The sequence below is a fragment of the Odontesthes bonariensis genome, chromosome 5 (genome assembly GCF_027942865.1).
Source record: "Odontesthes bonariensis isolate fOdoBon6 chromosome 5, fOdoBon6.hap1, whole genome shotgun sequence".
Lineage (NCBI taxonomy): Eukaryota > Metazoa > Chordata > Actinopteri > Atheriniformes > Atherinopsidae > Odontesthes > Odontesthes bonariensis.
Window position 1 is genome coordinate 16,047,992 of NC_134510.1, and position 69,921 is coordinate 16,117,912.

The window sequence follows — 69,921 nt, forward strand, 5'->3', positions numbered from 1 at the left end:
TAAAATATGACAGGAAACAAGTTGAAATGCAAAACAAACTAAACTGGGTCACTGAAAATCCACAAAGGTATGTGGGGGGATCAAAATGATATACAACATGACCAAAGTGGAACAAAAACAACCAGAAAATGATGCAAGATCAACTTAGAGTTACACAAAATAGCCATCAAAGGTGGAAAAGTAGCAGGACTGGACACAACATTTCTAAATAAATAAATAAATTTCATGGGGATAAATAAAAAGAATACATTTTTTGGAGAAATTCCACATCATGTAGACTTTCTGAAAGAATCACAGCTGGACACACACAACACCCATAAATCATATGTACTTGGCTTCTTTTTTCCTTTGTCATTCTTTCCTTTCTGTCTCTTTTGTCTCATAATCCCTCGTTGCCCTGATCATATTTCCAGTGGCCGTCTAAATGATTTGTTTCAGATTATGCTGACATTTTGTCATGACTCAGTGACTCAGCACATATGCCACAAGAGGAGCTTAAAGCAGACATAAGCCTTATGCTTGTTTCAATGTAAGACAGCGTACGAGAGTCAGTGGGAGTGTGCATGATTGATGTGTGTGTGTGTGCAGTATGTGTGTCTTGCCCTAAACTGCTGTCATAACACAAACCTTAGTATTTGCAATATACTCCTCTCAGTTCGGTGTATTGTCACAAATACACATTAAAATGATGGATAGGTAAAGAAAACCTGATATAGCTTTGGTTTCAGGGACCAATTTAAAAACTGTAAAATAAGATGTCTACAGTCTACAGACAGAGTGGCAAAGTGGTTTTCAGGTTTTCAGGCAGCGAGCAAAACAAATTTTTAAGTCCTTGCAACATTCTTGGGACTTGCCGAGGAAATAGTAGCATCAGATTAGTCTGTATTCTTAAACATAAATAAATACTCACACAGGGGTTTTCACACAGTATGGAGCTATACAGAGAATTATGAATGAAGTCCCAACTTAGAGGAATTAGCAGAAATGTGACAGGTGTCATTTAAACCTATCTACACAAGCTGACATAGGTCTCAGAGGAAGTCTAATTACTAAGTGGAACACTTGAGTGGGTATATTATAGAATGTATTGAGCTTTGAGGGCTGCAGCATTTTCAGAACCGTGTACTAGGTAAAGGCTCATTATCCATGCTCAGAGAAGTAAAAGGCACACTCACCCAATACTCCGCTGTCGCTCCCAGGTTATGTAGTCCCCAGTAAATGTCGAAAGCATTCGAGCAGATGAGTTGCTTGAGTTATACTCGGGAAAATGAAATTGCCATGTACCTTGAGTGACCTTATGCGAAGTGTTCAACAAAACAGAAGTGAAATGAATGAATAAGTAGACAAAGAAACAATAAAAATGTGCGTAACTTAATACTGAGTGTGTGCTTTACAGAACGAAGAACAGGGTGAAAAGAAATACCAACTTAAAAATGGTGGCGTAAGAGAGTGAGGAAAACAGAACAAGAATGAGGATCAGCAAAATAATTGGCTGAAACATCTGGATGGATGTCAGACAGATGGGGAGGGGTGAAAAGCAGAGTGACAGGCAGTTAGGATGTGGAAACCGCACATTAGGCAACACAAAGGTTAAAGCTGCAGTCTGCAACTCTTTTTCAAGCATAATGCCTGGAACTGTCCGGGGATTCTGAAAGTAGTACATTAAATACCCCAATACAAAAAAAAATTTGTTCTCTAGGTCCCCTATATGTCCCGCTAGGTCCCTCCAAAGCCAGCAGGTTTGTTTACAAAATTGCAGACCGGACCGGTAAAAGGTAACCAATCAGGTTACAAGCTGGGCTCTGCTGCCTGTCAATCACCGATTGTGCACGCGCGATACAAGGTAGGCTCGTCCCCACGCTTATTTATCTAGACAATTGAACTTCATCACGGGCTAGTCTACTTACTGTGTCTTCCATGATCGCAAATGACAGGTGAGTTGATGAATGAGGAGTCGTGTAAGCGCATCTGGCGTGCACATAGACGTGCACGAGTTCTCATGTGTTTTGGGCGGCTGTAGCTCAGGAGGAAGAGCAGTCGCCCACCAATCGGAAGGTTGGTGGTTCGACCTCGGCTTCTTACATGTCGAAGTGTCCTTGGGCAAGACACTGAACCCTATGTTGCCTACCGATAAATCCATCGGTGTGTGAATGATTAGAAAGCACGTAGTGTGTGTATAGACATAGACGTGCTGTATGAGTGTGTGTGAATGGGTGAATGTGGCATGTAGTTAGAAGCGCTTTGAGTGGTCAGCTAGACTAGAAAAGCGCTATACAAGTACAGTCCATTTACCATTTACCATTTTGATGGGGCGGGACAGGAAGTTGAATAACTTTTTATTTTTCGGTTAAAAAATAAGCATTTCTTGCATTTTGCGACTACGGAGGTCACCGTTTTCAACTTCAAGCGTTCTGATAGATCATGTAAACTCTTAAAATGCCAAAAATTAGGACTTTACGTATGACAACAACAAATCCTGCAGACTGCAGCTTTAAAGTCACTCATGTGTTTGCATCAGCTTACAGACAGTGGCTCCTCTGCCTGTTTATCCTCCTGCTTGGGGACATCCAGTCGGTCTATGAAGCTCTGCAGCTCCTTCCTGAAGGCTTTCATCTGGGCGTTGATGCGGTAAAGCAGCTCATGCTCTCTGATCCTGTGGAGCCGAAGTAGAATCCATGACTGAATTATTCAAAGCATTCACACAGATTCATGTTCAAGTGATGTTTTGTTAAACTTCATCACCTGCCCCCTTCCTCATCCTCATCCAGCCGAGCAAACAGCTCCCCATTATTGACATACACTCGGGCCTCGGCAATGATAGTGCTGGTGTCAGTGATGAGCCTGTCGATGGTCCGGCCCAGCCTCTCCGCCTCAATGCGGATGTCTATCATCTGTTGCCGGTCCTTCAGGCTTCTGGATAAAAAACGACTGTCTACAGGTGAGAAAAGGGAGCGTGTCGGGGTGAGGCAGCGGATGTTCCTCACCTCATCTGAGTCACTCTCTCCCCCAACGGGGCCCTCGCGCTTGCGATGGGGAGGGAGGAGGCGAGGGGAGGAAGCTGCAGCTGAGGGCGTGTCATCGTCCCGCCCTCCATCACTCTCGGCATCACTGTCCCGAGGGCTGCCACGGATGCCCAGGTGAGAGGCCAGATCATAGCGCTGCATGTTGGAGAGCAGCACACGGTTCTCGTACTGGAGCTGCATGACTTTGCCGCTCAGTTCATTGATCTGCACACGTGCTGCTTTCAGCTCCTCCTGGAGTGCGTCCACTTTGGCGGAATCAGCTCCTCCTAGGATTTAAGAAGGGGACAGTGAAAAGTGGAACATCTGCGAATAAGACTTAAATGCACATCACCTGTGGGTTTCACGAAACACATTTTCCACCTTGCACACACTTTTTATGAGAAAAGAGATGAAAATCTCTTCTTCTGTAGCATATTCTATCTGATACAAGGACTGATGATAAGTGATAGACATTGTAAAAACAATAAATAAAACAAACCTCCTCCATGTCTTGATCCAGCTTCATGGGAACCAGCCTTGTACTTGAGTTTGTTGAGCTCATTTGTCACCTAAAGATAAAACTTCACATTATTGCAACCTCATTTTATGAATATTTGTTTTTCAGATACCTGAACCTTTTATACAATTATTCAAAATAAATGTTCACACCAATAAATGCACCTGAATAAATCAATACATGTCAGCAATGTTGTGTAGCAAAATTGAAGAAAAAGAACACATTATATGCAGTCTGTCAGAAATTTGATGGAAAGTATTTGAAACGTCTCAGTGCTGGCATGTGCGGCTGTCCAAAAACATCATAACTGAAGAAGGAATTTTTAGATCTTCTGTTTTGAAAACATTTACTCAATGTGTGGTCAAAAGTAGTTTGTTCTTGACTCGAGGAACGTCAGTCTTACACAGTAACAGTCAGTAAATATACTCTGATCCACAAAAGCACAAAATGTAGCAAGGTCAAAACAAAGGTTTGAAAGTTGTAAAATTACTGCACTTTCAGGGCTCCAAAATCATTACATGCTTACACTTTTCTTTGCAAATTGTAAATTGTTACATTATGTATTATGTGCAAATGTCACAAAATTAAAAAACGCTTATATGAGCCAAGGAGGGTGTGGACTGTGGTGTTACACTGCAGACTGTCACACAAGACAACAAAGGTCAAGTCCCATGTGACCCAGTATTGTCCAACAACTTCCCTGTCAGCTGCAGTTTGTTAGGTGTAGAGATACCAATCAAAAGAGGGGAAGATATTAATATAGATATTGTAGGAGCCATATAGGCTATTGAGTCAGGTCTCATTGGGTTATCAGCAAGGTAGAAACCTTCCTTGTCTAGACAGGTGTTTCACCCAGAAGGGGAAAACAGTTTTTGATGCTGAAGCGATAGGTCAGGTGGGGATGTTTTTATGTGTACGAGAAGCCAGAGGAAATAAATGGACTAAGTGTTAAGAAGCAATTCCGACTCCTACTTTAAAGACATCGAACAAGGTCAAAAATCAGCGCATCAATTACCCGGTGCCTCACCTCAGTGGCTTTAAGCTTTGGCTTGGTCTCTACGGATATGTTACCTATTACACATTTTCTTGTGAGACTGGGCTGCAGCGAACAATGTAAGAGGCCTACTGCAGCAATCTTCTTTGCAAACTTTTACTGAATATTTCACAACATCTACCTTTTTGTTCTCTTCCTCCACATCTGCTAAATTCCTGCGGAGAAGTTCAGCCTCATCTTCCACTAGTTGAAGCTGCTGCCTCAGCTCAGACAGGGCCTCGCCCTGCTCCCTGCTCTGCTGACCTCCCCTGCTCGAGCCATCCAGTCCTGCTGCTGCCAGACTAAGAAAAGAGACCAGAAAAGCATGGTTAAATACGTCATTTGGTTTGCAGACCCTATAATCCTTTATCATTTATTTCATAATCATCTGAAAATGATTGTTTCACATCAATTTAGTCACACATTTAGTCCTCCTTGTTGTGAAAATATGTTGCATTTCTTTGCATAACGGCTGAACATTTTCAGCAGCTACCGGCTGTGTCAAAATAAATATGTGCACAGTATACCTGTCTTCCCTCATGTCATCCAACTCAGCCTTCAGCCCTCTGTTCTCGACCTCTAGCTCCACAATTTTTCTCCCCAGGATGTTGGCCTCCTCCTCCACCAGGCGTAAACGGAGCTTCAGCTCAGATTCGCGGGTGGTGGGAGGCCCTCCAGCCTCGCCTTTAGGAAGAGGGCTGTCCACATCCCCATAGAAAGATCTGTATTTCTGCAGCTCTTGCTCGAGTCGATCCTTCTCTTTGTCGATCTTTGCCATCTTTTTCCTCATCAAGATGGCTTCCTCCTTGATAAAGGCTAGCTGGCACTTCAGATCCTCATTGTCTTCCTGTTAAGGAAAGTTGTTTGTTTGTGGTTTCAGTCTCCTTTTGTGCAAAATGTATGTCTCAGAGAAAAGTGAGAAAACGCTATGTAGGTCCTCTTGTGTAACATCTAATTGATAACATGCTCACAAATCCATAGGGACACATTCTCTGTGCATATTCAGACTTCTGCTCGTTCTGTTTTCATTTGGAATTTGCATTGGAAGAATATTTCACTAATTAAGATATCCACTGAGGTTTAAACTCACCTCAGTTGGGGTCTGGGGAATCTTTCTCTCCGCTCTCTGGCCATCCTTGCTTCCTTTTCTCTTGAGTGAGAGCTGCACAGAAATAGCGGTTACATCATTATCATCATTATTATCATCATCGGCAGCAGCAACAACATCAGATCATTTTCTTGTTAATGAAGGCAGTGATATCACTTATGGAAAAGGGAAAGCTAATCCAGGAAAATAATAGCACTCATTAACACCCCCCAACAACATTTTTTGTAAAATCATGCCGGCCATTATAAAAGCCTTCAGGTAAAAAAAAAAAAAAGAGAGGGAAGAAAGAAAGAATTGCAGATACAACTTAGTTCATCCCATCTAACAGCACGTTGCCCACCTTTAGCAGCAACAATTTCTAGTAATAACTTTCTGTTTGACATCATCAGTCATCCACGTACTTTTTAAGATCATTGAACTCAATGACAGCAAGAGTGCCAGGTCCTATGGCTGCAAAACAAGCCCAAATCCTCACCCCCTCCACCATTGTGTTTGAGAGTTGATGTAAGGTGTTTGTGCTGATATGCTGTATTTGGTTTTCACCAAAAGTGGTGCTGAACATCTCCACATTGGTCTCGTCCGTCCAAAGGATATTGTTCCACAAGCTTTGTGGTTTGTTTGGATGCAACTTTGCAAATCTAAGCCATGCTGCCATGCTGCCATGCTCTCTTTAGAGAGGATAGTCTCCCTTCTTCAACCCTTCCAAACAAGCCATTATCAGTCTTTTTGTAATTGCATTGTCATGAACGTTAACATTCAACATGCTAACTGAGGACTACAAAGTATGACATGAAGCTCTTGTTTTTTTGTTTTGCAACTACATCAGCATGATTGTTGCTGATGTCCTACTTCCCTGGCACTGTGTTAACACACATCTGAATGTTTCACACAAGCAAACAGACTAAACTTATTTGATTTGCAAAAATTAAATTATAAGATGACACAGTGCAAAATGTCATGTTCTGTCATTCATCTATGTTATAATCATCTCATACTAAGACCCAGTATAAGGACTTTTGTTTAGGTGAGATTTTCATCTGTGACTGCTGCAAAATTCTTTTGAAGTGAAGTCTAGTTATAGATAAAACGTCATTGAATAATGTAAAGGCTGTCGCTCACTTTTATTCTCTGTATCATATATGGTTTTGTCCGAATAAATGGATTGAACTGCTGATCACAGTTCAAAGTCCACAGAATTTTATGTTGTAAAGAATGTGCATGCTGCCTTTACAGCTGTATACAGAGAGGGACACATGCACAGTTACTGCCTTGAACAAACTGCTCTGCTCAACTTCTCTTTCACGTCATCTTAAGTTTTGGTATGACTCAGCGTGAAAATTGCATTATTAAAAAAGTCTGACAGAAAAAAAGTTAAACAAATATTAACACATAACCTTCATCCCCTCACCTCTTTTGCTCTCTCGAGCTCATTTTGCAGGGCCTGTTTGGTGACCTCCACTTCTATCAGCTGCTGTCTCAGCTTCTCATTCTCCTCCTCAGTCTTTGTCCTCTTCTCCTCTACATTCTCCAGCTCATGGTGCAAACGCACTGACACGTCCTTTGCCACCTGACAGAGAGGGGGGGATAAAATATACCCAGAAGGTGAAAAGGGGAGGATGGTGACGGTCACAGTTTTTCATCACCAGTATACGAAAAATCTAGCCCTGTACAGACTTACCTTCAGGTCTTGCTCCAGACTTCTGAGTAGCTCTCCATCCACTTGGCCAGTTTCTGTGAACCTAAGCCTTTTTCTCTCAGCTTTTTTTAGTCGGTATTGAAGGATCCGACAATTCTTGTTGGCTCTCTCCAGCTCTCTGCGCATGTCCTGCAGCTGGCAGGCGTCCTCCTCGTAGAAAGTGTCCCGCATCTCATCCATCTCTGCTCGCATTTCTTCAATCTCATTCTAAGAAAAATAATAAGTGTTGTTTTTATTTAAATCTAGTTGTTATCAAATCTGTCCAGTGAGAAAAATGCCCAGGCCCTTGACCAACAGACTTAAGCTTTGTCAGTAGCACTAGCAGCAATTGTCACGTAGCCTTCGTGCAAATACAACAGGTGTGGCTGTTGCGCACGCAGAAAATTGGCCCATTGTTAGTTTAGTATGTCTAAATCGTCAGTTTCCAAAAATATATTGTTGTTTTTTTTTACCTTGAGATCCTCGTTTTCATCTTCCAGCCTATCGATTTCATCTTCCAGTCTCTGGTCAGGCTGTGGAGCCATCGGTGGACTGTCTGGCTCGGGGGACAGCTCCGGCTCCGATGCCGGTGGAGATGCTGACTTTGCCTGCATCTTTGTTCCTTTCTTCCCCAAGCTCTTATTCAAGTGATACTGTATTAGCTCGGACTGCAGGCATCCTTCCTTCCAAAAACCGGGCCCGCACCCCACTGTGCTTTTGGAGCTTTTCTTGCTGCTACTTGTCGTTGAGGCGGCCTCTCCTCCTCTCGGATTCTTGCTCCTCAATTTGGGGGACTTGGATGCGCAGGGTTGGTCGGAGACAACGCGGCTCGGATCCGCTCTAGATGGCGAGGAGGCGTCGGCGACGAGGCGGGGGTAGTCTTCTGCTACTTGGACTGCGCCTCTGTCCGAAGCGGACCTGTTCAGCGTCGGGCTTTCAGCACCAGCAGCCTGGACAGCAGTCGCGCCTCTGATGGCAGGAGCGCCTCCGGCCTGCCGCTCCCTGCCTGTGGAAACGGGGGAATTACCTCGGCTACCTTTCCCTCCCCCTCCACCGCCTCCACATTGCTTTGATGTGTTGGGTTTAGTAGAGTTGCTCCCCTTTTGTGCAGTTTTGGTTCCTTCTTTGAGGCCAGCCGGAGAAGATGATCGCTGCTGCTTCCGGCTGGCATTGTCTGACTGCCGAGACGAATCGGCAGATGATGGGTTCATCATGGTGTCAGAGGCTCAGCTCATTCTCAGCAGCATCCATCCCCTTCTTTAATATCTGTGTGGCTGGAAAACAATTAACCCCTCGGACCCAAAAGATGATGACTATAATTGGTTGCTTTACACAGTTTGATTAAACAGTCTAAGTTTGTTTGCGTATTGGGGAAAAAAACATTGTAAAAAGACAGGCCTGCATCATGGAAGCACCATACATTTCACAAAGATCCAAGATGGAATAATTAGGTTGGGCTACCGCGAGGGGAAAACTGTCAGCAGGTGGACCATCACTGTTCAAGCACCCAGACATTCGGCCCCTGTTTGATTAGACAGCCCGTGTGTGAGATCAGCTGCGGGTTGGGTAATTAAACAACCCACATTTGCATCACATGCGCCCACAAGGCGAGCAATGGGTGACAGAGATATAACATCACCGACCTGAGACTACAGCCAGCCAATTAAACAGCGCTGCTTGCCCAACTGACACACAGTGGGTGCTGGTGTGGCCCCTCATCTGGTCTTAAACCGATTAAACAGAAACAATAAAGCCTCTTCATACTTGATGAGCCACATCAAGACTCATAAGAGTAAAGCCGTTTCCTGTCAGCCGTCACCTCCTTCGCCACAACCACATGCCTGATGACTCAGTAAGCCTTCTCAAATGGATGTAGGATGAGCTACAAAAGTGTTAAGTGGCAAAGAGTAAACATTTTCTTTAGGCTATGGCTTTATTGATACATCATTGTTTCTTTTGTTGCTTTGGCTTTGAAAACGCCAGCAATCGACTGCCTGTCTCTTTCTGTCACACAATCTTTCATAAAGAGCGGATTAATTAAGGAATAGTTCCTATTGAATGGTCCCGAACAAGGGAAAAGCGCACCTAGACTCATCTTTTGCCCACGGTCTTCTACATATAAACCACTGAAGGCAGCAACAGTAAATCAACCCACATTGGTGGCCCGACTACAGAACATAATATGGGCCACAGACAGTAATTTGCCCTTCATAAGGCTTACTGCTGGTACAAGCATGTAGAACTGAATGTGTGTATGAAGAAAAAGCATTCCCACGGGGAAATAGTGATCATAAAAATCCCTTTCTTACCTTTTTCTGGGTGTTTTCTCGGATGCTGAGAGATATAAGTGATGGAGAGGTAGAGATGCCGACTCGAGCGCCTCCCGACCAGGCAACCCGTTTCAATATTCATGACATTACATCATCGCTGGGAGGGCCGGAGCTTCACGGAGATGAAGCTGCACGCAGCAGGCTGCTCTCATTGGAAGAAGGCGGACAGTCTGTACTGCTGTCTCCCTGTCTGTCCCTCACTAAACTGTGATTGGACGAAGCAAATCAGTTATTTGAGCCTTATATGACCTTGGATGTGGATTTCAACTGACAATTATGTTGCCATTTTAAAACTATAAGTTGATTTAAGGGGAGCTGTTGTTGTTTTCTGTAACGCAACATCTGAGTCTGACTATATGGTCGAGGTTGAGACCTCTTTGGACATTAAATGTCTGGTATTGAACAGAGGCCAGTGCAGCATTCAGAAATAATTTCAAGTTGTCAGAGAATAATTATTTGTCTTTTATGGCTCACTCCCTATCATTCAGTCACCATTAAAAAAATAAAGCATCATTATACTGTATTTCCTGCTATATTTCATTTGATTCAATCACATCGTGTTTTTTGCCATTTGATTTGATTATTATCAACCTTAGGTAAAATACCACAGTTCAGTAATGGGTGTTTTTCTTTTCTGGTGTTTCAAAACCATCAAAAACTTGGTCATTTCTGGTGTTTCCTGACGATTAACAATAACCATTCCAGAAGTTAAGATTTTTGGTATGAAGGAAAATTGGAAGCAAAGGAACGAATACATTTGAAAGTTTTCTTGTTAGGCTCACGTGGGACGTCTTGTGATTGGTGGCTTGGGAGAAGGAGACTGGGAGTTTACTGGACCCCAGATGATGCCTGGAAAATAGTGGAGGAAAAGGAGGAAAAAATGGATGAATGGATACGAAGAGGGATGAGTGGGTTGGAATAAGGTGAACAGATGTTATAAGTAGAGAGGGAGGATGGATGGATGGATGGATGGATGGATGGATGGATGGATGGATGGATGGATGGATGGATGGACGGATGGGTGGATGGATGGATTACCAGCTGATTAGAGGAGTCGTTGAGGTGTGGCCCAGTTCCTGAACCAAAGTTAGCAAGTGAACTTCATGTGTTTGAAGGAAGATCGAAGACCATGCTTACTGTTGTCACTGAAACTTCAAGAAAATTCAGGTGGAATTGTGCAAACCATTCATTAGTCCCCACATTTGTCTTCACTGAGGGAGTGAAGTGTCCCTGTGGTTACTAAGGGCAAGTGAAGCTGAAAAAAATATGACTCGAGTTTTAGTGCACTGGTCCAAACTTAAAGGTAATATTGAGTTCTGCACTCATAGCTCCCTTATACTGGATAGGAAAAAGCAAATCCTTTTGTTCATAGTTGTTTTAAGATACACAGCAAAGAAAGTGGATGGGTGTTGTTTGCATCACCAATGTGTGTGGAAAATAACAAGTATGTTGGAAGAGCCAGGGATAGACTTGGATTGAAAGCTAGGATTTGCTCTGCTCTGAAAGTTTTATGGCATGGGTTTTAGCTTCACTAACCCCAGCTCTTGGCCTCCTACCTCTGTGCAATCCATTTACTTCTGTCACTGTCTGCTTTTAAAATACTCCATCTTGATCTGTTAAAAAGCAGGACTGCTTTCTGTTGTAATCCCATTTCAATTACCAGAGAAAATGTCGCAGGGCCAATCAGCCGGCTTTGGGCAGGAATGATAATCTATTTTCCCTGAAAAGGATGACAGATGTTTGGGGTCTTGTTCTGCCTTTCACTGTGAGATGCATGTACATACATGCGTTGACCACTTCCCCCCATTCCTCCCTTCCTTCTGCCCCTTGATTATTCATTCATTTGCCTTCATCAGGGTGGCAGATGTCTGCACCATGGAGGCTTTTGTGTCCAGTCTGCTTTGTCTGAATGTCAAACAAAAGATAAGTTACTGAGGACGTGCTGAATCATCATCTGAGATCATATTTATTAAAGTAAGTTTCCCATTTTGTTAGCATGTTTTACTGGTTAAAACATATTCAAACTGGGAATAATTTTGCAGCAGTTGCCAAGTTGATTTTAAAGACTAAATATGACTGAACTACCTGTTAAGATATTTTGTGTTTTTAGCTGGTGAATATAATGCTTCCCAGCACTACATCCCACACTGCACAGGACTATGTGAGGATAGGCTGTTAGAGAAGGAGTGAGACAGGAAGATGCCCTGATGAACAGTCTAAAAATAACTCCAGCTTCATTCATATTGCACATCCTAGTCTCCCTCTGATTCTCACTTCCTCTGTTGTTCACAGACACTCTTTCTTTAGATCGTCACATTAACACGATGTGTAGACGGTCATCGCAGGCGATGACTGTCTCTGTCAAACGTTGTCAGGATAAATTTGAAGTGAAATTATTTTCCAGTTTCAGTTAGTCCATCTCAAATTAATTTAAATACATTCAAAGGTGGCATGAAGGATTTTGTGTGTGAGTAGCTTCACATTCAATCTTTGTTAGAGCTTACGAGATCATATTTAGCCTGAGAAAACAGTGCAAATATTTCTTCTGCAAAGCAGATCTTTTCCTTGAGAAAAGAATGATATAGCACGTTCCCGTTGATAACCATTTCTAAGAGAGACAGGAAATTAGTCACCAAAAACATGTTTTTTGAAACCCTTTTTTCTGACAGGTAGTCTTTTAAAGTTGGAGCCTTATATGTTACCGGCACAATCCATCTCTCTGGAGAGGTGTAAAAAGCGTGACTGTCTAGTTTGATGTGCTCCTGGTATCAAGTAAGCAGGCGACAGGGAGGAAAACTGTTGTTTCTGTGAAAGCTAAAGCGACTTTACTGAATGAGACAGTTCAGCACGGATGCGTTTTATTCCAACCGACATGTAGTACAGGTACAGTGATGCACCCGGCCGAGTACTGTTCGATGTGTGTTGTGGTGGTGGTCTGAAGACCAAATAGGACACAGCCTCTGCCCGTCTAACTGTGGCTTTGGTGGTTTCAAGTTGTTACGCTATGTTCATATAGCAAAGAGTGTATGCATCTCTTGTAAAAAAAAAAAAAAAAAAAAAGATGTGTTTACTGGCTTGCTTTTTTTTACCCCTATTTCCAAAAAGAATGGCCAAAAAAGAAAAAAGATTTAATCAAGACACAGAGTTGATCAGCTAAACTTATTTCAAATTCATAAAAAGATTTATAACAAAGGTTGAAGCTGGAAAATGTTGTTTTAAAAACGATAAGCTCACTTTGAATTTGATGCCAGCAGAATGGTTACACAAAAAAGGAGGATTGGGCAACAAAAGGAGAATATTAAAAAAGGGGAAGAAACCACCACTCTAAAATACAGCTCAACCATTTTTCTTAACATAAAATTTTATCTTCTATGGTGTATAATATCATTAAAAATTAAATAAAATATATGTAAAAACAAGGCAGAAAACAGACATTGAATGGGATGTGATCTGCAGACAAATTGTTTTTTATTTCTTATGTTTTCTATTATCTGTTGGTTTGGCAGCCTTAGCCTAAAAAATAAGTGTAAATTGACAAAAATTGTCGGGCAGTGCTATAAGATCACGGGTTTCTTTTAATGGCCTCCAGCACCAGTGTGAAGAAAGAGCCACCTCAAAGGCAAAGGCGGTTGTTTTGGACTCTCAGCATCCTTTGCACAATGAGTTTCAGATGCTTCCATCTTGGAAGACGTTCATCTTTCCCAGATGCAGTGGAAACAGATAGGGACAGTCTTTTATTCCCTCTGCTGTTGTCTTTTAAACAAATTGTCATGATCTTGGTGGCAGTGTACGATTTATGTGTTTTTGTGTTGTGTTATAAGTGGTATTGTATGTACTTCTGTTGACTACTATCTGCAAAGAAAATTGCACATTAGTGACATTAAAGTTTTAGTCTACTTTACTCTACTCTACTACGCCCTCAGAATGCACTGAAAAAGAGACTCTGTCGCATGCAGAGAAAAAGACAAATAAACATACAGCAACACATCTAAAGATCCAGAACACCACTGCCTCCTCTGATGTTGAGATGATTTGAGATGGAATAAGCCAAAAAAGACAATTGCCCTGTTGTCTAGGAGGTCAAAATTAGAAATTCCTTTTTGAAAATCATAGATACTCTGCCAGAATGCCACTATGATGGCAAAGCAGTGCATTAGCACACGACATAGATAACTCTTGCATTTATGAAGGTATCGTTAATTTTTAAGTAATATACACATATTGGAGCAATATATAACATCCTTTTCAGATAGATCCTTGCTCACTTAAAGCTGCAGTCTGCAACTCTTTTTCAAGCATAATGCCTGGAACTGTCCGGGGATTCTGAAAGTAGTACATTAAATACCCCAATACAAAAAAAAATGAGTTCTCTAGGTCCCCTATATGTCCCGCTAGGTCCCTCCAAAGCCAGCAGGTTTGTTTACAAAATTGCAGACCGGACCGGTAAAAGGTAACCCATCAGGTTTACGAGCTGGGCTCTGCTGCCTGTCAATCACCGATTGTGCACGCGCGATACAAGGTAGGCTCGTCCCCACGCTTATTTATCTAGACTATTGAACTTCATTACGGGCTTGTCTACTTACTGTGTCTTCCATGATCGCAAATGACAGGTGAGTTGATGAATGAGGAGTCGTGTACGCGAATCTGGCGTGCACGTCTACGTGCACGAGTTCTCATGTGTTTTGATGGGGCAGGACAGGAAGTTGAATAACTTTTTATTTTTCGGTTAAAAAATAAGCATTTCTTGCATTTTGCGACTACGGAGGTCACCGTTTTCAACTTCAAGCGTTCTGATAGATCATGTAAACTCTTAAAATGCCAAAAAGTAGGACTTTACGTATGACAACAACAAATCCTGCAGACTGCAGCTTTAAGCAAGACATTGACAAAAGCTCATTCTGCACATGTTCCAACAGGACGACGCTGCAGTAAAAGGTTTCAGCTGCTTCTAGGATCTGTCAATTGTAGATTTATATGATTAGCATATATTTGTAGTCAGACTTTACACAGCATCCTAACTTTTAGGATTGGGACTGTACCATATGATATAGAAAATAGATTCCAATTGCCCGTATGTATTTGAAAGTTATTCTTAAAACTGGGATTCATACGGGGTATAAATCCTATTTGTTTTAATGGTAGTTTTTTGTGCTGTTGAAATGTAATTGTGCACCAGAGTAGGCTTTAAGGAAAGATTTGAAAGAGTTGTAGGGGCACAAAGGCACCGTCTAAAGAAAAAGCTGCTGATGAGAGTGTAGTTTTGAGTTACCAAGTTGTGAAATTAGCAACAACACAAACATCGTCCATGAAACACCCTTCTGCAATCATAAATCTCCCGCTCCAAAACTCCATGGGGGCACACACAAAGGCAGAAAGCGTTTCGCAATCTTTCAGAGAGAAACACTAAAGCACACAAACACAAAACCTCCTCCCCTCCACCCACATACACTTGTACACACATGAACACCAAAACCTTGTTTAACAGTTTATTGCACTGGTGTGCTTTTCAATGTAGACCCCAGCTGATCAAAGAAAAGGAAGCTGGGGGAGGGGGATGAGCAGTTGGGAGGGGAGGGGCTTTGAAGAATGGGGTGGGGAACAGAAAAGACAGCTGCTGTGTAAAGTTACCATGGAAACCTTTGTCTAAAATCATCAAAATGGGAGGAGAATTCGGCAGAGAGTGAGGAGTGATCCAAATTTACATTGGTGAGGTTTTTCTTTTTTGCCAGTTATTATTTCTAAGCTAATTAGACAACCACTCGTCCATTTATCAACATATACACATTGTCCTCAACCTGGATGTCGTTAGGATTTAAATACTATGCTATTTGATCATAATTTAGTGATACATAAAAAAGCAAGCAGTCCTCTAATATTAGGCCTGATGAACACACAGCTCAATTGATCCCCTTTTATATATATAGTGGTTCAGTTAATGAGACTGCACACTGCATTATGATATAATATAACATTATTAACTTTAAGATATCTCCAGATATTAAATAAATACCAAACATTAAGTAGAACATCGTCCATCTGCACAAGTACACAACTGCACAATGGAAGAAAAGAAACAGACATACAGTAAATGCTAGTACTTCTGTTCAACCAACAAATATACTTAATTTCCTGCACTGGGATTCAAACCATTTTACAGATAATGTTTTGAAAACAAGCAAACATCATTGTGCAAAGATAGGATTCGATGATGTCTCCGGAAAAAGTTTATTACTAACAAGTGTACAGTGATTATTCTACCCTCCTCATATCATTAATTCTGATGAAGTTCCTAATATTCCATAATCACAGGAGTTGATCCCAAACATGGAGATCATAGTGTAGACATTGCTGAGTAACTTGAGGCTTAAGCTAATTTAGAATGGCGTTACTATGCCGCTATCTAGTGTTGGGAATCTGGAATTGCACAATCTGTAAGGTACCAACTCCTCGTGTGAAGTCGCTGACGTTTCTGCTAAAAGATGTGCAATGACATGTTGTTCAACAGGAAGTAGACAGTTAACGAAATTATACAGGCATTCATTTTAGTTTAATTTGAAGAAAGTCCAAAGTTATAATACTAAAAATAAATGAATGAATAAATAAAAACTGAAGCATTGCGGACGTACAAATGTCCACTCTATGCGCAGTATACAAAATATCACAATGTAATATGTACATCACAAAAAGAAGAAAAATACACAGACAAGCACTCTCAGCTAGGTGGTATTCACATTATAAATAATCAATAAATAACAGAAATGCATTCGCTGACAGCTGACATGAAGCAAGATTTGCTGAAATAGAGCTGATTTATTCTCTATTTTACAAGCAGAGCAAAGGTATTCTTAATAGTTGTAGAACATACTGTCTCTGCAGAGGTTAACCAGCTCTTTATGTATAGAAATAATAACTTTAATCTTTTCCAAATTCAAAACTCTCTCCTGATAAATTTACATTCAAGCCAGCTCAGGGCCTCAATTAAGCCTGAAAACATATAAGCAAAAAGACATTTGTTTGAATGTGTGAAGTTTTTTTGATCAAAATGGCTGTGAGCTGGCTCTGAATTCTCTATACATACAAAAGGGAAACCAGAGCACCACGGCAGTCTTGTTTTTATCAGCGTCTAAGACAAACATCACGTTGGGAGAGGATACAATATAAAAAAGACAGGGGAACCATCTGCAAGGACAAAACTCCACCTGCTTTTCTGTGGAGGGGGAAACAGAGTATCGTTGGATTCAGCATTTCTCCGGATAATATCCATTATATTTAATCACATGACAAACAAGTATGGATATACAAAATGGATTATGTTGTATTCAGAAATGGAAAATGATCATTTACACCCCTACATGAGCTAAAGTTGATCATTGTTCCATCTTCAAACAACAATGGAACAATATCATATCGCTGACACGGGGTTGAAAATTTGGTTTCAATGTTTCTATTTACACCTGACCACTTGATTTATCTTCTCTCTTTACAATACGACAGCATGGCAATGGGTGGCAGCCCAAAAGTGAGAATCCAAATCCCCAAATAAATAAGAATAAAAAAACTGTTTTTTCCAGCAAGAATAAAAGAACAATCAAAGGGGTAATGATGAAAAGGAAATGTAAACTTAAAGCCTCATCAACACACTTGAAAAAGATGAGGACAACAGTGACATTATGGTGTAGATGGTCATCACCTTTATATCTATACAGTTGATCAACAAAATGTATTTAAACACAAACTGACATGTTGCATTTGTGTGTGTTATTATGTGTATTCCTGTCTCAATGAAGCAGTTAACAGTATACGATATTCTCTTTTGTTTTTACACAGCTCAGGGGCTTTTACTGTAGCACCTTCGATGAGCCTGGGGGCAGCTGTTTCCTTTTCAGGCTCAGCGTCTGATTGATGCAAGTCCATTTCTAAACCAGATCTCCTGCACGTGGCACCACAACAGAGAGAGGGAATACTAAAATCTATCCCATACCCTATGACTGGATTTTGGGTCATTTTATGATAATGGTCATCTTAAGCATGACCTTTGACAGCTCTTACCAACATAACCTTCTTCTCTAACCAAAGACCTGCATCAAATTTTATCTATAACAACTCAGATCATGGCTTAAAGAAATACATCTCACCTGAAAAAATCCATCTAACTAATTCTTCCTCATATTAAGACTTCCAGTTTTAAGCAATAGCAACCTAAAAGCCAAAGTTAGGCCCCACCTCACCTGTTCCTATCCTCCTCCTCTAATCTCTTTTGGCACGTCCTTTCCTCTTCCTCCTCCCAGTGTTCTCTTGGGGCTTCTCCTCTTTGCTCCCCATCAGAGCAGCTCCACTGGCGGCTTTGCTGAGCCCGTTGAGGGTGCCGTTAGAGAGAGCCTTGCCTGCTTTGGAGGAGGAGGAGGCGTCACGTCGTGCAGGCTGCTGGCGGCGGTAGGTCTGATAGTAAAAGTTGCCAAACAGGATGATGAAGGTGATGGCGTAGCAGATGAGGGAGTAGTGCATCCAGTGGGGGAAGTCGCAGTTGACGTAGAGTGACAACGCTGTGTGGCCAATGGTGACGTGGAACTGAATCTAAGAATAAAAGAGACAAACAAAGCCCATTTTTGCGCTGCATAATGGTTTTAAAGCTTCCCAAAATGATTCAATATTCAAATTTGGTACTCAGTACGATTGAAAATGCGTTCATCTAATACAATTCATGGAAAATCCACCACAGGGAGCTGTGATTTCTTACCATCTGGATGATAGTCAAGTACTTCTTCCACCACAGGTACTTTTGGATCTTAGGTCCACAGGAGGCCAAGCCATAATATAGATACATCAACACATGGATCAATGCATTCATGTGTGCACCAAAGAATGCTGCAAGTGGAAGAAAGCAAAAGCAATTAATGCATTTTCCCATGCTAACTGTAGTGGCTGAGCAGAGCTAACATGTAGCATTATATAACTTTACCTCATTTAGTGTGCACAAATTTGGGAATATGCAAGTCACCCCACTCCAACATGTGCAAACATCTCTGCTTACATTTTAATTTAAAAGGAAATATAAAAGATGGACTTTAACTGTAACTCTTTTTCGTATGTAAAGCCAATGAGGAAGTTCCTTAAAGTGGATTTGATTTTACCTCTGACTTAATGGCAGATTTGTTGCAGCCTTTAAATGCTGGAACGTGCAGGTGAAAAAATGATAAGTTCTAATATCGGAAAGTGATTCTGAGGAAAACTAAGAAAAGGAGCAAAGTCGGTGTACCGGAATGATAAAATAACTTACATAAAGGTCTATATAAACTAAGATGTGCAACTGTAAGAGATTAAATTATCATTATAACAGCTGATAATGTGTTGGCATTATCATTAGAAAGAATTTGCAACACCGTTCATTAGCAAACATCAGTCTTCTTTGGTTTGGTTTTGGTACACTGCAGTTTCAGGTTTGAGGACACTCAGTCATGGTGTTGACTGTGTGTTACCCCCATAATACGACATATAGATGTTGTTAATAAGATTGAAAACTGGATTTTCACTGGACGCAGTCTTTAAGTTGGCTCTTTGTAAGTACAGCTGTAGCTCAGGAGGGAGAACAGTCATCTACCAATCAAAAGGTCAGTGGATTGATCCCTGGCTTTTGGTCTAAATGCCAACATGTGTTCTGGCAAGAATCTGAACATCCCGTTACCTCTAAAATGTTCATCAGTGTGTATATGATAGGGAAAAATACTTTAATACTGTATAGACAAAGAAGTGGTGTATGTGTGTGTGTGTGAATGAGTGACTGTGACTTATAGTGTTGGGAAGAAAATTAACAAATTATTCTTGCAACTTGTGATGGCATGTTGTGGAAAGTACAACACAATTTAGGTGGTTGTAGTTAGATGTCTGCGGAGTGGGGTAAAGAGCACAACAGTTTCGAGTTCAAGAGCAAACTCTACAAAATGATACAACTATACAAACAGAACAAGGCATAAACCATAATGTTGCTATTTACTGTGGTGTGATCTACTCACACTGTCCTCCTGCCACCCACTTAATGCCAATCCACCAGAGCGTGAACATGGTGCAGTGGTGGTAGACGTGCAGGAAGGTAACCTGGTTGAACTTTTTCCTCAGGATGAAAAACACAGTGTCCAGATATTCAACGCCTTTGGAGACGAAATACCACCACAAAGCTCCTGCCACCTGTCTCCAAACATATATGGTGAACGGACAGATGTAAAGACAGAGGAACATAAATTGAGAATCAGAAGGAAATGAGAGGGAAATGCAAAGACTGGCTTCAGATTTTTTAACCTTAAGTATAATCGGAAACTGCCCTCATGTGAGGCACACGTGTTTGTCTTCTGCAGCAACTTTCGACATCTTAACCTCTGAGTCACATGACACCGGCGTGCTGTTGGTTTTTGTGTCAAGCAGGTCACTACGTCATGGAGCAACAGAGAAGAAGGTGAAACTGAACACTGTTCCCTCTTTCAACTCGTGCTTTTTTCTGATGACAGGACCACGATCCAAATGAATGGAAGCTGATCATGTTTCCAAAACCAGAAAATTAAGCTTCCATTAAAGGCTGACATGGATTTTCCTAATGATGAGAGTACAGTGGAATTCTGTATCAGACCAAAGCCTCGATCTATCTCAGCTATTTATATCTATCTATAAAACTAGGAGACATGTTTGGTTTCTTCACACAGCAGGTACAATCTGTTATTGTGAACACTTTCTGTAAAGGAATGTGTTGTTTTTGAGATCGGTGAGCTGCCCCAGCTCCAAAACTCACCCTGACTTCATTGTGGTCCTCTGAATAGTCCACAGGTTGACAAATATAACTGTATCGTGCTGCCCGCGCTGCCATAAACAGCTAGAAAACAAAACAGTATCTGCTTTGAAACACTGATATAAAGGTACATACATAAGCAAAATGCATGAGGGGGGGTTTAGCCCCTCGGGATAAAACTATTGCTGTAATATGCTTTAGGAGCATTATGGACTTGCACATATTAACAGGACACTGTTAAACATGTATACATGCAAAAAGGGCTCAGATCTACCTCTTTAAAGATGAAGAAGTTGAGGAAGACCATGCTAAAGTTGTAGACGATGAGGGTTTTGCGAAGCTGGAAGGGCTCTCTGTTCTTCATGTATTTGGGCCCCAGCCAAAGGAAGAGCAGGTAAGAGGTGCTGATGGCCAGCGTGGGCAGCGGGTTGTCCATCAGAGGCCATTTCTCTACTCGCTTGTCTGTGGGACAGATGTTCTCACACTGTTATTTACCTGTAAATATTCTTACCGTTCACATTACTCTGACACAGAGTTGGTTCAGTGTCATCAAAAAGGAGGATCTGCTCCCTTTTGTCTGCTAACATTCTCTGGTTATTTTGAACTTTTCATCCAGCTACGCTTTGTCACTTCCACTTTCCCATATTGTCAAACCCACTTCTTTCTCAATCTGTCATAACTACTCTGGTCCATTGGTCTTTTTGCCTGATCTATTCCCAGCCAACCAGTTTGACACCGCAGCACTGAAATGATGCATCGGAGTCTAATCGGCAAATCAAATATTTCGTATGACCACTTTTATTCTTCAACACAGTCTGAACCCTCTGAAACACACTTTCTTATCATTTCTTTAAGTAGTCTTCAGGAATAGTTCTCCAGGATTCTTGAAGGACATTCCAGAGCTCTTCTTTGGATGTCGGCTGCCTTTTCTTCTGTTCTCTGTCAAGATGATCAATAATGTTGAGGTCCAAAATTCATCACTCCATAAGACCTGTTATTACTGATTGTCAGTTTGGTTGTTGTGTCATTTGGCATACCTCAGCCTTTTCTCCTTTCCTTAAGAATTCTTCCTTCTTGGACCTTCCATGAAGACCATTTCTGTTGAGGCCTCAGCCAACAGTAGATGGATTAACTTAAGGATCAGATGCATCTCTAAGGTCCTGTGTAAGTATTATTTTCTTTGTTCGCCATGTGTCTTTTTTAAAGACACATTAAACAACATACTGAGATATGCCAAGGTTTTGGCTAACAGCTCTTTGTTAATCACCTTGTTGGTGCAATATTCCTGTGGAAATGGTTGGGTACAAGAACTGAAATGAAAATGAGGGGAAAAGCAGCCAATGTACAAAGATGTTTTTTAGAGAGCTTCAGAAAGTCTGGCGAACTATTGCTCAAGACCACTTTAAAAGAATTCAATAAAGTCCGGAAGCAAGAGGTAAAGAAATGAGGGTGGGCTTAAGACTTTTGCACTGTATTGTACGACCAGGGACACATTTTTCAGCAACACTGTACAACTGTGACTCATTCCTCAACAATTCTCACAGTATTGCTGCGGGTTCTGACTCACAACAGGAAAAAAAATCCTGCAGATCTATATATACTGTAGGACATGCAACTGCACATTTAGAAAAGACTGCAACACTTTGATTGAAATTTCTCCAGATTGCACTTCTCTCGGGTACAACAAATATTTATTGGTATTACCTGCAATAGTTAGGGTCCATTTGTAGAGCTCTATTGTGTCATTAATCAAATGTGTGACAATCTCCATGGCTGAGGTCGACGGCCTGAAATTAAATAGACATGTGTGAAAATTGAGGTCTAAAAAAAAATCATGCCTTCACTCAGCATTTCAAGATCACTTCTGTCCATGAGTTATCAATAAATGTATCCTAATCCCGCTAATTTCTATATTCCTATTTTGTTCATAGTTTAGCAATAACAGGTGTTTAATGAAGCCATCAAAGAAAAACACTCAGGCCACCAGGCCACCATGCAGTTAGGAACCTATAGGAGTCTGTTGTCCCATGAGGCCTTGACAGATGAGCTGTGGACCTCGTTGCTCACAAAGGCGGGGGACACCGGCCGCCAGAGCGCATGTGTCAGCAGGTTTTCGGCTTCAACACGACCAACAGCTAACCCGGCTGCTCTTACAATGGGAGCAGGGGTTGCTACACTGAAATGGGTCACCTCAGATAGGAGGCCAGATTGACGCATAGAATGATAAGTAGCAGAGCGCGTATTCGGTAGCACGGAGCGATTTAATGATCCCAAACACCCCTCCTCCTCCTCCTCCCCCCCTCCCCCCACCTCCTCCTCCCCATCTCCGCGCAGCCGGATGAAGCGCTGCTGCAGCATCTGCGCGCGTTCTCCGGTTAAACAGAGAATAATACAAGCATCACTTTTCGAATAAACAGTCAACCTCGTATTCAATCTGCCTTAACGGATTCGGTTCATATATATGCAGCATAAGCTTTAGAACAACATCCGTACCCTTGGAAATGCCTTCTGGCCTTAAAATTGCACGAGCAGTCATGTCAAGGCCTCATCATAATTTCCTTTTTTTTCTTCCCATTCCTGAGCTGTTTCAGTCATAGAGTTGTACAAGTGTTTCCATGCGAGACAGAGGCCCTGCAACCACATAGGCTACTGCTGTTTGCCTGCAACATACAGTGGGCCATACTAGCTATCGACATTGGTCCTCCATCTGCTCCGCGCGGACGAGGATGCTTTTTTTTTTATCTTACCGTTTCGGTGCTTTGAAAAAAAAAAAAAATCCGTCAATTATGACAGTCGGTGCAACGTCGCGCAGTGGGCTTCTAATCAGCCGATCACTTTTTCTATGAGCCGATCAGTTGGTCGGGATCCAAAGTGAAATAAACGGGCCGTTGAATAAACGGCGATGGCACGACTCTCTCATTAAGGGACCATACTAGCCTCCACAAGCGAGTCTGCCTCATCGAATTGCACCCTGAGACGCGAGGCTCAAGCCAAACGTAATACACCTTTTACTTCCGGTCAAACTTTCACAACAATAGAGAGAGGTCGCTATTAAAAAAAAGTTGAAATATTTGACTTCATATCGCTATTAGTGTTCAATTCAATTCAATTCATTTTTATTTATATAGCGCCAAATACAACAAATGTCATCTCAAGGCACTTAAATAATAAAGTCCAATTCAAGCCAATTGGAATTCAATTAGTTGTAATCATAATTATTTATAAAATAAAATAATCCACTGTCCAACAAATGCACCATTTCACTGATGTCAGCCCACTTATGGAATATTACAAAATGTGACACCATTCTGGAAGGTTCTACAGTCTGTTTTCTTTGTATAATCAGTGTGTGTCAGGTATGGGTATCAAAGGAAACAAGAAATTCTCAATACAAGATTGCAAAGAATGTTGATATTTCAAAACCTACAGAGCATGATACTGTGAAAAAAGTTCAGGGAATCTGGGGAAATCTCAGCGCCTAAAATATCAATATCAAAGGTTATATGCCTGTAACCACCAATGACAGCCAGTCCGCAGTAAAAATGCTGCAGGATTGTCTTGGGGAGGTACAGGCATGGTTGAAATGGAACTTTCTGAACCTAAATAAAGATAAAACTGAGATTCTGGGATTTGGAAAAACTAATCCCCTGCATAGACATGACGGTGCGACTGGTCCTCTGTCCTCCTGCCGTCCTTTTGTAAGGAATCTGGGTGTGATGGTTGACCCTCTGTTTAAATTTGATAAGCACATCAGCGCCGTCATCAAGGCCAGCTTTTTCCAGCTGAGGACTCTTGCAAAGATTCAATCTTATCTTCCTCGGGCTGACTTTGAAAGAGCAATCCAAGCATTTATAACATCCCGTTTGGATTACTGTAATTCTTTAGATATAGGGTTTGATCCAGGGTTCTCTGCAGCGTCTACAGAGCGTCCAAAACGCTGCAGCCTGCCTGCTGACCAGAACAAAGAGGCGCGAATCCATCACCCCAGTCTTGTGCACCCTTCACTGGCTCCATGTCGGCTTTCGGGTGAAATTTAAGGTTTTATTGATTGTTTTTAAGTGTTTGAACTCTATGGGCCCGTCTTACTTAAGTGAGCTGTTGCATCCCTACACTCCACCCAGAGCACTGAGGTCAGCCGACCAGCTCCTGTTGGCTGTTCCCAAAGCCAGGCTAAAGACCAGAGGTGATGGAGCCGTCTCTGTGGCAGCACCCAGACTGTGGAACTGCCTCCCATTGTTTGTCAGCTCCTCTCAGTCTTTAGGCCAGTTCAAATCCAGACTGAAAACATATCTCTTTTCCCTGGCCCTCCACTGGCTGAAATGGAGTTTACCTTGGCTTGCTACTTTTATTGTTTCTTTTATTGTTATCTTATTGCTAAATTTTTTACAAATTTTATTTGATCAGTGACGCAGTTATTCTTATTGCTAATTTATTGATGACTTTCTTAATATGTGATAGCAGTTGCTATTGTGAAGCACTTTGGTCAGCTGAGGTTGTTTTAATGTGCTATATAAATAAATACATTTTGAATTGAACTGAATCAAGGACTGAAATCACTGCTGGATGTAACATTTAAGCCCTCAGGAGCCAATGCATACCAAACATTGACCATGATCTATTTAGCTATGGGCTTAGAAGTATCTTGTAAAACCACTGTCACTCAACATAGACCGCTCCTGCATCTATGTAACCTGAAACTGCGCAGAAATGCTGCCAAGTTCTCTGGTCTTTTCTCAGATGGAGATGGAGCAGAGGCATATATTGTCATTTGGAAGAGGCATATGCTTCCATCAAGTGTGGCAACAATGGCACAGTGTGTGTGAGTGTGTATGTGACTGGCTTGCCTGCAGTTTGGTCTATCTCCTTTGGAAAAAGGAATAGTGCTTTATGAGGAGAAGAATCAGACAACAGAAGCCATGGACTGAAATCTTGTATCCAGCAAGAACGGACACAGATCCTTCTGAAAAACTGCAATAATCAGCAAAATAAGTTCTCCTAAGAGTGTAATTCAAAAGATGGGTGATGTGACAGAATTGAAAGTATGCCTCTATGACGACTTCATCATATCATATCATATTGTTACAGAGCTGACAGCGAAAGAACAGCTGTTTGCAGGCCTCTTGTTTTTATTTGAAAGTGGTATCACCCCATTTCCGGTTCGGGCCGCGGTGTCCTGGGGCGGCTTGATGCCGCTCCGCTCCTTCTCTTCCACTTGCCGGGGCACGATGGAAAGATGCTACGCGCATGCGCACAAACGGAGGCGGATGCAGCAGCAGCAGCAGAGCATCAGCTTCGTCAAGTCAGCCGGCCACCACCTACACAGGAAAAGCAGATGGGCAGTTCTCTGCGGATTCACCGCAGTAAAAGTGTTGTATGTTCGGAGAAAGTGCAGCCACCACTGACATCCTCACTAAAATCCTCTCCTCGTCCCGTTTAAAGTTCATGAAATCTTCAGGTCCACATGTCTATGGATGAATATTTCTCAGACTCAGATGTAAGTGAAACAGGAGTTGAAGGACGGATTTTATTTTGGCATATTTGACGAGAATCCTGCCTTTCACTCCGTTAGACTTAACACTTGGCGGCTCCGCTCCAGCACCGGTTCCTCTCTTGCCCTTGCTGTTATTTATCCTTTGCACGTTCTCTGAATGTTGCACCTGCGGCACGTGAACCAGCGACACGTCTTCTTCGAGTGGTGATATCACAGTACGAGTGAAGATGCGTCGCCTGGACGCGCCGTATTGACAGTCGTGAGCTCCATCACACAACAGGCCCCGTTCTTCTGATCAGCGGGGCTAGCTCCTCACAGGATGATGGTCCGGTAAGATGTAGTTTGGGATCTTAGGCGTCTGTTTCCACGAGAAGGCCAAGACAGTCATTTGAATGATGAAGATTTGGAGCACAGAACATGTTTTCAGGTTGGTCACGCGGGGGGTTACTGTTTAATCAGGACACTGATGAAGCATATTGAACTGGTCTGTCATTGTGTGGCTAATTTGAAGACAACTTCAGCCTCAGTGTCTGATTTCCAAACTGCTGCAATAGAGGCTAATGCTCGTGCATTCACGTTTTCGGTTATTAAGCTTCCCCCTTTTTCAGCATTAATAACACCAGGGACACCAGCTTTTGTTTCACATCCAGAATTACTTTTACAAAACCTGGTTGTCCAAGTCACACTTTGTCTCAGAGCAGCACTCACTAAAAAGGCTTGACGTCGTTGAAGAGTTGTTGAAATTACTGTTGTGATATTGTACTGATTTGTGTGCAGCTACCCCTGGGAGACGGTGATCAAGGCTGCAATGAGGAAGTACCCCAACCCCATGAACCCCAACGTGGTGGGGGTGGACGTGCTGGATCGCAGCCTGGACACAGAGGGACGCCTTCACAGCCACAGACTCCTCAGCACAGAGTGGGGACTACCGGGTATCGTACGAGCGGTCAGTCATAAACACTGAGATGTGTAGAAATGCGTAGGCTACATGGAGGGAGTTGAGGTTTGATGCCTTCAAGCCCTTTCACACGTTCTGATTGGTGTGAATTTCTGTGTGTAGATCCTGGGAACCAACCATACACAGACATATGTGAAGGAGCATTCAGTAGTCGATCCGGAGGAGAAAAAGATGGAGTTGTGCTCAACAAATGTGAGTTCATGCTGAGCTGAACGAAATTTCGCAACTGATTTTCGAAACTTAAGAACAACAACCGCTGTTGGACGAACTGCGATGCAGAATTAATCACAAAGCACTGAAGTTTGCTGCTTTCTGTAAACACCGTTTCTGCATCATGGCATTCAGCGTAAATATTCTACTACTGATGAAATCTTAATTCCCCCCCCCCCCCCCCCAGATTACTCTCACCAACCTCATATCAGTGGATGAGAGGCTTGTTTACAGACCACATCCAGACAACCCTGAGGTGTAAGTACACTTTTTTCCAATCTACATTAAAAGTCTGAAAGTATGTTTTTTGATGAGAGCGCTCATCATCTGCTACCAAATACTATGACCCTGATAAAGATCAGAATCAGCAAGATGCTATGGTCTTGTAGGTGCATAATGCTACAGTGATCACGTCCTCTCTCTGAATGCCTCTGTTGTCTCCGTCACTTGCTCCTCAGGACTGTCCTGACACAGGAAGCCATCATTACCGTCAAGGGAGTCAGCCTGAGCAGTTATCTAGAGGGGATGATGGTCAGGAGTATGTCTGCCAACGCCCGGAAGGTAACGCAATACAAAAACTGCATTTAGAATTATCTTCACGCATAAGTTTAGGCCTAATCTCTGCATCGGCTAATAGTTAAGTGAATTGAGATTGAACCGTTCCCACAAGGCATAAAGTTAAAGATTCAGTTTTGTTCCATTGTTGAGGAAGAAAAAAAAGATAGTAGCAGTATGGAAAGCTTGCCAAGAAATTTGAGCTCTTAGATAACATTCACTAATGTCTTTGAGCTTAAATAGCCTGTTTTGGCCACAACTTCTTCATAGTCATGGTTTAGAAGAGCCAAGTGATGCAAAAGTAAAAGCTTTAGGAATACTGTCACTCCTCAAACAGCCTGCAGCCTAGAGAAGAAAACATGACTGAAAATCCATTGATAGACTTCAAAAGAGCATGCAAGTAGGCCCAAGAAACTAACAAAACTAGAAGGCGTTTGGAGGGAGCATGGATGAAAATCCCCAAATGAGAACTAAAAGGCTCCGAGCTCAAAACAAAAAGTGTTGTGACACTCGTCAAACTTTTGAGTGAGGTTGATTGAGAAAACAGCCTTGCTTAAAATACGAAAGAAATATGCCAACTTTAACTTTATGCTGTTTAAAAATCAGGTCATCTTTTACTCACTTTGCTACTCGCAGTAACACATTTTGCCTAAACCTACGCATGCTCGAAGAACTCGGATTCAAGTGATGAAAATACCGCTGGTGGTGATTTCTTCCACATGTTTCTTTTCCTTCGAAGTGGGACTCCGCTGTTTCCGTTGGTTTCTTTAATGCAAGTCTTGTAATTGGACAAACAGTTGTTGATATATCCGCTGTTGTTCAGCCGTGTGTTTCTGGGTTTCTCCTCTTTAATCCTGTCTTTCTTTGTGTGAATGCGTAGGGTTGGGATGCGATTGAGTGGATTATTCAGAACTCTGAGGGAGAGAACGTACCTCTCTGACATTTACTAACTCTGGTAATTCCTCCCTTTGCTTTCCTTTGCAACTTTTTCTTTCCGTCACACCTGATTATGTCTCACTTAGCACGAACATGCTGTGTTATGGGTATTTAGCTCTTATTCATTTGAATGCATAGGGCTCCAGTTCTGCAGTGACGGCCGCTTTCCTCGGCTACACCTCATAAACAAAGGGCAATCTTCAGCGTCACCAGTCCCTCTGCAGTTGGTACTTCAGCCATCAGGGAGGCTTAATGGATTTTCATCTCTCACACCTTTGGAGCATGTGCCCGAAAGTAAACTTCTGCCAAAGCTGAATGGTTTTCAAAGCATATTTGGGTAGGATTTACGGGTTGTGTCGGGCAAGTCTGGAAGATAAGGCTCATTGCTAACGCAGCACTCATTAAATTATATGTGATTATATTAACCTTGTGACCTTAGCAGATGTAACTGGCTTGAATGTCACATTTTACTTTGATGTCACACCATATCTTGAGTTTAGAAAGTTACTTGACACAGAAGAAGAATGCAACAGGGTGACACGCAAGCTTTTTTTCTTTGGTGTGATAAAATGTTACTAATATGAAACAACCTTAATGACTACAGTTGAGTTTCCTTTGTAATGTCAAACATCAGAGACTTATATAGTATTTGGGAGCTGAAATTAGAAAGATATGCTTGTGATGTGTTGCACTGGGCACAAACTGTATGTGACGTTTGCATGATGAGAGGAAAACAGGAAGGGTGGTTATTAATGAAAAAAAAACAAAAAGTAGATATATATTAAAATACATGCTATCCATCTAAAAAAAAGACAGGACTATAGTTTCAGCATTTCCTTCTATTTTCACACTCGAGGCATCAATACACTGGCACCTTTTTTAATGTAACTATGGGCAGCTTTGCCTCAAACCCGTAGGTTTGTGAATAGGTTGATGAAGAAAATGAGGATGAGGCGGCCTGTAAAAATGTACACTGGCCCTCAAGGTTGGCAGAATTACCCATTTATATGGCCTTAAAATGAAACCTGTGTATTATTGCTTTGACAGCAGTGTCATGCCTTTTCCAGTCATACGCATTTTGCTTCCAAATGTTGTACTAATCCATAGCAGCTACTATATACCCTGAAGGTCAGGGCAGTACTGTATGTGCAATGCTGCACACTGACTCACAGATATGTGTTAAAAGGTATTTCTGGATAAAATTCATATTTACACAATATTTGTATGAATGTTATTTAAGAATATTGTGTTATAAGAAGTAAAATATGACATTATTTTCATCATGTGTGAGTGTTGCATAAAAATGACAAATTCGCTTTTTTTTTAATTTTATTCTGGTTTTAACCTCAACTGTCCTGCTATGATGAAAAAAAAAAGCTAAAACAAATTAAAGTTTTAAAGTAGAAGCGATTACTGTGTTTATTTGAGCTCGTTGTCTGACCATTAAGAGTAATCAAAGTGCAGACCCGCCTTTTTAGGACCATCGGACTTGAGTATTTGTGGTTAAAACAGTTTAACTTGTTCTCTAGTTTGATAATACCTTAAAATGTTTGTGTCAAGAGTATACACCCTTAGACGGATAGTGAGGGAGACATGGAGGGAAAGTGAAGCCCACAGTTGTCAAGCTGTTGTAGTGGTGGTCAGTATAATTACTACCAGTGTAATATGTACTAGCAGTGTGACATTGGAAATCTTACTAAAGTAAAAGAACAGCAGCACACAGTAGTTGAAGTGTACACATTAAAGTGCTGCTTTGGTCTGACTGATATATTGTGATATTTTATCATTTATACTGACACTTCTGTGTGTTTAAGCATTATGTTACCTTTGTAGCTGCTGTTAATTTCAACTACTTAATATACAATTTTGAATGCAACACCGCACAAATGTGTGATGGCTGAGAAAATAGAGTTGTTCTTTTCTTTCTCTAAATTTTCACTCTCAATTTCATTTTAGGTCTAAACATCTTGACAGTTGAAGTGTTAATGGTAATCACACCGACTCTTTTAAGAGTTTTGATTATTTCCCACCACTGACATGTAATGATGGTGCAAAGTACCTGCCATTTCTCTATCAAGTTAAAACTTACAGTTCGTAGTTTGTCCAATAGAGGGCGCACCTCTGTGGGCACCATAGACAAAACAAGCCTGTTTTTTCTTTTTTAGTGCTGAAGAAAATGTTGCGCTACAAAAATGTGTCAAACAGCATGCTTAAGTGCAATAACAACATATTTAAATCGATGGTTGATGAAGTTACTTTATTTTATTTATTCAACAGAACATAAACAAACTGCATTGCATAGCATACATCATTCGGTGTCTGAGCTGTGACTGAAGCAGGTCAGGCTCAAATTTCCCCTTTCCACTAACGATTTCCACTTCTTCAAACCCAAGTGAGCAAGGTGAACCGCTTGCCAAAATCTCAATAAAATGAAAAATAAAAAAAATTAAACACAATCAACTGGGTGTTGAAACATGCAGCAGGCTTTGTGAAAAGATTTCCAACATTCAGCATTGTATCAGAGCCTCTGATCTTAACTCCTCTGTAAACGAGACACTGCACGCTTTATTTAAAATAATACAGAATAAAAAAACGTTTTGAAAAACCCACAGGATCCAAAAATAGTATCTGAATCTGAAAGCGTGTCAAACAAGCCATAAATTGTACCAGTACCGATTCAAGTCTCATAAAAAAAAATAAAAAACAGGAACACACCATTGTTATACTGACTTTGATTACAATCTTTGGTAATACTGCACTCAGGTGCTGCAGCTAGAACTGCTAAAGCAGAAAACAAATGATCTAAAAAAAAAAAATTTAAAAAAAATATATAAAAGTGAAAAAACGACTGTGTGGTGTGTCGATCAATCCTATCAGTCTAATGATTCATTTCTTCAGTTACTGCTGCAACTTAACGGATGCTTTCCTCCATCCCACTGCTGAAACGGAGATTGCCGCAGACCCCATCTGAATGGGAAACACATTGCACCTCCCCATTTGAGCAGGCCTCGCCAAAATAATTAAAAATCACATTTTTCACACAAATCAATCATCCTACCACCTATGTTGAAACAAACCTTTACAAAAGGTTGAAATGCAAAATTAAAAACAAAACCAAATCCCCCATATGAAGGAAAGACGATATTCAGAAGCCACATTTAAACTAAGACTAAACTCTGACAGACGATATTCCCCTTTTCCCTCTTCTCTCCTCCATACACAGGCTGGTTTGCTTGTACATCACTTAAGCTCGTCACCACATTCACTTGCTCTCAACGGTGAACCCGTCCAGAAGCTTCTGCGCTCACCCAAAAAATAAAAATAAAAATTAAATTGCATAAATGTCCCACTGCCTTGAGTCATACTGCAAATAAAAAATACATCCAAGACTCGATTTTGGTAGGAAACAAAAACATTGTATGTATGTACAGCAACAGTATGTACAGTCAGTTCATTTTGTTTTTTTGGGGGTTGTATGTGTGGCGTGGGGATCAGAAGTTGAACAGATTGATAAAGTCTTGAGGGGAGAGGGACATGGTGCAGCTTTCTGGGTTGTTTGCTGTGCAGGGATGGTTTGTGTCCTTGATGAGACAACAAAAAAAAAAACAAAAAAAAACAAAAAAACACACAATTATTCACTTTTAACGTTCGCCATTCAAGGGCAGCTGCACCAACAGTAGCATTTCAGTTTCACATCTGCTTTGATTTAGAGCAAAGTGACCAAGATGAAATATAGTACCTTCCAGAAAAGGATGTGGCAGTGCGTGCAGAAGTGCAGGGTGTCGCTGTACTGCTCTCTGCGAGGATAGCAGCGGCTCAGCTTGAAGTACATTCTTTTCCACTCCAGGTGACCTTTATCTGACACCATCAGACGCCTACGGATCTAAAAAAGATGAAGGCAGACTTTAAAGATGTGACCCCAAAAGAGATGAAGCATCCACTCAGAATAGCTTTTTGTTTTGTTTTCCAGGCTACATTCCTAACTACACACGCTCAAGAGGGAGGATTTAGTAGCCTTAATACACAAGTTTTAATACACAGCTTCACTGAAACCTCATAGGTGAGGATTTCTTCTGCATGGTGAATATGAACACTTTGCCGCCTCCCATTTTCAAGTTTGGTTTATCAGATGCTTAATCACCTTACTATGCAAGTCATCTAAACGCTCCACGCAGGCAAATGTTTGTTTGCATTAGTCACCCCCATAATACATGCAGGCATAAACATCTACATGCCTGTCTGTCTGTGAAGTGGTACTGGCAGAGTTTCTTCCACAGCAGCCGGTCCTCAGCGAGGGTTCCCAGATCTGGACACACTTGGCCCAGGCTAACAAGGTCCCTGCCGTCCGACATGCGCTGCATGATGTTCAGCTGCAGACTGGCAGGCAGGTCGGTCAGTGTCATGCCAGTAGTTGTGGGCTGAAAGGGAGATGAGGGTCATGAATATAACAGCAAATTTCCCTTTAGCTCCTCTGAGCCCTTTTTTGATAATGTATTGTGGGCAGATGCTGACTCTGTTTATCTGGATGTTGTCCAGCTGCTGCTGCCACTGAAGGATGTTCTCCATGCGGTGCACCCAGATGTTGATGTTCCCCACCAGAACAGACTTGCCCATGTCCTGAACGAGACCACACAGCGAGTTATAGAGACTCTGCAGCAGCTCTTTGATGGGACGGACGTCCTGCTGGTCACTGAGGACTGTGGAGAGTCATTAACACCACTCATTAACAAAATGATGGTCCAAAGTGAAGTTTTAAACCAACTCAAACAACCTGGTAAACAGTCAAATATTTACCATTCGTCAAGTAAAAGCATAGCATTCAACTAAATGTTTAGTAGGGGGCTGCGATCTCCCCTCACGTTCCTAATATTTGGCCAAAAGATTTCATAGCGCCACCTAAACAACCTGAATCACTGTTTATCAGAGAGAAGATTTAGTTTATACAGAGGCTTGCAGAAGGGTCTGGTGACCGTCAGTGTTTTACAGCACCGAGCCTAATCCCAGGCCTTCTTCAGATGTCATTTAAGCTCATTTCCTCACCTACTGGAGCAAACAACTGAGCAAGATTGCTCCACCTTTGCTATACTTACATTATTAGTGTTTATACTTTTTAAGATAAAAAGTCAATTACATTGTGTAGCTTTAGGCAACAGAAAGCGGCAAATATGTAGGAGCTGGGCGCATTATCGAAAACAAAAAGAGAGAAGAGAGGGGAGAAATAAAACCAAACTGGCTGAGTGAATGTAGAAGAGGAAGAGAGGAGACTTGGCTCACCTTTCTGAACTACTCTCTCCAGAATATTCATGTAGTTTTTCTGCGCCACTCCGCTGAGCGAGGGGAGCTGGGATTTGGCGATAAGCTCCAGGAGCTACAAGAAAGAAAGAAAATATGCAGCAAAAAACAACATCAATTTCAGCCTGTCAGCTGCTGAGACTCTCTGTTCCACTGCCTCATTACTTTAAGTTCGTTAGGCTGGATTCCTACGGAGGTACTTGCACTCCTTAAACACATTTGGAGAAGCACCACCCGCTCATTTCTCTGCACTTCAGAGTACCTTTCGAGGGGGGGGGGGGTATTGGGCAAAAGCCGTGACTGTCAACACCAGCCTCCACAAACAAGCTTTTAATCATTTGCCTCCTGATCTTCCTGTCATGTGAATTAGCTGAATCATTTCACAGAATGTGTGTGTATACTTGTGTGTGCCTGCATTGTTGTTGCTATTGGCTAGCGGACAAACAGTGGGTTCCAGGGTGGCATGTCTGGCATGCAACCGACTCTGTGACGTCATGGAGAAAGTCAAGTTCGAGCTGTTCTGAATTCTGACCCCAACATTTGAGCCATTTAAAAAAAAAAAAAAAAAAAAAAAAACAAGTTACACGCTTTCTTCGCAGTATATCAAAATTATGACATTAAATTGGTTTGTGGCATTAAACCGACTACTGGAAATGGCCCCTAAGGTATGTAGACATGTGAACAATCCTTTTTAATAAAGAAAAGAAAGTTGGGAGTCTTAATAAACTCCAGCTTTATACTAATCTGCTTTCCCCCTTCATCCACAACTTCCCTGTCAGCTTTGCCATTTCTAAGCTTCCCCACTTCTGCCGTTTGCCCCCCCCATCCTGGTTCTTTCCAGCTTCATTCCTAAAACCTAATCCCCTTGCCCTTCTTTTCGCAGCTCATCAAGTGTTCCTCTCTTTGTAGAGCAGCCAGGCAGAACAATATGCGTTTCCGTATCTACTTTTAGACCCTCACTGCTCTTTAAACTGTACCTCGCAGCTCAGCATGTGGTTTGTGCTTTTCCCAGGGGAACTAGAGTCACTGGACCTTCTTTTAATTATACAATAGCCTTGCTTAAAAAACTAATTTCAAGTTCACTAATGACTTCTTGGTGAAATAACCTCCATTCATCTGCCCTGAGTACAGAGCGGACCACTTGTTGTCTCTGTGTGGCAGAATCTGATCCGTGTAACTGAGACCGAGTTGAATGAACCCACAAAATGCCATCAGACAGTGAAGAGCAGTGACCTAGGACACGGTGTCCAGACTGGACGCTACTGTTACCATTGTTCTTTGGGTTTACCACACTGCACTCTGTAGCTGGAACTTGCACTAAAAGACCCGTCAAAAACTCCATTAAGACACCTACCCGTCCGCAGTTCATCACTTCTGAAATATTACAACATTCGATACCTCACATTGCATTGATGGATTTGTGACTACTTTAAAAACAAGAACAATCTTAATAACCTGGTAAATGCCAAAATGGAGAGCTGCCTGATGAAACAAAGAATAAATTAGGATGGTATTTTATGCAAGAAGAGACAAAAATGTGTCAATGGAAGAGTGAAAAGAGACAACACAAATGGAGGAGGCTTAATCTGGCAGAGGAAAGGGTGTGAGTGTCTGTGTGTGCGCGTGTTTGGGGGTCTGAATCACCTGATGGCCATGGGGTATGGTTTCATAAACCCCTGCCGGGTGGTCACACCTCACCACACAGCTGTCACAAACCCACCCTAGGACAACATACCCACATGTTGGGGGGGGCAGTGTAACCGGTGACACTTGGATGTGGAGGGAAAATGCTCAAAATTATACTAAATGATGCAATAACAGTTTTCCTCCTAATGTCATTCCTGACAATGAGCCATTTGGCGTCCCTTGTGTCACACGGATGACTATTGTGGAACTCGTGTGCTTTCCACTGTTTGCACTGCACCCACACATTCTAAGTTAATGTGCTGCACTGTTAATAAACAGGTACAGATTCTTAACAGAGCTCTGGTTTCAGTTCAATGCAGGCACGCCAAAGTGTTTTTGGCAATCACAACCACAAACGCACACGCACTCCCTGGGTCAGTATCATCACCACTGAGAGACCCCCGGTCTGCTGAACATTGATAAGAGCCTCGCAGAAGCCTACACACCCTCTTTACTTTAAGTCCTTGTGTGTCACAGGCAAAAACATCTTTTATTAAGGGACAGAAAGGGCTAGAAGGAAATACAGAGATGAAAACTCACCCTGACAACGTAATTAAATCTCCTCGTGTCCATGATGGCGCTGCAGAAATCCAAGCGATTAAAGGCTTCTCCCAGTGTACAATATCCGTGGCGCTGGGAGAATTTAATTAACAGAGTATTAGATTGCAATCCTCCGCAAGAGTATAGTTTTCTCAGCCTGTTTACATTAGCAACCAAGTTGATATGAAACTAAATGAGCAGGACCGTTACCTCCTTGGTGCTTCCTTTATGAACGTAAATCCACTTTTCCCTGTGGAAATCTGCGAGAAAAGGAGAGTGTTTATGAGTGGCCTGCCCTCATTAAGCAGCTTACAAGCACAGTGACAAATGCACACGCACGCATCACAAATAAGACACCGTTTCAGAGCTGGCATTGCTGCCGACAAGAGTCTACGAAACACCGGGAAATTAATCATAAACAAAGCATCCTCGGGTCAACACTTCTGATCTGGAATTGGATTTTTGTACCTTCTTGAATTATTCATCAGACCGCACGCGGGGAAACAGAAAAAGGTTATGATTTGCACGTTTGTATAATCAGTCAGAGTGTGTGGTTCTTTTCACTGGCACTCACAGGGGACCTTGGTGTTGTTGTTCATTAGGTCTTTTTTCCTCTTCTTGGCAGCCATGTCGTAGCCGAGAGAGAGCAGCAGGTTCTCCTTGTTGAAACACTCCTCCTCCTTGACTTTGCAAAAGCTAGAGGAGAAAAAAAAACAAAAAAACACACACGCGTATATTAAAAAAAAGCAGCTTTTCATCATTCGTGTGTAGTACAAAGCCAAGTGAGACACTTGACAACAAAACAAAAGGCGCAGTGGCTATTTCCATCTGCCTTTTAACTCGGGTCATGGTCACAGCAGGCTTTTCGTTTCAGAAAGTGAGTGGAGTCATTTTGGAAAGTCTCCAGGCTCAACAGACGTTTGTTAATCCCCTCACTTGTTGTGAAGTTATTAATAGCTCTGTGATTAGCCTTGAAGAGGAACCTGGCAACCAGAAAAAAAAAACAAAAACCACAAATGGAAACCAAGATAAAGGGGTGGGCCTACAGTTTGTGTGCAACCCTGCTTTTGTTCATAATGCAGTTTGGACTTCCTTCAAAACTTCTCGCTCCCTCCCTCCATCTTTCCCACAATTAACAAAACAAAAGTGGCGTGACTTCAAACTGTTCCGAGGCACGGCCACGTCAATCCAAACCCATGTTAGTCACCCACCTCTCCAACGAGACGTTGTTGTTTTTGTCATCTGCCGAAGTCTTTTTCCACCCATCCTCGGTTTTTACCCAGTTCTGACCCGGTGACCTCCAGTCCTGTCCGAGAAAAGGCATCTTGGCTTAGTGACCTCAACGACTTTAGAAAAAAAAAGAATAAGCTTTCCCTGAAAAAACGGTCTCCGCTGCAGTAACTGCGTGTCCTTTCTTGCAAGCGCTTTTTCCTCGGTATGTTTCTATCCCTGTGTTGTCACTGCGCAACTCGGTTTATATCCTCCGACTCAGAACCCGGAAATACATATGAACCGCCCACTTTCGAAACTTCCCTGCCACACGTGGCTTTGTTTATCAACTCGGAGTGTTGCAAAACCTCTTGGAGAGAAGAGCACCGGGATAAAAGCCTATCGTGAAATGAAAAGATAAGGCCTGAAGACACAATGGAAGTAGTTTGGAAATGGTTTAACTGGATCAAAGTTATAAAAGGAAGGTATTTTGTTCAGATGTGTAACAGCTGTGAAGATTATCGTGTGCCTTACCAGGGGTGGGAAGAATATTTCCTTCAGATCAGTGCTTGCACTTTGACAAGGCTATTTCTGCACTCAGACGTTTTGAATTTTAAATGTTTCTGACCAAATTTAGAAAGCAAAATAAGAATAAAAATTCCACTGAGTGTAGATTAGGCTGGCTGCATGCCCACACAGCTGTTTTAAGTTGTTCGGCTGTTCAGTATCAATATGATGTGATAGTTATCTACCTGCAGCCTACACATTCACCTCTGGGCCATAATAAAAGCACATAACTCTTTTTAATGTACAATATGGTACAAAAGTCCATAGACACCTTTCATTTGTTCCTATTGGCAGTAAAACAGTAAATAGATTCAATGACTTACATGTGAAAATACATGGAAACTCAGTATCTTAGGCAAAACACAGTTTTTACAATTCTAAAAATCTTGAAAGCCAACATTTGGTATGATTACTTTCATTCTTTAACCCTCTTAAACAAGTTTTCTTGTCATTTCTTCCAGTAGTCTTCAGGAATAGTTCTCCAAGCCTCTTAAATGACCTTCCAAAGCTCTTCTTTGGATGTTGGCAGCCTTTTGTTCCATTCTTTATCAAGATGGTCACACACTGTTTCAGTAATGTAGGCACTGGGGAGGATTTATCACTCCATAAGACCTGTTGTCACTAATTTTCAATCCAGTTCTTGTATCATTTGTCATACCTCGGCCTTTTCTCCCGAAAGAATAGCTTATTGACAGCCACCTTTCCATAGAGACCATTTCTGCCAACCGTTTTCAGGTTTTTTGCTCAGTTTTCTCTTAAGAACATCACTTTAAGATGCTATTTAAAAACTGGTCCTTTGCCAAGTTGCCTGGTGTGCGGAAACACAACAGTGGTAAAAAAAAATTCAGCTTGAAGGATTCACAGATCAGAGTTAAGTGGCTTCACAAAAAAGCACATTCCAACAGTTAGGTATAAGGACTGGACCAAAAATGAGTGAAAAAGCAGCACATGTCCATAGTTAGATTTTGAAAGTTCCTCCAAAGTGAAGGATGAAGAAATGAGGAGTGGCTTGTGACTTTTGCCCAGAATTGTAGGATGCATTGATATGAGAAAAAAGAGTTTAAGACATTTATTGCCCAGGCTGGTCAGCACAGACCTCATGTCAATGTAAATATAAAGGGGAAATAACATTCAAGTCTCACAGCAATATTCTTCACTGATTCATCACTCCTGGCTTAATGAATAGATTGAGTTGTACTTTAGATTCTCCCAAAGCATTAGATTGCACTCTGGATTTTGTGGGGGTGTATGTATGCTGTTGGGGTTTACCATTATATTTAAATTTTCCCAAAACAGCACCAGCTGATCAATGAGGACTTGCTGAGAGTATTTTATTGATTTTTACTTGTCCCTTTAAGATAATGTGTAAACAAATCTTGCCCAGGCCCCTAAGTAAGATCCTACCAGCTTTATTAAACACATGACATATTTACACACTCATCCATTAGGTTTTTGGGAGTACATTTAAAGTTTTGATTGGTTTTCTTTTGTAGCTGGAATAAACTTTCTCCTGTCATTTAACGTTGTGCTGTACCAGCTGTGACTGGCAGTAGTTCACTGAGAAGGCAACTTTCAAAGGGTAAGTCTGTCAGATTTGTCTAAGGTAATCTAGAAAGAAGATAACACAAAACAGTCGGTGAGGAAGTGCCTTTAATGTCTCACCGAAACATATGTCTACAGTCTGATCAGTGATGTCATCTTGAGCTACTTCCTGAAAATCCTCCCATACAGCAAATACTTTGTTAGTTTAATCATTCACAGTAAAAAGCTGGAACAGTGGCTGGGTGTTTGTGCATTCCCTCTGCCTTTGTGAGATACTGTTTACTTCTCTTAATGGCTGAGGTGAGAAGAGCAAGAAAGAGAACAAGATATTCTGAGTCCTCGTGGTGCAGCACACTGCACGCAACAAGTGGGCTCCTCTTCCAGGAACCAGCAGGTCAGTTTCAGCTCGTGTCATGTGTGTGTTGTGGCACATCCAGGCTGCTGAGCATGACCAACCATGCACCATGTGGCTGATGTGGTTTTTGTGCTGAAGATTTAGCACCAACAGTGACAAACTACCCTGCAGTGCAATAAAGAGAACTTATTTCCAACGCACCCTACTATTAATTTTAGTTAACCTGTAATCTTAATAAGGAATCAACAAGTAGGAAAAGTAGGTCATTCAGGAAGACAATGCTGACTTTAGCATCATCACTCTCACGTTACACCACTGCTCATTACAGCTTCATTGCTGAAGCTTTTCAAACAGGTGTTATCTATGGCTCCATGTTTGAGGTTTAAATGTAACACCCTGATGTATGCAAAAGATCAGAGAGCTCTGCACATGCCCCGTATGTTTAAGTCTTTCAGCAAGACATGCCATGAGATACATGAAGGCACACAGAGCAGACACGACTCTGTCTGAGTGAACTGACCATTACTTACAGTTGCAGCCTCGACAGAAGTGCTTCATTATAAAAGAGTTCCACTTGTGGGTAACTACGTGTGAGTAAAAACTGGAACTCCAATATTTGAAGTATATTACTGTGCGAACTGCAGGGGTATACCGTAAACCGCATACTGGTGTTAGTCCATGAAGTCTGTTTAAATCTATTTCTAGAGCAGGCCAAACCACAGTATGACATGGAAAGTCCCAGCAAATGCTTGGTCAGATGGTTTAAGAGATGTGAGCTAAGCTTTGGTTTGGATGATGCCGTGAATGATTAACACAGTTGACTCAGATAGCATATGCTCTGGTTAGAGTCAGAGCAACCAGTAGTAAGGTAATGCAGTTTGTTCTTGCCCCTCTAGGAAAAGCAAAGTTTGACATTTTAGACTTTCTTTGGTGCAGATGGAAGTACTGAGTGGATATTTCACAACCTTCATCCAGGTTCAAACATCCCAATAACTACTGTCTGAATGGCTGTGAAACTCTCTGAAAACGTAACTACTAGAAGGTCAAGGTGTTTTAGATAGGACTTGCCAAATCCAGACAAATTTATGTGCAGAAGGGACAAGGCTAAAGACAATAATGGCAATGTTCAGACATGGCTAAACCGCCAACAATGGTTGTGTTTTATGCTTTCTTTCAAACAACATCTTCTTTCAAGGGAGTCTTGGTATGTTTTAGCAAGATAATGTTAAATCAGATTCAGCTCAAGTTATTAAAATACATATATATATATATGTGTGTGTGTGTGTGTGTGTGTGTGTGTGTGTGTGTGTGTGTGTGTGTGTGCATGTACAAAAGTATATAAGACCAGATATAATTGCAAAACAAAAACCAGAACACAGGAACCTTATACTGTTGAGTGGCAGGAATGCTATATCAAGTATGAATGGGAAAACACCTCGGTTTCAAAAACATACCCAGAGGTCTCTTCGGTTCCCAGACCTTTGCAGTGTTGTTAATAAGAGTAAACAACTCTGCTGAAACTCTGCCCTGTCCTCACCTTTTGAAGCTTACAAGCATTAAATTCAAAATGAGCACAAGAAAAGTAATACAATTTCTCACTTTCAACATCTGATAAGATGTATATTTGTCCTTTATCCAATGAAATATAGGGTTTAAATGTTTAAATTTGTATTGAGTTTGTATTTACATTTTCCTCACAGTTTTCTATTCTTAGGATTTTGATGATTGCCTGGTTACCAACAATCCTCCTCAGCTGTACTTCATGTTTAGGTCTAACTGTAGGAATCACATTTTAACATTCTTACAAGTGTGACTCAAAATATGCGTGTGTTGTGTGTTACACCTGCTGACGTCAGCTTGGGTGTTGTGAGCATGTCAGCACACAGATAAAAGCACTGAACTGAAAGCTTCCTACAGGCATACAGAACCGGTGTGATAGGTTTTGTTTAAATACACCGACTGTGTATATTTTCTTTCAACCGTTTATGTCAGTGTTCATGAGAAACACAGACACACCGAACTTCAAATTGGAAAAGTTACGAAAGGTTATTTGTCATGTCGTCTCCTCCTTCAGTTCACTCCGTGGCCTCTGTTTTTGTTGTGATTAGACGCGACAGCTGGTCCGTCCTGCTCAACCCTCCAAGCACTTTAATCACACACACACCCACACACTTAAATGCACAGTCAAGCAAATATACACCTGTTGCTGCTCCTCCTGGACGAGTTTCATCACTCGCTCAGAAGTTTCTCTCTGTCTTCAGCCTCTCTCGCATCTGCCAGCTCACACGGCAACCGACAGAGCCACATGCCTCACGTGGTGTAAAATTCGCCCTCTTGTTTGTTACTCAAAATAACGCCGAATCACCTATAGTTTTTCCAGGCCTCCTTGTGACTTTTCCCCCACCCCCTCTCCTCCCACTGTCCCCTGGACTCCATTCGTTGGCAGCAAACGACTGAAACATCTGACACAGTGACTGCTTTCACAGAAAGGCTCATAGACTCCTATGACCACTTTATGTTTATTCCGTACGAGAGGCTAATATTGGTATGTGGAAGACATTGATGAATGAGATTATGTACGCAATCTACGAGGCGATCTTTAGCAGACATCTGCACAACCAGCATCCATTAATATCAGCATTGGATGTCACATTTGAAGGGGAAAAATGGCAAATTATTCACCTATTAACACCTCACTCAGGCACTAATGATATCATGATATTAGACTGCTCCTCTATGTAGTTTCTGTATTATCTTCTGTCAAATGTGCGGGGGTACAGGAACCTGTCTGGACATGTTGAGTTGTGATCTCACGGACCCATGATGAGACACAGACAAAACATGCGCTTCTCAGGTTCACTGTCGAATGACTGAGCAGTCATGTGACATACGGTAGTGAGACAGATGAAGAGAGGCCACATGTATGGACTGAACGTTTAGTTTTTAAGGTAGCAAAAGAAAAAAAAAATTGAAAATGAGTGTTCAGTATGGTTAGTCTTTAGATTTCTCTGTTAACTAATGTGTCAGCATTCATTTGATTTATACAGTATATGAGGTGGAATTATGTAAAGAGTATTTTATCATAGTAGGATAGTGTTCTTTAAAAAAAAAAAAAATCCTATGTTTTTATTTAGATTTCAACATTGCATACAATAATGGTTAGCATTCTTACCACAACAATCTTATCATAATCTTCCATTGGAGCCACAGACAATGCTTGCCAAACACATCTGCAGCCTCAGACCTGAGAGCTGAGTATAGCTTCGACTTGCACCAAACAGCCGCCGGGACTTAAACATGACAAGTGAAATCTCGTGATTCAGAGTGAGCTGAAAATAGCTCTTCTACCCTTTGTGAAGTCGGACAGGTTAAGAACAGGCTGTGCAACACAGTGGCTTTCCTTTATAGGTTTGGATGTTGAGTAGAAGAAAAGAAAAAGATTGGAATAGACAAAAGTTTATCTCTTTCTTCACACTTTCAGATATCAAAATATACAAATAGATTTCAGATATACAAATGATTGTTTGAATTTCTTGAGGTATTGTCGACTGTATGAATCAAACACTAACCACGTTTTTTGTTTCTGTGATAAACAGGTTTCAGATTAATATCATTAAAACACAAAATGGGTTTTAGAGAAAATGTCCTCTCTGGTTCTATTCTATTCCACCCAGGTTTTTGAAACACAGGTCAGAGTCAGGAAGCCATGGTCAAACAGTTTATATGGTAAGCTCCCTTTAGATGACCAGACGTCTGTTTTTGGGTCATAGCACTCGAAAGTATCCAAGTCCTCAATGATGTCATGGCCACTGATGTAACGTCCACCTGTGACGTAGAGTTTGTTGTCAAGAATGGTGGCTGAATGGTGCATCCTCCTCTCCTTCAGGTTGGCACACTTGATGAACCTGTTGGCTTTGGTGTCGTAAGCGATCATTCTCCTGGTGTATCCTGTGGCAGGGAAGACATTAATATGAGACGGGCAGCACGTCCAGCAGGAGGTGGAGATATCGTTTTATAATGGGATTCATTGAGAAATAGCTGCTGTTTTCAAGATGAATCTGTTGTGAGTTCATGATTTTAAAAGTTGCGTTTCAAAATTGCAAGTAAAAAAGCTTCAGGCAAGAAAACATCATCCCCTGTTGTTTTATTGCTTTTTATAGCTTCAACCCAATGTTGTATCCTCAAACGCCTTAACACAAAATCCAATAACACAACAAAATTTCATACCATAAGACCATAACTTTTGAAAATGTTGTCTGTTTTGTTGCTGTATTTTCTGAGATGTTTTCAGTTAAATGTCCTGGTGTCTCTGAGGATAAATATATTTTTTTAATGTCCTCTCTTTTACATTGGCTTTTCTAAACCTGCATTGCTTTTTGTGAAATAGTTCCCTGTCTGTTTTACTGTTGCATTTTCTGAAATGTAGTTTGGTTTACTGTTTGTTGTAGTCATACATAAAAGAACTCTGAGTTTGTTGTTCAGGAGGAAGGCAGATGCCTTACAGTTAGCTCCATACAACCCTTTTCACCATTAAAGTAAAATATTTAACATTACCTATCTGACAAAAACAGTTTCTTCCCTTTGGATTCTCTTGGATTATCTGTGTTCACACACACTTCTTTGATGCTCATATTTTACTGTGTGACAGTAAGAGGATTGTTCAATGTCAGCTCAGAGATGAGTAAATTCAACCATTCTTCTAGCCGTGCGGATTTGTGAGCAACCCATCAAATTAATATGGACATACAGTGGAATGTTTATAACCAGAGACATCAAATAACTAACTTCAAGGGGCAACATAGTGGCTCACTCTGACCGATCAGATTTAGCCATCACAATAATGTAGTGACTTTTGGTTTTCTTGTTGTGTTTTATTCAGTCTTTCATTGATGGCCTGTAACAGCTCTACCATGTACCTCCAATGATGTAGATCTTTTCCCCCGTAACAACTGCAGGAGCAGACACATTCTTCACTGTTCTGTTCTCCATCTTAGACCACGTGTTCCTGCTGATGTGATACACCTACAGTGAGCAACGGGAAGTATCAAATATACAGAAATGAGAACCATGAATGAATTAACATGGAACTGCAAACACATCCACATTACTTCACCTGTATCAGTCTGACGGGGTTCTGCATGGCATCCTCTCCTCCAAACATATAGATCCTCTGGTTGGTTGCTGCGACTGCGGGGTGTAGCACAGCCTCGGGCATGGGCGCCATCGACTCCCACTGGTTGAACATACTGTTGTATCTTTTAAGAAAAGTGAGAGATTGTTTGCTCACACGCAACATGTTGCAGCTCTCTATAATCACCAACACAAGGTGCTGACTGAGGACCTCACCTTTCCACACTGTCTGTTAGTCGTCTGTCAGGTCCAAGGCCACCCAGGACGAAGATGAAGTGCAGATAGGACACGCTCTGGTGGGAAAAGTGTGGCTCCAGCATGGGCTCTACAGTCCGCCACTGGTTGGTCTTGAGGGAGAGAGTATAAACAGCTGAGCTGACTTGGCTGTGTTTTATGCTTGTGGTCAGGCCTCCGATAACATACAGGACGCTGTGAAGGGCAACATAGGAGGCCTTGTAAAGGCGAACAGGCAGCTTAGCGAGCCGCTGCCACTTCTGGCTCTTCTCATCAAAAACTAGGGCCTCTCTCGAAGTCTGCTCATTGTTCTTCCTTCCTCCTACCACCACCAACAAATCATGGTAGGTGCAGCGCCTCGGTGCAGCCCAGAGCGGTTTGAAATCCACTGCAGAGTCTTCAAAGCATTTTGTGCTGACAGAAAACATGAGCCGCCTCACAGATTCAATGAGCTCGGTGCAGAGGGTGGATGACTGGATCAGAGGGTCGTTGGCGATGAACTGGAAGAGGTAGGTAGGGTGGATAAATCGAAGGCGAACTTTCTTGAAAAGGTCGCTGATGGCCCCACGCCGAGATATAGGATCATGATGGATCCAAGCAACAAGTGTCTCAAAGACCTGCTCCTCCTCTGCACAAAGACTGTCATCATCCAGGTACCCCATTAGCTCTGGTAAGGAGAGTTCACACAGATCCTCAGATGCTGACACATCAGAGAAACTATTCATGGCCACCTCTTTTGCTTTGTCTCTTAAACTGCAACAATTCATGATGTCAGAAAGTCTTATCATGCTCAAGCAGTTGTCTGGTCTCAGCTGTTCCTGAAGGAAACTTGAGCAGGCCTCAAAAAGGCGGCCATATTGCAACATGGATGCTGCCTGCATCAGAGATAGCACAATATCCATGCTGATACTAATGAGCCCAGTGTAAACATAGTCAATGATACTGGTCAGTATGGCTGACGTGATCCCCTTTAGGTCAATCTTGGTCTGCTGTGTCTCCTTGAAATTGTTGCAGAACATGGCTCTGAAGTAAGGGCTGCTGGAAACCAGGACATTACGGTGGCAGGGGATCTGTGTGTTACCTGAACATAGCAATACATCCGTAAGGATGTTCTCGTGTCTCAGTCTGTTCAGCTGCAGAAGCAGGTTGGAAGACTGCTCTTCATCTTTGTAGTGACGGACCTCAACTGCAGGTGGCTCCATGCTGAGAAGAGATCAAGATATTACGGGAAAAGCCATTTGGTTGTCAGACTTTGTTTTGATTTATTGTTATGGTCTCACTTTTACACAACATGTTTATGTATTTGATAAAGTGCCCATTTTAAGGCTTGATATAACATTTATCAACCATCATATAAGAGATTAGCATCACAAATTTAATGTGGAGTAAAGTTCACCAAAGCCTGGATGAGTTTGAAGACTACCTCAGTCCATTTTGTTCATATGAGTGAATGAAAATAAAGAGGATTTAAAAAAAAAAAAGTGGACAATAATTTCAATGCAGCACTATATCGCATTCATTCAAAAGACATTTTAGAGTTAATCACTGCCCATATTGTAAGCTAACTGGTCAAGTTGTTCTGTCGGGTACATGTGTCGTTTTAATGTTTGCAATGTTCTTATCTCTGTTAATTGTGCTGTGTTGTTATAACAGTTTTTGCTAAACTGCTCCTTACAGATACTTATTAACAGGGCCTATGCATGTCTGATCACTGGAGACTAATCTTCAAGACTTCTGCTGAAAAATCTGCGCAGCTATTCATGTTGCTGGGGAGTCATTCTCATGGGAGCAGTTATGTTTTTTCTTTGGTTGTGTGGCAGTGTTTTAGCGGGGTTCAAAAGTTTGCAGCTTTTCTCTTTCATGCCTTACATATTAGTAAAAAGTGTACGGAAATGCATTGCTCCACGCTTAAAATGACAGAAAAGAAAACAGACAATTCATCCCAACTACATTTTGTATGGATTAATGTTTACACCTAATCTATTAAGATCTTGCAAACATCCGACAGACATCTTGAATGCTCCTCCAAGATCATGCAGTCTTGCTACAGCTCTTACCCTTGTTTCCCTTCTGTCCCAGATATGTTTTCTGGTGATCCCGTTGGCTTCAAAGGAGGTTCTCAGCAGAAAATATGATGTCTTGACATTTTCCTGTGCCTTGTTCTTCTTTCTCGTGTTGATGCTGTGTGACTGTTTGTGTCTCTATCTTTGAAGGCAGCGTGTTGCGTACTGTTTGTTGTCATGGTCTCTTTCCACGAGGCCTGTGTACATTCCTCCCCTAAAAATAGAGCCTCTCTTTGGCAACACCGCTGCAGACTCACATGTGACATGTAAGAGTTTTTTTCAGAATCTGTCTGACTCCGGCACTTTCTGTCTGTCTTTCCCTCCATGTTTTTCTTTTCCTCTTCCTCTGATATCATATTCTTCCTCTCTCTCAGGCATAGACAAGACCTTTCCTTTTGTGTCTGTAGCCTGCATTTGTATTCACCCCATCATTTCTATCTCTAGTTTGGCACATGATTGTGGTGGTAAAAACAGCACTGATACTTGATAACAGTCATTTTCTTGGCTGCTTGCTCTGCCCACGGGCGGCTGGAACACACGGAGGTACAAAAACAGGATTACGTTACAGCAGAGGAAACATAAACACAGAGAGATGAGGAGGTCAGTATTCAAAAGTTCATGTAACATATTCTGGCTGCAGCTACTGACATTAGAAGCAAGTCACCCTGAGTTCAGTGAGATTTTCATTACATCAGCAAGAAGCTTGGGGTTAATGTAGAAAAATGAAAGAGGTTTAATTCTGGCCATGTGCTGCTGCACCAACTGCGCTGTTTGGCTTCAGTTTTACAGATGGTACTCATTCTTTAAGCATTAAGAAAAATCCTAATTGAACAGTATGTCAACAACAGATGCTTGCATCTCCTAACATTGTGTTTAGTTTCTTCTTTCTTTCTTTTTTGTAGCTCAAAACTAATTTTCATCCCATTTGCTTTAAAGCTCCCTGAAACAGAAAAAGCTCATTCACTGCAGCTTTTGTGGAGAACATCCCACAAGGTGGCAATATAATTGTTCGACCGTTCCCTAAAGCTGGAGAAGAATCAAAGCATGTTTCTCAAATGTGGGCACATAAAAACAACAAAACCGATAAGCGCTTTCACTTGTCACAGTTGCCAGTGTGTGCATGGTTTTTCTTGTTTTCCGGCTTGTTTACAGAGCAAAGCAAATCAGGCACAAATAGCTGCTTGAGCTACAGCTACAGCCACTTGTGTGTAGTTCTGTCGGTGTTGCACAACATTAAAGAATCATCACTTGAGACCATGTCGTACTTGTGCTCTGAGGTGATACGCCGGCAGCTTGTGGGCTACACTGCATCGAGTGCCAACAGACACATCTGAGACTGCAAAAAACAGATGCATCAGTTGTTGCAAAACAAGGAACTGAGGAACTGTTTCCATTACGGCTAATGTTAGAGTGAAATTGAAAAATGGGGTCATACTATTCTCACGTGTGTCATCACAGATGGGGTAATGGCCATAGGAAAAAGGAGCCATAACCAAACAGCACCATCTAGCGGCTCTGTCTGTAAAGACTTGGTCCTTTTGAAAATCCTTTGTGATGTGTAGTCAAATGAATACTAAAAGCCTTGCTGTAGTGTGGTCAATTATTTACACCTGGAGACCATCTTACACAACAAAATACTGAAGACTGATCTGCCCTTTTTACATTAACTTTGGGTGATGAATCTGCACAGTCAAGGACAAGAGCTCAACTTGTCTGCCCGACTTCAGTGTCACTTTATCACACAACAAGTTGTACATAAAGGTAAAGCTTTGTTTCACACAGCAGCAAAATAGTTGCCTCCCACTGCCCGCTGCTGCATCTTCATATCACCAAATGATTATCTTCTCCTACGACCACAGTCTAACAGAGCCTATACCCAAAGGATTTAGATCTCACTGATTTGTATTGTGCTTGTGCATTTGTGTGAGAGCCGACAACTCTCCCTGGTCAAATAAAAGACAATTTGAGTGCAAAGAAGACAGTGACTTCAGTCTGCACTTGAGTTCATTTGACTGCACTCAATTCAATGCTGTGCTGTGGGAAATGTTTTGTTTTGCATTTATAAAAAACCTTTTATTGATTCTGTTGTATTTTATCATTCTTCTTCCTAACATGTGAGCTTTATCGAAATGACTTTGGCTTAACGGTTCTGGGCTTCAGAAAACACAGACCATTGGCTTTACACAGGGGAAAGGGGAGAGCTCATCCTTAAAGAAGCCCAGATAATGATTCCCTTTCATCTGTGTTTGCTCAGTTAAGGCCTTTTTTTATTAAATGAGTGTGAAAGTGAATGAGAAAAACCTGCATCAGAGCTAGTCTCCGTTGTTCTGCAGAGGAGTGAAAAAAGCAGAAAAATACTTTAAAGACAAACATTGTGATGGTCACCAGCACCTCATCATGCCTCACAAAATCCTCCGCCTCTTCTGTTTGCCTCAGTTTCTTTCAGTTATAAATTCACAAAATCTCTGTCTTAGAGCTCAGTTGTGAATTTTAGGCTGACCTGGATTGTCACTCTGTCACGTCTGATTAGAGAGCTTGCCCTCGTGATGAGTTACTGATTCTGCACTTGACTAAGCTCACTGAGACTTACTGCCCAAACAAGCTTTGCTTCCACAGTGGAGTCAGATGAAGCTAGCTATGTTCCTGTGATTTGTGCCACTGACTTTTTCCTGAAATGAGTCATTGTCCAGAGAGACAGGTTATTACTTGAGCTGTAGAATGGCAAACGCTTTGAAACACTTAAAGCTGAGCAATAAATGCTCAGCTTGGACAGGTTTTATACTTGCTCTTTCAGACCTGTTTGATTTGAGCCTCGTACAACTGTGAAAGTTTATTTCAAAGTGATGTTGATCACTGGGAGAATGAAATAGGCTTTTAACAGCTAGCCTACGGGAAATACAAAAGAAGACATTCTTGTACTTTATGTTTCACTATGGTTATACAACAAAAATATTTGCAGTGTATGCGTGAGCTTGAGCTCGACTTAGAAATTTCATCTGGTACATGAATAATTTTCTGTGACCCTTATGTGTGTTTGCAAGTAATTTTGAATTAATAGTATCAAAACTGGGTCCGATGTGATCAAAATGGCTGGGATTATAACTTCAGAAATACATGGCCTTTTCTTCTCAGCTCCATTTTTAGACAATGCCTGTTTTCTTCACTCATTCATGGACAATGACATGAAAAAGTGTCAATCAGGTAATTTGGTGGGGACTTGACTAAATATCTTTGTTAATTAAATATGAACCCAAATTAAATGTACACTGTAGATTATCATGCTGCACTTAACTTGCCGGTAAGAATCTGACTTATTGAAGCTGCTGAATTAAGCAGAGAGATTAAGAGATCTGAATCTGTAACCTAATTTTTCAGTGTCTTGCCGAGACTCCTTTCAGATCATTCCAGCCGTGATTGTATCCACTAGGGGTCAGGCCAACGTTATGCAGATTTCAAAGTGGGAGAAGCAGACTTAACTCCCATGAGCCTCGGTTTCAGTTTCAGTATAATTTGAAATATAAACCACTGAGATGAGAATTTCTTTTCTAGTTATTTTAAGCCAGGACAAAAAAAAAAATCATTTTTATATATCCAAAGAAATTAGGCTATTAATCCACTGATAAGTCGTGAAACACTTTTTTACAGTTGTAAGCGCGTATTAATGGAGATTAAAAAGGCATATTAACTCAGACAGTGAAAACTCTTGAAATAGACAGTGGGAATCCTACAATAACCTCTTTAGTCAATGTGCCGAAGGGTATTACTCCCAGATGCAAAGAGATCCACACAGCTTTATTGGAGAGACATCCACATGTAGTGAAGGTAAGAGAGGAAAGACGTGAGCTGTGGCATACTGAGAGGGGGGGTAGGTGTGAAAGTAAGAGTGTGTGAGCTTGTGTTTCTGTATATACTCGAGCAGGGATGAGGTTTTGAAGGGCTTACCGTTAGCTGCTTAAAATTCTTCTGATGTAACCAACACATGCAGGACATGTTATTTGGAAAGAAAAAAAGGGAGCATTGTAACAACAAAAAATGTGGAAGTGGTGGGGCAAATGTTTTGTGTTTATTCACTGTGCCCTCCACTGCAGCCCTGCCAAAGTTCCTCCCTTATTGGTGCGGTGGTCATTGATTCGTTGCCACATGGCAAACACAGCCACTCTTTCTTTCTGGTCTCATAGTGGGTTGGTGGGTGTTTGTGGATTCTTGTGTGTTGTATTTGGGGATGGTCGCCTTCAAACAGTCTATGTGTAGATGATGCAGGAGGAACTCTGCTGACACATACTTGGTCGAACACAGAAGTTTTTATTGTCAACCAGGTCCGCATCAGAATTACAGAATGATGCATCAATCTGGAGAGAACCTTACAAGCCTGAATGTCCGCAGATTCCCAGCCTTAATGTGGCTGTGCTTTTCATTTAGTAGAATCTGCCTGTTTTCGGTGACCTTGAAGATGTTGCATGTTTCCCATCAACAGGCGCAAAGCCCTGATATGGTGTGTACGTATCTATTGAGCCTCTTCTGGACACACTAACTGGGGAGTGTGTTATTCTCAAAATGTCCTAATTTAGCCCGAAACCCCCCCTACACAGCTGGTAGTTATCGGACACTACATATTTCTTATCGCTTCCCAAAACTCCTTTGCACAGTTGGTAAGTATCAGACACTTTGCTTGTGTATCTTTCTCTCCCTATTTGTTGCTCTGTGTGAGCGGGGAAGGGTTGTGACTGAGTGTGCATACAGCAGGTATTGATATTCCACTAGCAGCAGAAGCTAAAGCCAGAGTCTTTAAAGTGTCAGCCCTCAGCAGCCAGCCGGGTGTACCTGAGGTAGAGACGAGGGGGGGAGGTGGGATGAGGAGTGGGAGTAAAATGGGCAAAGGAGTGAGACAGAAACATAGAGTGAGGAGATAGTAAGGCCCTGAAATAAGCAGAAATACGAAGTCAGAAAGAGGAGAAAATATCAAGAAGGGAGGGAGGAAAGGAGGACTTGGGCGAGATTTCTGGAGGTGAAATGACTGGAACATTTTTTGAAAGCCTCTATGCTAAAACTGTTGACAGCTTTATTCATTTTGTATGTGGAGCTGTGTCACAAGCCTAAAAAAAAATAAACACATTTAGAAAGAGAGAGCAGAAAAATAATAAAACTAGTACCAAATCACACATTCCACACAAAACCATATAAAAGGACTAAAAAGTTGGAAAATAAAATCTAAGAGTCTGGAAAAATGAGCAGCTTCTTCTGCTGTCTGCCTGTCTGAGTTAATCAGAATCAATGCAGTAATGTAATGTTTGCCTACATGTAAAAGTACTGCGTGAAAAAACTCCACCTTAACCTACAGCATGAAAAATATGTAGTTAGACTGGTCTAGTCCCTTTCACATATATATTATTCCATTTTTCATGGTTGATACTTAAGCATCAGTAAGTCAACAGCATATTACTTTGGTAGCTACTGCACGTGGAGCAATTCTAACCTACTTTAAACACAGTTGTTTATAAAGGGATACCAGACAAATCCTAGGGGCTATGAAATGATTTGTGGGAAAGAAACAATGAGAAAACAAAATTCAGATACACAAATCACAATTTTGTCAGACATCTGCTATTCTTATGATGTAAGAAGACAAAACCGTTGGAAATCTGGTTTGACTCTACAACTATAAAAGCCTGATCAGGGTGAAAAGTCTTCTCCTTAAAAAGTAACTACTGACTGAATTTGTTAGCGCATGTAGTGGAGCGGATCATACAATATTTTCATCTGAAATGTATAGAAGGATGGAAGTATGAAGTAGCAGCAAATGAAAATATTCAAGTAAAAGTACCTCAAAACCAAGCCAGAGAAAAAACAACTGTGTTCTGAGCTTCTCACATCAAAGAAAAATGTGTTGTTTACCACCAAGCCAAACATAAATTAGTAAAACAATCATCAAGTAAATAGAAATAGATTTCAATATCAAAGGAAAGCAGCATCTCAGTGCTGTGCTTTTTGCTCTGAGATGTTCGGGGTGTATATGCTGAAGATCCCTTATCAACAGATCTCAGGTCAGCTCAAATGAACCGCATAGGGTCAGATGAGCCACTAGACTCCCCTTAAGCCCTCTCTTCTGCAATATGAGCCTTATTTGAGATCTGAGTAGAGCTTTGTGCTACCATATGTGGCAACCCTATAACAGTTTGACCACATTTATCCATTTTGGACACTAACCTAATTTAATTACACTTGTAATAATTAAATGTAATACCGTATGGGAGAGCATACGGCACACAGACTGGTACTGAGCTCACACTGGCACACCCGACAAAACAAAAACTCACACTACCAGATATCAAACTGATAGAAGAGTACTTGACTGGCTATTTTTTCTCCAATTTTTTTCTCATCTGCAATTCAACCACGAATAAATCATTCTTCTTTTAGACACAGTCTTGAGTCATATGAACTGACAGGCAGATGGTTCAAAACCAGGATATAATTCCTCCACTGCAACTCTGCTCGATAAACCTTCTGAAGTTTACATGGACGGCTCCAGCGTGGTCCTGAATTCAGTTACAAATAGGAACTTTGAATTTCCTGCTTTTGATTTAGAAAAACTCAAAGAAAATGCCAACAAGATGCCGTATTTCCTTGTGAGAATGTTAAACATTAGGCAAAGTACTGGTGGAGCATGATCAGCTCATTTTTTTCTTCTGTTAAGTGAACTACTGTATAAACAGTATTTCATACTGTACTAAAAATGCCATACATATATATCTTGCATGTTGATAGAGATGCAAACAACAGGTGGTATACTGTGTACAAATAATCAAGATTTAATATAGAAATTCCTCTTTGGTTAAAATGTTATCTGATTACATCTCTTTTAGCAAAAGTTAAAGTCAGTGGACTGGAAGTTTTGTCTCTAGAGATTGCTTGTGATTGTTTAATCTTCTCACATATCATAGAGGTTGTTGTTCTTTCACTGCCTCGACATCTGTATGGTCAGATCAGATCCAGACTAATGCGTCATAACAATAAAACCCCAATACACAAGCAATTGCTGTGTGAAAAATACACTGAGTTGCCTTGGAGAAAAGTATGGTAAACTTCCTCCCTCGCTATTTTGTCATTAGGTCAATAGTCACATAAAGAAAAATCTCTTCACACATAAGCAAACTGCTTATCTATCCATGTGTCATAACATACACATGCTTTCATGTCTGCTAAGGGATGTAAAGATAGACTGTGGCTTTAGAATATATGTGAGCTCTAAATGAGCCAAGGCTGTTGTATACAAAGGTCCACTCTGGGCTTCAAGGATGTTGTGGTTGTTACAGTTCTTTAAAAATATGCTTTTCTACAAACAGTTCTGAATTATTTGGTAGCTCATATATCCTCAAAAATGTTCCCTTTCTTTCAAATCAATAAATTAATCAAACACAACTCCTTTGGTACATGGATTCATGATTCAGAGAGCTAAGCTCACCTGTGGTGTTCCCCAGAGGTCTATTCTTGAGCCCTTATCTTTAATCTACATTAATGATCTTCGCATTGTTTGCAAAAGTATGTTTTTGATTAAGGAAACAAATGATGAGCTTTTAATAATTTATCAATTGTTTCAGATGGAAAAAAACCTCTCTCTTACTGCAAAATATATAAGAACTTCCTAATATTTTGGAGTAAAAATAAAGAGCATCTCAAAGATAAAGAGAATATTTCTTGATAAAACCAATTATTCAAGTTTCCAAAGTTAAACTTCTAGGAATCATAGTAGATGAAAAATTAACATGGAAACAACACATTGGTCTGGTCGGTCGTTATCCTATAAATGATTTCTGTGCTTTGACTTTTTATTATGCTGTCCTTTATCCTCATAGTAGTTATTACAATATTGTGTTGACTGCCTCATCCCAGTCATCTTACTAGATTTTTCTCTGAAACTATTCCTTCTCTGAAAGTAAACATCAGAGCTGTGTTTTTATGTATGAATATGTTAATCAAACTCCTTATTTGCCAACTACTTTTCATAACTTTTTCAGATTGTCAGCAGACATTCATACATATTCTACAAGACACTCTATCTTACGTTACATTGGACCTCACTAAATCAAAATTGAATTAAATACAGAGGACCATATCTCCCCCATAAGCTGTCATCTTATCGTGGTGGGGGGGTTTGCGTGCCCCAATGAGTCTGGGAGCTATGTTGTCCGGGGCTTTAAGCCCCTGGTAGGGTCACCCATGGCAAACAGATCCTAGATGAGGGACCAGAAAAAGAACAGCTCACAAGAACCCTCTATGATGATAACCAATAATGGACACTGTGTACCCTTGCCCGGACGAGGGTTACTGGGGCCTCCCCCTGGAGCCAGGCCCAGGGATGGGGCCTGCTGGCGAGCGCCTGGTGGCCGGGTCTGTGCCCGTGGGGCTCGGTCGGGCACAGCCCGAAGAAACTACACGGGTCCCCCTTCTGACGGGCTCACCACCCATGGGAGGGGCCAAGGGGGTCGGGTGCTTTGTGAGCTGGGCGGCAGCCGAAGGCGGAGACCTTGGCGGTCTGATCCTCGGCTACTGAAGCTGGCTCTTGGGACGTGGAACGTCACCTCTCTGCTGGGGAAGGAGCCTGAGCTGGTGCGCGAGGCTGAGCGGTTCCGGCTAGATATAGTCAGACTCACCTCGACGTATGGCTTGGGCTCCGGAACCAGCCTCCTCGAGAGGGGTTGGACTCTCTTCCACTCTGGAGTTGCCCGCGGTGAGAGGCGTAGAGCAGGTGTGGGCCTGTACATTGGGGTTTACCCCGGTAGACGAGAGGGTAGCCTCCCTCCGCCTTAGGGTGGGGGGACGGGTCCTGACTGTTGTTTGAGCCCGAATGGGCCATGTTCCGTGCCTCCATTGTTGAGGCGGCCGACCGGAGCTGTGGCCGTAAGGTGGTCGGTGCCTGTCGTGGCGGCAACCCCCGAACCCGCTGGTGGACCCCAGTGGTGAGAGAAGCCGTCAAGCTGAAGAAGGAGTCCTATCGGGCCTTTTTGGCCAGTGGGACTCTGGAAGCAGCTGATGGGTACCGACAGGCCAAGCGGAACGCGGCCTCGGCGGTTGCTGAGGCAAAAACTCGGGCTTGGGAGGAGTTCGGGGAGGCCATGGAGAATGACTTCCGGACGGCCTCGAAGAGATTCTGGTCCACCATCCGGCGGCTCAGGGGGGGAAGCGGTGCACCGTCAACACCGTGTATGGTGAGGGCGGGGCTCTGCTGACCTCAACTAGGGACGTCGTGAGTCGGTGGGGGGAATACTTCGAGGGCCTCCTCAATCCTACCGACACGCCTTCCGTTGAGGAAGCAGAGTTGGGGAGCTCGGACGTGGGGCCTCCCATTTCTGGGCCTGAGGTTGCCGAGGTGGTTAAAAAACTCCTCAGTGGCAAGGCCCCTGGGGTGGATGAGGTCCGTCCTGAGTTCCTCAAGGCTCTGGATGTTGTAGGGCTGTCTTGGTTGACACACCTCTGCAGCATCGCGTGGACATCAGGGGCAGTGCCTCTGGACTGGCAGATCGGGGTGGTGGTCCCACTCTTTAAAAAGGGGGACCGGAGGGTGTGTTCCAACTGTAGGATCACACTCCTCAGCCTCCCTGGCAAGGTCTATTCGGGGGTACTGGAGAGGAGGATCCGCCGGATAGTCGAATCTCGGATTCAGGAGGTGCAATGTGGTTTTCGTCCTGGCCGTGGAACAGTGGACCAGCTCTATACCCTCGGCAGGATCCTGGAGGGTGCATGGGAGTTCGCCCAACCGGTCGACATGTGTTTTGTGGACTTGGAGAAGGCGTTCGACTGTGTCCCTCGGGGACTCTTGTGGGGGGTGTTCCGGGAGTATGGAGTGCCGGACTCCTTGATATGGGCTTTTCGGTCTCTGTATGACCGGTGTCAGAGTTTGGTCCGCATTGCCAGCAGTAAGTCGGACATGTTTCCTGTGAGGGTTGGACTCCGTCAGGGCTGTCCTTTGTCACCGATTCTGTTAATAATTTTTATGGACAGAATTTCTAGGCGCAGCCAGGGCGTTGAGGGGGTCCGTTTTGGCGACCTCAGAATCTGGTGAGGTGTTCCGGGCCCGTCCCACTGGGAAGAGGCCCCGGGGAAGACCCAGGACACGTTGGAGAGACTATGTTTCTAATTAATAGATTTTAGTCAAAAAAGTACAATAAATATATGTGCATAGATCTACACGTAAAACTGGCCCAAAATAATGGATTCAATTTCTAACACTGGTAGCAACGATGCATATCTGTAGCTATCTTATGTACTTCTATTGCAAAATTCAGTAAGCTTGACATTAGAAACTGTTCATGGTGTTATTTTGGTCAAACAATGGTTACATAAACACAGCCTACTTCACTTTTACATGGCAGTCATGCCACTCTGAGCCTGACCTGTAAAAGTATTCTGCTTCCACCACTGTCGATGACTATCTGCTCCGACTGTATTCTGGGCAGCATGCAGACACACAGCGAAACTGATGGGCGCAGAGGACTGTGGTGGCTCCAGAGACAGGCAACGAAAATGTCAGGTTTCAAAGCAGAGCAAATGAGCACTTCAAAGGTGCAAAACGGATCAGCAAGTTCATAAAAGCACAAAAGGAATAGTAAAAGAAAAATATTTTCTACCCTTAAACAGACCAATTAAATGCTGCAATATTCCTGAATGGGTTTTATTGCATGTAGTCTGATCTGACACATCTTATTTTCCTTTTGTCTGTGGCATTATGTTTTTGTTTCTTCTTTCTTTTTCTCTTTTTTTTGTTCCATTGGTGTGGGCTTATTATTCAAACAGAAGATAATGAGTTATTGTGATAAACTAAAGAGAACAAGAACAAACAGCAGTTGTGCACACGGCAGTGGTAATAAGTTTCTGATTAGATGAATCCTTTGTTTTCTGTTTTTCAGGTATTGTTGAGCTTAAGATTGTTCTACATGTTTACACTCACAGTTGATAAAACAACTGTAATGTGAACAAATCAAACCTATGTTAACAAATTGTAAAAAAAATTAAAAATCAACAATTTCCTCCAGCTCAATTAAAACCTTATAATTTTCTGTTTTGGTTCACTTTCAGTGCTCTTTACCTGCAGGGGAAAAAAATTAAATGAAAAAGCCCCAAAATCCCACTGTTTATCTATCTGGCAAGCACTGAATTGAAGACATGCAAAGGTTTTGACTCGTGGACATACAGTCATGAGAAAAGTAAGAACATCACTTAGGATTTGTTTAATTTTCTATCAAATTTGAACTCGGAAACATTTGGTCCTCTTTGACACAGTACCTATAGATAAATAGAGGGGATACACTTGAATAACACGAGTGGAGAAATTCCTTCAGTTATAAAAACCTATGAGGATTTTCTCGCATTTTTTGGTAGCATTGTCAGATGCGTGTGGACAGTTAAAGGACTGAACACAGATATGCGGAGGTTCTCGTTGGTGCATTACAAACGCATGTCAACGTGTTGTAGCGTTTTGCTGCAGTCTTATAAATACGTGGAACAATCTTTGTGGTGTCGGCACTGTCAGAGTGGACAAAGATGCGGTTCGTGATGCATTGAAACTATGTGTTTAGATAATCGAGGTTGTCCATTGCAGCTGTGGTTGGTTTTCGTCACCTGAGCTTCTTTGCCATCTCTGCCTCTAGCCAGCACAACGTTCAACTAGTCAGCAATTGATCAGCAGGTAGCATCATCTCTGGGGCACGATGACACTTCATTCTTTGATAGTGAAGAGTGGACCTGGCCCCACATGTCAGATGGTTCAATTAAAACTGTCTATTGTTCTCTCAGGAGGCTCTTTACATTGGTATCTAATCTTGAACCCTTAACCTTAATTTCACAAATTTAGGAGGATGTAGATAATAATAATAATAATAATAATAATAATAATAATACATTTTATTTGGAGGCGCCTTTCAGGTCACCCCAGGTCAATGAAAGGGTATAAATACTTTTTCCCCTGATTTATGAATGGCTAAAACAATGTTATGCATCAGATGAGGGGTTGTGTGATGCTGTGTTTTTAGCAGGTAGTGTCTTACCTGACGTGGACAGCGGTCAACTACAGCCTTCTGTTTACCACTTCATAATTCAGGGGTCAAGGATTTTACTCAATTGCTCATGTGTATGATGATGGGAATAACAACGAGGCAGTACTTTCTGATGTAGTCTGCTGAAAATACCCCTCATACTACCAAGCTCTTAGCTTAGATTTGATGTTACTGAACTTCTCCTCTTCATATCCATCCACTGTTTCCCTCGTGGTCTTCATGTTCACTGTGTTAACATTCTTGCACTATGGCACCCTCCCTGTTGCTTTCTGGAAACATGTTCCACCGCTCCTCTTCCCTCATTCCTCTCACACTCCTTACTCTTTCCTCCCCCTCATCACCCTCCCTCGCCTCTCTAAACAATGTCCAAATTAATGGAAGTCGTTTTTTTGTAATGCAGCTGGGGGAACGTGATGACTGTTCTGACCTTGTCTAGAACTGGCAGTGTTTTGTCAAACCAGACCCATTTGGTGCCTGTGTATGGATTCACTTAAAAGGAACATTAGAAGCTAATCTTTGAAACAGTGATAAAAGACTTTTGGAACAAATGTTCCAGAGAAAGAAGTATGCCTCCTACTTGTGAAAGCACAGTTTAGTCCCAGTCTGCTTCTCAGATACATACCTTTTCTCTTTACTGGAATGGCTGCGTATTGATAAACCAATGCTCCAACAACTCAAGTTCAGCACCCAAATAGCATTTTTAATTTGTGATAAGAGCCTCATCAGCGATGGCATGAGTCACAAACAAGAGGAAAGATGATGAAATATTAACCCAGACCTGTTTTCTTTTGTGTTCTGCGTCCTTGGCCTCAGAATTTGTTTTATCTGCATCTCTCTCCCACCTGAATTCCAACTGTGTGATTGAGAACTGAGAGTATTTGTAATTTTAGGGGCATTTAAAGGAGCACAGAACTATACCATTTAGAGGACATTTTTATGCAGTAGGGGCTGCATTTGTAGTGAGCTGAATGGCAGTTATCACCAAGTGATACTTTTTTTTCTGTCAGCATGTTGAGCTGACCCTGAACTCAACCTACTGCCAGAAAGAGGCTTTTTACTGACAAAGATACAGTTTAACATAACACGTTTGCACTGCTGTTTCCCGCAGCCTCCAAAAACATGTTGTAAGACGTTTACTTTTCATTTAGTCCAAGGGAACATTGTTTAATCGTGAACATGAAGAGATTTGTCGGTTGAGATTTCTCATTTCAGCTGTCATGTAAGGTCACAGTTCTTTGTCTATGAATGTAAGTATCCGGCGTAACTTCAGATTTACTTTATTTTCATTTTCATTTATTGTGAACTAAAAAGACATGACCTTCAGATTCACTACTGTAGATTTATTCTTCATCGTGATAAAGTTCATATATATTGATATTCATTCTAGAAATTTGTGAGCACATGGTCATCTCAAGAGAGGCTCGGGAAGCAGCAGAAGTATGTAGCAGCTTAAAAATTCAGGTTCTAATAAAAGGAGAAACAACATTGCAGGGAAGATGCCACTTCATGGGTCTGGCACCAGTGTCTCCTTTAGTAGCTCCTTATAGGAAAGACTGGATTTTCATCCACATGTACTAACCTTGATTCAAGGAAATGAATATGAAGATAAATGGGTGAGTTTGTTTACTTTTTAGAATTACCAACCTTGAAAATTAAGTAATATCTAATGGTATATCTTATTGTGATTTATCTGATATATCCTCTGTGAAACATCTACAATGAACAAATCTGATAAGAGCAGGATCACATTACAGTTTACTGATTCTCATTCGATTCTCATTGTCACATTCTCAGTTCAACTTCATCTCAGTCTTTTCTTAACCGCATGACCTTTTCTACCAAGGGCAAGAAAAGTAACGTAGGAACTTAATACTTTGGAAAAGACTACAGGAGATATCTCTTCAGATTATTCAAATTGGACACCATGTTCTGAATGTCTCATGTACGCATACTTATTTCATATGAGGCTACATGTACAGCTTCTAATTTTCTGAAGATGTTACTCGCTTACGCATTCAGATTAGATGTACTCTTTTGGGGACCTACCAATGTGTCCAGGCATGTTGGACATACACACAGTTACAGACATTCACTTTACTGACAGTTGCTCTGTCAAAGCTCTGTGCCAGGCTTGAATCTCTTCAGAGCTGTAGACGTTCCAAGTAGAAAATCCTTATCAATATTTATACAGGACTGCCAGAAATCCAAGTTCACATAGTGGAGGACTGAAAAAAAGACTTACATTTTGTATTGTCCAAACCTTGGTGTTATTTTGGTGTCCCATTGACCTTTGTTTGTTTGACAATTCCTGGGGTTCGGTGTAATGATCACTGACTCGTGTTAAACAGTCGAGGAGTCGAAAATAAAGTTGATTGTGGTTTATTAACAGAAATAATATAAATTACACACTTCAAGGGTTCAAGTGGCTTTGTAAGTTTCTAATGTTCTGGATTCCAATGTCCATTCATTCTTCCTCTCTTTGCCACGGTCTTTGATGGTGTGCGCATCACCGAACCCTCCTATTGGCATCCGGATGGCACACCTATATACCTGTCGGCATATTTCCCCCTTTGCCTGTAGAGGGCGTACTCATTCATTCACACTCACCCATTCACTCACTCTTACTCATACATACTCAAAACAGGAATTATATTAGATGTAGAGAAACAAATGAAGTTCTGAATGTAAAAAAATGGAATTTGTAAATGATAATATTTAAAGACAATAAATGATAAACATAAACTATTCAAATGGCTCCTACACATTTATTTGGTAGAATAATGGGAATAGTGGTTAGATAACGGCAGCCACAGAGAATTCTCTCCTCTAGATTTGCCATGTAATGCCTTGTAGGTATTTCACATATTTTGAAATAAAAGTAATCCAAACCCTAACTCAGACCCTGAGTGAAGGGGCTAAATCTCAAGTGACACGAGCATTGCTTTTGGTCTTTGTTCGAAGTCTGGCAGCAGAGCTCTGAATTAGCTTGGGGTGATTTATTGAAGGCTGATGTCCTGAATATAAATGACTCGTATTACACTAATCTCACCAATTTGTCACACAGGCATGCATTAATTTGTGTCATGAATGCATCACAAGCTGTCACAATGCATCTAATTTGAACATAGTTCTGACATGAATTAAAAGTTAGTGGATTAGTTTTGATATTTTTGGGGGACTTTTTTTTTCTTGAGCTTAGCAAGATTTGCGAAATATTTTGTTTCATAAAGCTTCAGATTCCTTCAAAGACTTTATTCCAAAAGAGAGATGACATTTTGCCAGCCAAGGGAACTGTGAAGATATCTTACTTGTGTTCCTCTCTCTTTGAACTAATCTGTGTCTTTCTTCGATGTGTTAACTCTGAAATAATCAAAGAGAAACATCTTTTCAACTAAGTAAACCAAATGTTAACAAAACAGGGTCGATGACAATCTTTGTGTGTGTGAGGATCACATTACAGGACATTACAATCATTCAATCAGACCTACAGCTGTGGTTTGTTATATGTACGATAGCTATAGCAAACAATGGTAATATTAAAGTGTCTGACTGAAAGGTTTCATTTGTCTTTTCATCTATTTCCAGTGAAAGTTATTCAAAGGATGCTTCAAAACAAACAAACCAAACAAAAGGTGGGAGATGAGTGTGTTATTGTTGCAGAGCTGCTGGTGGGGGGTTTTGGTTTCTTTAAAAATGGATGAACATTTGTGAACTTGACATTCTCAATACAGAACCAGAGGGAAGAGAGTTATCAATAATTATATGCAGGACTGGAGCCACTCAGCCTTTTAAATGATGAGTAGCAAGCTAAACATCCACAGGGCCTGAAGAGAATTTCATGCATGTCAAAAAGAAGAAGGAGACAGGTGGCTGAACCTGGACGAGAGCAGTTCATGTTAATGCATGAGGCAACGGGGGGCCCATAAAATGGATAAAGCTCATCTTTACTGTAAAGAATAGGACAAACTTCAAGGCAAGCTTCTCCTGTGGCTTGGAGGACACAGATGGACCTCAAATCATAGATATTGGAAAAGTTTGAATGAGTAGAATAATTAAATGGTTTAGCCATGTTTTTTAAATAACCGACTAGTCATGGAGAACAGTTCTAAATGATTTTACTGAACTTTTAAAAAGTGGTTGGACATCATAAAATAGTTTTTGATGCGCTTTTTTGGCTGCATTGAGTTTTTACGGAGGTGGATCCAGCATTAAGTCACGAATAGCAGACCCATTACTTTTTGACACCTGTCAGCTTGTTTGCAGGACGGGAAATCAGAAGTAATTTTTTACCAAGACTTAGATAAGTGCCTAGCAATGTTAACTAAGCCCAGCAACTTCTTAAATGTTACAGGTTAGATGTACCAGGGATAGTGAGACAGATACATGCTACTGCGTGGTTTTCCCTCCTCTACAGGCGAACATGAATGATTTGCATGTTAAATAAGAATGCCCCTCCACTGTTGCCACAAATTATAACTATTGTCCTTGTTTGATGGTAGGATGAAAAATATAAATTTGAAAAAATAGAGCACACCAGTCTACTCAAACATCTCCCTGGTTAGATATGAACAAATGTGAGCAGGGTGGGTTAGCATTATTAAAAACCATCAGTCAGTCAGATAGCAACTCACACTCTCATCACGCTGCTGCCAGACTAAAGCCGTGAGTGTCTCTGTGGAGCCCCTGATATTGAAAAATACATGCCACACTCACAGAAAATAGCTTCGCTTTAATATGCAGTAGAAGTGGAAACTTTTCATCTCCCCAGAGGCATTAGGTTTGAATGCACCATCTCCCGAAGTTCAATGGTCTGGTCTACATGGGAGCAGAGTAAGAGGCAAATGAGAGGTGGCTTCTTGCTGGAAAGCTTTGCTGGCTGAGGCAGACTGATAAACTTATACTGTGGTCTTTTTCAGAACTCGAGCTTTTTTCATTGCATCGTGATTCAGTTTTATGTCACATTTGGTCAACCATTTCCAACAGTTCAAACTAATTCGATGGCATGATTACTCCAAGGCTACTCTTCCAGTCGTCTGTTAAAATTTCATTTAAGCCCAGAACTAAAGTTTTGACTAAGAAAAAATCTCCCCTTTTGTCTAAACGTACAGAAATGACATTTAGATTGTTTATCACTCAAAGAGTGTTGTCTCCACTAAAAAAAATTGCCCTCAATCAGGCCTCAATCATACGATGATTGAAATGGAACTGTGAAAACCAAATGGAACGAAAAGTAGCGTAAACTGTCACAAGTGGTAAACTACAAAAAAATGGGAAAAATGTCCAATTGTGGGACGTGAGCCTAATCTGATGGTGTTGAATACAGAGGAAACAGGCCTACGAGCTCATAGGGAACGCTGTGTAGCACAATTAGTTTAGTCGACAAGTAACATTACTGAGTATTTATTATCCAGAGAGTCAAAGTTTAGAAAAGATGCAGAGCGGTGTATCATTTTGTTTCTTTGTATTCCCATCAAGAATAAAAACAAATCAGACCATAGATCACTGGGCTTTATATCCAGCAATCTCACTAATACCATTCATCTTTTGTCCCTGGTATGAATCAAGCCTTCGTTAGTTGACCAAAATGAAACACCAGCACTGATCCAAACATTCACAGGGTCCCCTCAGTGCATTTCTCTCTTCTGCTCCCCTTTTTCTCACAACCTGGATTCCAGCGATCAGTTGTCCAGGCAACAGCGCTGGCTACTGTGCCGCCATGTGCAGAGTGCTGCCTGGTCAGGATGAAAGTGCCTGGAGGGGGTAATGCAAATCACCTTTTTGCACCCCATCAGAGATTCCCATAGAAATCTAAGGCATAAGCCTGCCCCAAGGTGTTTCTCCCAGCACCTTTGTGTGTTATTAGCATTTCGGTGTGTAAGATCTCTGTCAATCAGTGAACAACTTAAATCAATTCGAGAGCTTATTTTTCTCTCACATAAAAAACCTTTTTTTGCTGATTGATATTTATCCTTAAAATACGATCTTATTCCAAGGCTGAAACCAGAAATGCCGAGCCTTACAAGTGAATATATTCAGTCAACATATTCGTGCTATTTAAACTTGCACAGAGTTGTGTGTAACAGCAGCTGAAATTGAATACAAAGAGCGCAGAAGCAACAACATCGACTTCACTGTCACTGAGGCATTAGCTCATAACCTTGGCTCCTCCATAATCTCTCCGGCAAACTTTATGTGAACTCAATGTGCATAATGCCTTCCTTCAGGAGTGAATGGCTTACAGAACAATGGCACAAAGCAGACATTTGAGGCAAACAAGTTGCCAAATAAATATAGCGTTTGGAAGTTTAGTTTTCATATATGATGACAACAATTATATAACATTCTTAGAGCTATTCTGTTGCAAGAGACACATGTACATGAGGTTAGTATGCAAGCATATATAGAAAACTGGAAGAATTAAGACTAAATACTCATGCATGATGATATCTTTTTTTAAATAAACAAAATGCTGCCAGATGCTGCTACAAAAAGTGTGTGCAATTTTCTGTTGATTCGGCAGAAAATCTCACTTATATATTGCGTTGTCAAGCAAATGCAAACATACACTTTTACTTTATTCACACTTTTCCCTTTTTATAAAATACAGATTTCAGTTTCAAACAAAATTATCAGCTGGAGTCTGTCCGGTCTCTATCGAAGCAGCATCAACCATAAAATGCGAGAGGTTCAGTGAGAAATGAAATGGTTCATTTCCCACTGTTTTTACTTTTTTTCTCTGTCAATTTCATTCCCAGCCATTTTTCTCTCTCCCTCTGTCGGCCTCTCCTCACACTGTATGTCTCTTTAAGGCACTCAGTTTGTTCATCTCAATCCTCTGCAACAGCACAGAGCGCTGCTTTTCGTTCTTAAACAAAAACAGATGCACGATGCCTCAGAGAAATTACAAAACCTTGAGAGCAAACACAGAGCATGTTCCATTTTCCACTCAGTGGTGGTTAGAGTCTCTCCAATAAAGTGACAAGAAGAAAGAAAACCAAAATGTATCATACAGTAACGGCTAAAATTATACTTTGCATAATTTGGCAATTTTCTATTTCACAGCACTGCATTCACAGATGAGCACCAGAAGTGGTTCCATCTGTTTACATGCAGAACTACGTTTTGGAGCTTCTGCAAGACGGGAGTGAACATTTGGAATTTAGTGGAGTGTCTGCTGAACCTACAGTACACACAAATAAACAACACCCTTTAGGGTTTCCTCTCTATAGAGCGTAAACATTGCAGGGTTGCAAATGTGCCTCGTGTCACTTCGACATGAACCTGATGAATTCAACTCCCTCTGCGTCTCATTTTGCTCATCTCAGCAAAATGTGATCTGACACCTGTGTGATGTTTCACTTTCTTCGCAAACTCCACTTACACACATTTAATTTGTGTCATTCTGTGAGTATTTTTTCCCAAACCAGCTCTGTCACTGAGTACCAGACTTGTAAATACTCATCCTGACCTTGAATAAACCATCAGCCCTGCGAGATAATCCTGCAGCCTCTCAGAAGTGCAAAGAAACTGTGTAGAGAAATCCTCAGGGAGAGAGTGACTGTTGGAAAATTATCATTGACTTCTCTCTCTTATTTATTTTCATGACAATGGGTTGAGAGAAGGGGAAGGCAGAGAGAGAGCGTGGTGTGATGGCACTGCATCGTGGGGAGAGGCTTTGATCGTGACTGGCAGCACAGAGACAACAGTAAAAGGAAAGGATGGCAGGCCCAGAGACAGGAGCTGCAATGGTAATAGTTGTCACATCGATGAGGCCACGCCAATAGAAGCTGGGAACAGGGTCAGCCCCACGCGCTGTCTCCCAGTGTCTTAGCTCTGAGCTTTATTTTCTCTTTCACTTTCTCTGTCTTGGTCTTTTCATCCACTCCTCTGTTTCACTTTGACTCTTCAGAATGAATGTTCCCAGATATTCTTTCAAAACTATTTATCCACCACTGTTTTTACAATTTTACTGCTCTTTTTTTTTTTTTTTGTTAACATACACATCCATAGTTGCTTCACAGCGAGAGGGTTCCTGGTTCGAGTCCTGGTTGGGGCTTTTCTGGGTGGAGTATGTTCTCCCTGTGTATTCTCACTGAGACTTTTTGCTTTCAAAACTACAAGTGATCTCTTTAGTTCCCAAATAATTACAGCGTTTACAAAAGAAGCGGTGATGCAACATGGCGGAAAACATTCGTGACTCCCAATTTTGTTCTGGATGCTGGATGCATCAAAGTCTGAAACAATTATTGAAAATAAGATAAAGTAGCATGATTCTGTTTCAGTATTTGATATGTTGACAGTAATATTTTCAAATAGTTCAGATGATTCACATTTTGCTGTGTCTGTTGTTTGGTAACGAGGTCGTATTCTTGGTTTTATTTCAGTTTACAGTCACTGTTTAAGTTCCGTTTTTGTTTGCAATTTTAGTTTTGGTCTTGTGTTTATAACCTAAATATTACTGAGTGGTATTACAATGTGACAATATTACAAAGTATAAAGTATATTTTTATACTTTATAAAGTTTATATGAGGTTTCACAAATAAAACACTTTTTTACATCAACTTACAAAGTTTTAGACCTCCCAGCATTTCTACTAAAGTTTGATCAAACTGACAAAGACTGAAAATACAAATATTTATGGTAATTTATTTTAGGTTTTGTGACAGTACAGAGACAGCCCTTTTAAAGATTGTAAATGATCTCAGGTGTAACAGGGACTCACAGAAGCTTTCAGTCCTGGTGTTGCTGGATCTTAGTGCAGCTTTTGATACAGTAGATCACCACATTTTATTAAACAGACTTAGAAGCCTGGTGGGTGTCTCTGGGACTGTTCTTAAATGGTTTTACTCCTATCTCACGGATCGACAGTTTTTTATAAGTATGGATACAGGCTCCTCAAGAATTCATAAAATCAAGTGTGGGGTTCCCCAAGGATCAATTTTATAGCCTGATAAACCAGCCTAAATGGATTGGATGTCTAATTTAGTCTGGCTCCGATGAATGGATACAACGGAACATTGTTGATGAGCACAACCCGTTGTCTTTCAAACCGTGTCTGTGCCTATAGGCCAACGCTCTGACCCTCTGCCCCGCCCGCGTTGATTCAAAACACATCTCTGCGTTGTGATTGGTTTAGTTGCCATCTGCCAGATTCAGGGCAGTATTTTCAAAATGAAAAGTGGTTCGAAGCCAGACCCAACCGCAGGCAAAACATTTTGCCGTCCAGCAGTTGGCGCTGGTTTTCCAGGCTATCAATTTTAGGCCCATTGCTTTTTAATCTGTACATGTTGCCACTTGGGGATGTCGTCAGGAGACATGGCATTAGTTTTCACAGCTATGCTGATGATACACAGCTTTACTTTGCCGTGTCTCCTGATGACCTAGAACCAGTTAACGTTCTTTTAAACTGTATTTTAGATATAAAGTCATGGATGGCAGAGAATTTCTTACAGCTCAACCAGGGCTCTGTGTTTTAATTATTGGTCCTGAAGACAAGAGAGAGATAATTTTACCCAAACTACAAAATTTTAAATCTTCTCAACATGTAAAAAATCTGGGTGTTCTTTTTGACTCTGAGCTGGATTTTATCCAACATATTAGAAATGTAACAAAGACAGGATTTTAAAAATATTGCCAGAGTCCGCCCATTTCTCTCTCTTGCCAGCATGGAGGTGCTGATGCATGCTTTTATTTCTAGTAGAATAGATTATTGTAATGCCCTGCTTTCTGGTCTTCCCAAAAAAAGTATTCATACAATTAATACAGAATTCAGCTGCACGTGTGCTGACAAAGACCAGAGGGCAGGAACACATTACACCAGTTTTAAAATCGCTGCATTGGCTCCCCGTGCATTTCAGGATTGTTTTTAAGGTTCTTTTCGTTGTTTATAAATGTCTTAATGGTCTTGGGCCTTCTTATCTATCTGATCTGCTTTTAAATTATGAGCCCTTGCGGACCCTGAGGTCCTCTGGTACCGGCCTTTTAGTTGTTCCTAAAGTTCGAACAAAAACTTATGGTGAGACGTCGTTCCACTATGGACCTCATTTGTGGAACAGCCTGCCAGAGAACCTCAGGGCTGCAGTCTGTAGAGAATGTTGATGTTTTTAAAAAGAGGCTCAAGACCTACCTTTTTAGTTTAGCTTACAGCTGAATTTTATTTTATTTCATTTATTTATTTATTATTTTATATATATATATATATATATATATATATTATTTTTTGTTTGTTTGTTTGTTTTGTTTTAGTTTACTTTTATCTATTCATCCATTATTTAAAATATCTATTTATTTATTTATTATTATTATTATTATTATTATTATTATTATTATTATTATTATTATTATTATTATTATTTTATTATATATATTTTTAAAATAATTTTATTATATACTTATTTTACACTTATTTATCCAGTGTTTTTCCTCATGGGGATCTTCCACACCGGGGACTATGCCCACTCGGTCTGTGGGGTCATTACTGTGGGGATCGCCCTGGTTCGGGGTGGCTGGGGGATCCTGCACTGCAGCCCTGGCTGTGGTGTGGATGCCGGCCTGCCCTGATCTGAGCGGTTCCCCGTGGTGGCGGGCTCTGTGGTCATTGGTGGGCTGGCTCCAGGTGTGGACAGATCCCCAAGATACCGTTTCCTCACTTCAGCGTCAAGCC

The 69,921-nt window shown here is 41.4% G+C and overlaps 5 protein-coding genes across 8 annotated transcripts; 1 reads left to right on the forward strand and 4 right to left on the reverse strand.

Moving 5' to 3' along the window:
• Positions 1–1,201: 1,201 nt before the first annotated feature.
• On the reverse strand, positions 1,202–9,790 carry mtcl3 (MTCL family member 3). 2 transcript variants are annotated; one of them, XM_075465049.1, is made up of 11 exons: positions 9,645–9,789; positions 7,809–8,609; positions 7,339–7,563; positions 7,069–7,227; positions 5,643–5,714; positions 5,080–5,399; positions 4,695–4,854; positions 3,502–3,571; positions 2,743–3,289; positions 2,524–2,653; positions 1,202–1,501 (listed from the first exon to the last, which is right to left on the reverse strand). In XM_075465049.1, the coding sequence occupies exons 2-11, from the start codon at positions 8,547–8,549 to the stop codon at positions 1,391–1,393; spliced, it is 2,535 nt and encodes an 844-aa protein (XP_075321164.1). In that variant the 5' UTR covers positions 8,550–8,609; positions 9,645–9,789; the 3' UTR covers positions 1,202–1,390. The 2 variants fall into 2 exon arrangements, with proteins under 2 accessions (XP_075321164.1, XP_075321165.1); XM_075465050.1 differs by lacking the exon at positions 2,524–2,653 and having other exon boundaries at positions 1,202–1,426; positions 2,985–3,289; positions 9,645–9,790.
• A 6,400-nt stretch (positions 9,791–16,190) lies between these two features.
• Positions 16,191–23,415, reverse strand: elovl4a (ELOVL fatty acid elongase 4a). The gene is made up of 7 exons (XM_075465051.1): positions 23,187–23,415; positions 22,144–22,226; positions 20,714–20,901; positions 20,443–20,523; positions 19,676–19,847; positions 18,403–18,530; positions 16,191–18,239 (listed from the first exon to the last, which is right to left on the reverse strand). Exons 2-7 carry the CDS (start codon positions 22,208–22,210, stop codon positions 17,913–17,915), a joined length of 963 nt encoding a protein of 320 aa, XP_075321166.1. The 5' UTR covers positions 22,211–22,226; positions 23,187–23,415; the 3' UTR covers positions 16,191–17,912.
• A 2,597-nt stretch (positions 23,416–26,012) lies between these two features.
• On the forward strand, positions 26,013–29,995 carry prelid3a (PRELI domain containing 3A). 2 transcript variants are annotated; one of them, XM_075465053.1, is made up of 7 exons: positions 26,013–26,357; positions 26,708–26,876; positions 26,991–27,080; positions 27,286–27,356; positions 27,557–27,659; positions 28,534–28,608; positions 28,728–29,995. In XM_075465053.1, the coding sequence occupies exons 1-6, from the start codon at positions 26,323–26,325 to the stop codon at positions 28,591–28,593; spliced, it is 528 nt and encodes a 175-aa protein (XP_075321168.1). In that variant the 5' UTR covers positions 26,013–26,322; the 3' UTR covers positions 28,594–28,608; positions 28,728–29,995. The 2 variants fall into 2 exon arrangements, with proteins under 2 accessions (XP_075321168.1, XP_075321169.1); XM_075465054.1 differs by lacking the exon at positions 28,534–28,608.
• Positions 29,996–30,827: 832 nt separating this feature from the next.
• Positions 30,828–37,580, reverse strand: fbxo32 (F-box protein 32). The gene is made up of 9 exons (XM_075465055.1): positions 37,319–37,580; positions 36,682–36,803; positions 36,318–36,367; positions 36,108–36,200; positions 33,864–33,957; positions 33,102–33,286; positions 32,825–33,007; positions 32,329–32,472; positions 30,828–32,170 (listed from the first exon to the last, which is right to left on the reverse strand). The coding sequence occupies exons 1-9, from the start codon at positions 37,429–37,431 to the stop codon at positions 32,081–32,083; spliced, it is 1,074 nt and encodes a 357-aa protein (XP_075321170.1). The 5' UTR covers positions 37,432–37,580; the 3' UTR covers positions 30,828–32,080.
• A 4,783-nt stretch (positions 37,581–42,363) lies between these two features.
• klhl38b (kelch-like family member 38b) lies at positions 42,364–47,651 on the reverse strand. 2 transcript variants are annotated; one of them, XM_075465057.1, is made up of 6 exons: positions 47,202–47,649; positions 46,226–46,347; positions 45,127–45,811; positions 44,894–45,035; positions 44,697–44,802; positions 42,364–43,728 (listed from the first exon to the last, which is right to left on the reverse strand). In XM_075465057.1, exons 2-6 carry the CDS (start codon positions 46,344–46,346, stop codon positions 43,442–43,444), a joined length of 1,341 nt encoding a protein of 446 aa, XP_075321172.1. In that variant the 5' UTR covers position 46,347; positions 47,202–47,649; the 3' UTR covers positions 42,364–43,441. The 2 variants fall into 2 exon arrangements, with proteins under 2 accessions (XP_075321172.1, XP_075321171.1); XM_075465056.1 differs by having other exon boundaries at positions 45,127–46,347; positions 47,202–47,651.
• Positions 47,652–69,921: the final 22,270 nt, after the last annotated feature.

What these genes read in the sequence shown, in the direction of transcription:
- klhl38b (XM_075465056.1), bottom strand. Translation starts at nt 46,346, where the DNA reads ATGGAGCCACCTGCAGTTGAGGTCCGTCACTACAAAGATGAAGAGCAG. An exon ending in CTAACAGACAGTGTGGAAAG is followed by an intron (nt 45,036 to 45,126) that starts GTGAGGTCCTCA and finishes TTTTCTTAAAAG; the next exon opens with ATACAACAGTATGTTCAACC. An exon ending in AAAGATCTACATCATTGGAG is followed by an intron (nt 43,729 to 44,696) that starts GTACATGGTAGA and finishes TCCCTGCCACAG; the next exon opens with GATACACCAGGAGAATGATC.
- mtcl3 (XM_075465049.1), bottom strand. Translation starts at nt 8,549, where the DNA reads ATGATGAACCCATCATCTGCCGATTCGTCTCGGCAGTCAGACAATGCC. An exon ending in GATGACATGAGGGAAGACAG is followed by an intron (nt 4,855 to 5,079) that starts GTATACTGTGCA and finishes CTCTTTTCTTAG; the next exon opens with TCTGGCAGCAGCAGGACTGG. An exon ending in TGGAGGAAGAGAACAAAAAG is followed by an intron (nt 3,572 to 4,694) that starts GTAGATGTTGTG and finishes TTTTATCTTTAG; the next exon opens with GTGACAAATGAGCTCAACAA.
- prelid3a (XM_075465053.1), top strand. Translation starts at nt 26,323, where the DNA reads ATGATGAAGATTTGGAGCACAGAACATGTTTTCAG. An exon ending in AGCACAGAACATGTTTTCAG is followed by an intron (nt 26,358 to 26,707) that starts GTTGGTCACGCG and finishes ATTTGTGTGCAG; the next exon opens with CTACCCCTGGGAGACGGTGA. An exon ending in CATCCAGACAACCCTGAGGT is followed by an intron (nt 27,357 to 27,556) that starts GTAAGTACACTT and finishes CTTGCTCCTCAG; the next exon opens with GACTGTCCTGACACAGGAAG.
- elovl4a (XM_075465051.1), bottom strand. Translation starts at nt 22,210, where the DNA reads ATGGAGATTGTCACACATTTGATTAATGACACAATAGAGCTCTACAAA. An exon ending in ATGGACCCTAACTATTGCAG is followed by an intron (nt 20,902 to 22,143) that starts GTAATACCAATA and finishes TCTGTCCCACAG; the next exon opens with ACAAGCGAGTAGAGAAATGG. An exon ending in GTGGGTGGCAGGAGGACAGT is followed by an intron (nt 18,531 to 19,675) that starts GTGAGTAGATCA and finishes TTCCACTTGCAG; the next exon opens with CATTCTTTGGTGCACACATG.
- fbxo32 (XM_075465055.1), bottom strand. Translation starts at nt 37,431, where the DNA reads ATGCCTTTTCTCGGACAGGACTGGAGGTCACCGGGTCAGAACTGGGTA. An exon ending in ATAAAGGAAGCACCAAGGAG is followed by an intron (nt 36,201 to 36,317) that starts GTAACGGTCCTG and finishes AAATTCTCCCAG; the next exon opens with CGCCACGGATATTGTACACT. An exon ending in GATTTAATTACGTTGTCAGG is followed by an intron (nt 33,958 to 36,107) that starts GTGAGTTTTCAT and finishes TCTTTCTTGTAG; the next exon opens with CTCCTGGAGCTTATCGCCAA.